Below are 60,948 nucleotides of genomic sequence, written 5' to 3'. Positions count from 1 at the left end.
TTGTTTAAAAGAGAGCAAGCCATCGTTAATTAACACTAACATATATTCTGGCTTTTTCCACCACAGAAACCCTTCTACTTTGCAAGATGGGGAAAAAATGCAACAAAATAAGAAGACCCTGAAGGAGGTGAAGATCAGCCCCAGGCTGCTGATGGGAAGAAGCATCACCCACATACAGGGGCGATGCCAGCACTGACACCCTTCACGAAGTGCCCAGCTTTCTCACGGCCAGACCCGTGTAACCTGCAGCACAGCTTGCAGTATTTGCTGAACACCTGAAAAGTCCCTCGGCCGTGGCTGCTCCCTGCAGCAAAACCCGCCCCAGCTTTTCCTCCAGAGGATGGAAACTGGCTCCTCTCGATGGAGCCAGGGGTGGTGTCACAGAACCATGGCCAGCCAAAGCCTTGGGGAGGATCTGTGTCGTCTCACCTGGCACCATCTCACCCGGCACCATCTCACCCACTGCTTCTCGTCACCTCTCAGCTCACCAGCAACTCACTCCAGTTAGGTTCTGAGTTTGAGGGAGATGAGGAACTGGTGGTGCTGGAAGAAGACTGGACACCTTGAGCCATCAGCTGGGCATGCTGGCTGCTAACCAGGCATTCCCATCCAGCGCCTGGTCCCGGCACGGTTGGCAGTGTCTTCACAAGCACCCTGTTGCAGCAATGAGCAATACCAGAGCAGCTCCTCCATGGGAAACATGGCCTAGAGCCTGCCAAGTGACCGAAAGGGGCTGGAAATTGCTGGCTGGAAATGTGGCAGGTCACTGGGATCCAGGAATGAACACAGGGGACCACCTGCATGGCCATACGTGCTTGCTTGCACACCACAGGCTCTGACCTGACTGAAACACTGGCTGGGAGAGGAGAGCACTTACTGCACTTCTCTTCCCAGTCCCAGCTGGAAACCAGCACGGCTCCTGACTTCCTGCACTCCATTTGTCCCTCCTGGCAGTGGCAGGTTGGGGCACCCATGGAAACCCAGGGCTGGATGGGATCTCCAGGAACATCTCATTCAGGATTGTGCTTCTCCATCCTTGAAAGTCACCCATCAAATCTCTCTGCAGCAGCCACCAGGGATGGAGAGCCCACCGCCTCCCCGGAACTCCTCTTCTTTCCACGGACAAACACAAGGTGGTCTTGGCATCACGCAGGGACTCTCAGGCACCTTGTGGTCTATGCACATGGGGACAGACCTTGGCATTCTTGTGACAGTGTGATTTGCTCTGTGCTCAGCCTGTGAGCACAGTCCACATCCTTTTTGGCTGAATCACTCTCCAGCTGCTGCTGACAACCTCGAGCCCAACAGAGAAACCTTGTTGGTTTTATTTTATCCCTGGTTGCTTCTGGCCAAGTGGTGATTCAGCTGTCAGAGGTGAATAACTCTTCACACTTTATAGGAACACTCATTAACCATCCAGAGCCATAAAAAGCAATTTCTTCAGGGCTCCCTCTCCGTAAGGATGGATTTCAGAGCAAGGGGGCTGGCCTGAGATTTAGTGGGAATGTTTGTGAAGAAGCTTAATAAAAATAGATCTCCAGAGCATTGAAACCTTGTACGGTTCTGGGTCATATGGCAGAGGGTTTTATCATTAACGACTGAAGGTCTAGGCAGAAAAGAAAGGCAGATCCTACCTGCAGCACTTAGCAAACCTACAGCCACTGCACGGCAACCATTAACGACAAAAAGCTTCTACCCCAGGTATTTGCCCAACTCCTAGTCCTGCCCCAGGACCTGCTTGTTTTTCATTCCTCTTCTTTTTCCTCTTCTTTCTCCGAAATCTCAGCAGCAAGGATTTCTTCATCTTCTTCTGCTGTAGAAATCACCCGAATGGTGACTAAACCATCAGAAGGTTTTGAGATTATTTCTTCTCCCGGGTGGGTGCTTGCTCTGTGGGAGATGACAGGCGATCTCTGGTGCACTGGTGATTTTGGTGGGATCGGACTAAAACTGGAACCCTGCAATCCCCCCCAAAAAAGGCAAAATCAACCTTGGCAGACTCTCGTCCGCTACCCCCAGCCATGGCATCTGCGCTGGGCAAAGCCAGGCAGGCGTTTTGCAGGCATTTACCGCACTGGACCTCACCACGGGGGTGTCAGCTTGCTGCCAGGGGTGAGTCCTGTGTGAGGGGCAGTGGGATTACACCCGGCATGCCCCCAGAGCAGTGCACAGACGTGAGCGCACCAAAGCTTTCTCACACCTACTGCGCCAGCTTTTGTTTTGCTCCTGAAGCGCCTGGAGGGGTTGATCTTAGCAAAAGCTTGACAGAAATGTTGCTGTGAGGGAGCAGCCCCGGACTGCCCTGCCCTAAAGCCTCCTTCAGAGAGGAGCCGCAGAACCCTCACCTGTGGGCATGCCATGGAGAGGGGTGCCCTTCAAACAGGGTCCTGCTAACCCTGCTGGAGGGGTCAGCCCCTCGTGCATCACTCGCCAGTGATGGACCTTGCTGCTGCTACTGGTGGCACACATGGTGCCACTGGTCACTGCTGCCTTTAGCGGGTTATAAACCAGCGCTAAGCACTGTGCTGTGTGGAGCCTCGTCATGTTTCTGCGAAGGAATGCAAAAATGTGGTTATGCTCAGTGTCTCCCTGGATATTTACCCAGACTCAAGGCCACTGCACACTCCCTATCAGCTGCGCTTTCACCTCCCTCTGCATGTTCAGATGTGACAGTCTGCGTAATTCTGTGCTGGGAAGAGTAACAGCAAGGTCTGCATGGAGATACAGTCTTTTTTACAAGTTTAGCAGAGATACTAAAAAGAGGAGGGCTGTTTTTCAGTGGTTCATCACAAAAAAGCAAGGGTGATTTCATTGCCGCTCAGGCGGAGCGAGCAGGATGGCACGTCTGCTGCTGGGGGCCTCTACCCCAGATGCCCTGTGAAAGCTTTGCAAATATTGACTGGCCTGTGGGTGCTGGATACCAGCATCACACTCCATCCCGCCAGCACATCGATTAATCGGCTCCGTCTCTGTGGCATGGAAGAGATGTTAATCTGTGGCTATAGCCCAGCTAGAAATTAGACTCAGGTTTAGCACAGCTGGGCAAAAAGTCGGTGTATTTCCCTTTTGTGTTGCAAAACAAACCCATGTGGGACAGTAACATTCTCCCAAGATGGTGTGTAAGGTGCTGGACGCCCCCTGCCCATCTGCCTACGCTACATCAGACCCCAATGAGCTGAGCTCACTCCTCTAAGGCACCTTAACAACACTCGGTCTCTGGAGCTGGTGGGCAAGAGCAGCGACTTGGCACCTAATGAAGCAAAACCAAGCTGCGATCCTTCCCATGCTGACCTGCATCTCCTGCATCGCCTTCAGCTTCTTCAGCCTCCACCTGAGCTGCGCCAGTGGCTCTTTGCCCCCCATCCTCCCTGTGGCGGCCAGGGCAGCTTGGAAGAGCTTCGGGGTGTCAGCTTTTGGGGGGATGATGACTGGGTCTCCAGGACCTCCTTTCTCATCTTTGGGTTTATTGCTGTTTTTCAGCATTTTCCTACAGCAAGAAAAAGGAGAGATGATTTAAGTCTGGGGATACGTTATGTTAGCTGCATTCTATAATGCAGAAAAATCAGACTGATTTAATAATTCTGAAAAATCAGAAAAATCAGGGCAGGGATTTTTTTTCTCCTTAGGAGGGCCATAACAACAAATCTAAGCAACGCTAAAAACTAAAGCACGTATTTGAATAGATTTTTAAAGGAATGAACTTTGGGCACGTTTGCTCCAGAGCTGCATCGCTTTTAGTGGTGGAGCTTTGCGGCAGGGCTGGGCTGGCTCTGGGCATCTCCAGCCTTGCCAGCCCAGCGGCGCGGGGTGGCTGCCCTCTGCCGAAGCACGGCAGCTCCAGCCCGGCTCTCCTCTGGGAGCGTGTGCCTAACGCCCGGCATCTGCAGCAGGAGCTTTCCCAGGGCTTTGCACAGAGAGAAACGTCTCCTGTGATTCTGAAACCCATACTCTGCTTTTTTTTTTAAAACCCCACAGGCTAGAAAGCAGCAGCCCGATACGCACTTGGCTTTCTTACGCAGCAGCTTCTGAGACTCTGGGTAATGCACCAAAATCTCGTTCAAGTCCTTCTTATCCAAAATGAAAAGGTTAGCGAAGCCGTGAGCTATGACGTTTGCTGTTCGGCGATTTCCCCCTCCTGCCGCCAGCAAGCTGAGAGAGACGGGGTGAGATGTCAGCGCTGTTATTCACAGGCTCAGCATGACTGAAAGTCTCCCTTTTCATGTCTCCATATCTCTCTTTCAGAGGACTCAGAGTTTAATTTTCACCCCAATGAAATTCTTCAAGCCCAGTTTTTAAAGAATGGTGGGAAGCATTGGCATGAAGCAGTATATAAAAAATTATTTGCTTGTTTGAAAGGTTTAAATACTGCATTTTACACCAGTCTAGTGCGTGCTGGGCTCTAGGGAGGCAAACTCTATCACTGTGTTGCAAATTGGTACAGGACTTCACATGCCCATGAAATGGGCGGGTTAATGGCTGGGGGGCTGTTTTACTGAAACATCTTTTTCTTATTCTTTTTCACATCCCTCCATATACCTCTGCTTACCGTTACCAGCTCCCAAGACAGAAAACAGCACAATGACAAAAAGACCAGAAAAACTCCAAGAAAAAAGCTGTAATCTCTGCAGCTGATGCTGTTCAGTGCTCGTGGCTTTCAATCACAAAGATTAATTAGGGTGTTGCTGATCTCCCCACTTCCCAACCCCCCCACCCAGAACCCGCCAGATGTGTTTCCCTGGCTCCCTGGCAATGTGTCACTCACCTGATTTCCCCAAACACAGAGCCAGCTTTCAGAGTCACCAGCACGGTTTTGCCATCAGCTCCCCCCAACACCTGCACTTGTCCCGCCTGGATAATGTACATCTCACGGCCAATTTCTCCCTGCAGTGGAGATGGTTGCTGTGTGGGGTGCCAGAAACAGGAAGACCTTACGGATGCCCTAACATGCATTTTGCCGGAAACCCCCATGACCATACTGCTCTCTCCAGGTTCTCACAGTGCTTTGTTCTGACGGTGCTCACTCCCAAGCACCCTCAAATAACCATCCCAAAGTCTCCTGCAGCTCAGCAAGCTCTTCCCTGCTCTCCTGCTGTTGGTGGCTGCAGCAGAAGAGCTCAGTTTTTGTAAAAGACCAGCTGTAATTGAGGATGTTTTTGTTCTGAATCCCCTCCCTGTGAAGCAGCTTGATGCCACAGTGATGGGCCAGGCCTGGCTTCCCTGCTTTGCATTGCCCTGCCATGACGCCAGGGACAGGAGGCCACCTGATCATGTCATTACCTTCTTACACACGTAGTCGTTAGGCAGGTAGACCACCGATCGGAGCCGCTTCAGCATGTCGAAGATCATCTGCCTGTCACAGCCCTGAGCCAAAACAGAGCCAAGAGCGCTGTTAGTCTGCACCGGCACGGCAGGCTTCCCCAGCCAGGGTCTGCACTACAGAGGGTACCTGGAAGAGAGCCACTTTGCTCACGATGTTGTAGTTCACCTCAATGGCAAGGTCCAGCCTCATCTTGTCTGGCAGCTGCACCAGCAGCTCTGACTCATCTGTGAGACAAAGCAGAAAACTGGCTGTTCCCAGCACTCGATCCAAGAGCACATCCTTGGTGTGGCAGTGGGAAAGCAGGCTGCATCCTAGTGACAGAGGGCAGGAGCCAGCTCACCCAGAAGGGTCTCCTCCAGCCTCTGCCCACCCACCAACACGCAGGTCTAAAGCCCCCAGGTGGTGGAGAGCTGCCCTTTGCATTATCCCCGCCCTGAGGCTCTCCGAGGCAGAGCAGTGAGCCTGAGCCACATCAGCACCATCCTTGGCCAGGAGGGCAGGTGCAGAGGCCTGCCTGTGATTTACTGGTAGGGTGAGCTGGTGGACTTGCTGGTGGATGAGCTCTGGCCAGTGATTGCCAGTCACTGCCCTCTCCCCAGGGACCGGTGGGTGGGATGCTGGACTCCACCTGCTGTGAGTGATGCTGGGTCACTAAGGTGCTGCAGACAGGTGGCAGCCTATGTATTCTCTAGGTGGGCAAACAAGTTCCTATAGTGAAAGGTAAAGTAACCCACCCCCACCCTGAGCCTGTAGTGCTGTTTGGCAGTAATGTCTCAACTCTGCAAAGCAACCACAGTAAACCACATGCAGTGCTGTGCGGACACAGTGTTGACCATTGGAGAGGCTTACCTAGCATGCCTTGTGAGTGCCATGTGTACTCATACCACATTTTCACCCGGTTCTGAACAGTTCTGGGGATTTTGTAGAAGTTCATGTATTTAATGGTACTGTCCATGCAGCTCCGATAGTAAGTTTGCCCTGCGGTAGCAGCGCCGACCACATCTCTCATCTGAATGGGAGGAAGAGGTGGAAGAGATGTTTTAACTGCTGCCACTTATCCATCATGCAGATTAAGCACTCTAGAGAACAAACACCGAGTCCTAACAGCATCTGTCAAAACCTTTTTGTCTTCCACCAATGCTGAGCACGTCCTCACATGGGGAAAACAAACCTGGAGATGCAAACCTGTGGACTGACCCCACCGAAACCTTTCCTACCTGAGGCTGGGATCCCCCTACAACTCCCACTCACCTGCCCTATCATGACAGAGAAAGCAAAGACGCCCGTGAAGTAGTTCAGCAGCTGGAAGATGATCTCGAACAGCGTCTTGGGGTCTGGCAGGCCTCCGATGGTGATGAGGGTTTTGACTGCCCAGTAGTAGCAGCGGATGTAGCTGGGAAGGAGAGAGGAGGCAGCTCTGAAGGGGTTTCGGGCACAAAGGCCTGTTTCACCCCTCAGAACCCAGCCCACATCCTCTGGCCATGGTAGAGTTAATTGTGGGTGACAAAGGGAAAATTAAGGGGCTGCAGACACCCCACCACAGCTGCAGGTGCTTCTGGAGATGCTACAGGAGCAGGGGGATGTACAGACCCTGCAGAAACCTCCACACAGGAGGCTCAGCTGCTCTGGCTACTCCCATTTTTTGCTTCTTACAGCTCCACTGTCATAAACATAAAAGTATTTTCAGCAACATTTACACATCTAGAAATAGTCGGGGGAAAAAAGGGGTTGAAAGTAAATTGTTGGCATAGGACTCAGGAGATGTCAAGTGAATTCTTGATTCACTGGTCTTGGGCCCTCCCTTGGATGTCCTAGTTACACCTAGAGAGAGATGCAGATATGTATATGACACAAAGTATCTACATAGCAGCAATGCTAACATGGGACGCTGAGCGCTCAAAGGGAAGGGAACACCTGCACTAAGGCTGCATGCGTGACAGTCATTTGTCCCCCCCCACACCCACACCTCAGGGTAAGTCTTTAACGCACTTGCCTGTGCCTTTTGCAGGAAACTCTTGTTTACTGCATGATGATGTATCAGTGAAACATTGCTCAATATTTTATTTTGCCTGTGTTGTACAATGTGCAGGTGTGGGCATTGGCTATGAGGTGGTGTTCGGCTCATGAGGCAAGTACTCTCCCTGTGGCATCCATCACTGACAACACGAGGGACATTTAACTCTTGTGTCTTGGAAATGCCATGGTGAGGGGATGGGGTGGTCACTGTCCCTGTCTCGCACCCTGGGAGTGAGGGTGCTGGGCTGACACACGGCACCCAGGACACACAGCTTCAAGCCTCCATCCCGACTTGGCAGCGAGTCAACATGAACAGAAGCAGGGTTCACACTGCCATCCTACCCAGCCAGGGAGCATTCCCTTGCTTCCCAGCACCAGGTTCCCAGTTTTTCAGCTTCTTCAGCCTGCCACTGCCTTCCATCCTTGCCCAACTGCAGCCTCTTGTCTTGCAGCACCATATATTACCGCATATCCCATCCCTCCTAGCACCATCATTCTCCCTGGTTCCACAGCTTCTCCTGGTACCCCCAACCCTTTGCTTCAGGGGTTTTTACAAACTCAGCTGCAGCCTAGCACCTCCCTTCCTGCTCCAGCTCCTCACAGCAATCTGTGCTATGCAAGGACCCGAGCCCTGGTTTGTACCTGTTTCCTTCCCCATCATAGACCCAGGTGGTAGAGCCCAGTCCTTCGTAGGCTGATGCCCAGTAATAGAGGCAGGAGTTCACATGCAAGCTGTACAGTAAATAGGCTGTGGTCCGAATTACTCTGGGGAAAAAAAAATAAAAAAAATGGAGAGAGCCAAAAGGGAAATGATAGGGTGTCTGCTGGGAGAAGCACGTCAGATCTCCACCAGCATCACAAGGAGCTTTGAAGTGGTGAGCCAACTGTTAACCATGCAGGTTCTGCCAACGCAGGAACCACAGAGCACCCAAATGTGCAGCCCTGCTCCTCACTCCTGCAGCCCTGCAGCTCCAGAAGTGCCAGGAAAAGCATCTTCTCCACTGCTGGCTCCTCTTTGCTGTCAGCACCCCTGTCCCTGCTGGGTCAGGGAGAGGTGATCCTATCTATGCAGGCTCCAGGACCCCCTCATCCCACTTGCATCAGCCAACGTCCATGTCAGCCCAGTCCAGGGACAGCAGGAAAATAAATCAGAAACCCAGAGTGGGTGCACACCAGAATAAACCTCCTTCCCCAGTACCAAACAGCAGCTCCACACTCTCTCCCCACTTCCCTCCCTCCCCCTCACCTGTAGATGTACGCCTTGCTCAGGATAGCCTCCAGGCGGTTGTTGAACTCAAAGAAGGCCAGGTACTGGGAAGAGAAGGAAGGCAGCGTGCTCCAGCTTGCTGTGCCCCCCCCCTCCCATGAGAGTTATGTCCCTGTAAAACCCCGCTCCCCCTCCACTTCCCTCCTGCAGCCCCTCCGCAGTGCAAACGGCCATGCACAGGTTTGGCTCCACCTGTAAGGGCCCTTCTATTCAAATGTGAGCGTATCCTAGGACTGAAACGAAGGGTTTGACCCACGGCCCTGCAAAGCCTTCGGGACAAGACTTCCTGTCCTTTTTACAAACCTCTTGTCATCACTGATGAGCCTAGCAAGCTATACCTTACCCCACCGGTGTAGGACTCCTCCGCATCCACCGCAGCTGGTGTTCTGCCTGATTTTGTCAAGCTTCAACTCACCTTCAGACAGCGAGGAAAGCGCAGGAGTGGGTTGACACCGACTTTGAAGTAGAAGAAATCCAGGGGCAGGAGGCACACCACATCCATCTGAAATCCACACAAAGAGAGAAACCTCTGTGGGGACCTGCAGGCATGGTGGGGTGGAGCTGCAAGCCACAGTTCACATGAAAGATTCAGATTAATAAATAAAGTTATGTCAAACCTTAAATCGTTGTGATCGCAGGTAGTTCTCTTTCATGGCCTTTTTATCGCTCTGGTTGGGAATAGGAAGGAGAGAGAGAGAGAAGATCATTGCTTACAGAAAGGAAAGTCATGGCCAACGTGGTCATGCCTGGTTTTCCTCTTCATGCCCAGGAAGAGGAGCAGAAGACCTGGCCGTATGCCATCTTCCCATCCTCTCTCATGTCATCCCGTGCTCGCTTTGCATCCCAGAGAAAGCACATCGCAATGCCAGCACCACAAAAATCAGAGTTCATGGGAGAAACCTCCCTGCCTGAGCATTGCACAGGCCATGGAAAGGTTGTACCCTCAAGGTCTTACTTTTCACGGCTTATTTAATTGGATACGGAAACAAAATCAAGGGCTTGCACTTATCTGAGGCGTGTGATCTATGTGTTCAGATTGCAATCATTTTTGTCGTATTGCTAAAGCATCCTGCCTAGCTGAGCTCTGGAAAATTAAACCCGGAGTTTATTATGCCGTCTGCTCATGCTTAGCAGCGTACGGCTGTGCCGGGGCTGGCTGGCATGCACCCTTGGCAGGGCTGCCCTGCAGAGCAGCGCCTTTTGAGCATCCCCACCCAAGAAGGGGGCTGCCACGGACCACGTGCTTTCTAGATAGGCTGGTATTGACTTTAGGGGGAAAACAGCATGTCTGCCAGACAAAAAAGACTGCCAGCTTATCCACTACATAGCAGGAGAGAAGCTCGCTATGTCCTCCAAGGGTCAATGCAGCCCTGGTGGCCACAGCCATGGTGGGAGAGCTTGGAGAGCTCCATTCAGAGGTCAGTGACAGCTCCATCCATGCCTCTTGGGGGGTGGGAATGGGAGATCCCCACGATGGGTCCCCAGCTGTGGGGTGCAGCGCGCTGCCACTCACGATTATGTCTCCCCCCTGCACAAACTGCAGCCGGGTCTGAAAGATGATGACGTCCAGCAGATAGATGAGGTCGCAGAGGTAGTCCATGAGCAGCCAGCAGTGGATGTTTGCTGGTGTCTGGTAAGGGAAAGCCCAGCGGACGGGGATCAACCAGCAGTTCCAGTTCCAGGCCATGACAACGAAGAACAGCCACAGCACGTACATCAGGTCTGCGCACAGGGAACCACACCACAATTAGCTGGGCATGTGTCCCTTGTCTGCAGGAATCCACTATGCAAAGGAGTTTTCATCCCCTGCCCTGCCCCGACTGCAACAGGGAAACATGCAGGACATCTCTTGGTGACGGCATTTAATTGCAGGTGAGCTGGGCTCTAGATGCAAAGTGAATACCACCAGCTGCAGAGCACATTTTTATCAGAAAGCCTCTTCTCATTTTGCTGATCCAACTAGGTTTGCTCTTGCTTTGCTCCCACAATACCAACTTTCTTGCTTTGCCCTTTTCCCCTTGAGGTTGGGCCAACGGCTGCCTGAGCCCAGGGGCTTTGAGACGACTGTGGAATAGCACAGATGAAGTAAGGAGCTGGGTTCCTATGTGGTGTCCACTGGACAGTAAATTTTTCTTTTGTGATTTTTATTTTTATTTTTATATGGGGCGTCCACATCACAGGGACAGCCTTTGCCCACTACAAAGCCTGAAAAGGAGAAGGCAGCTGCCGCTTCCTTGCCTGGTCATGCTCCTGACACCCACAGCTATCGGGAAGCATTTTGGAAAGCCTGTGCCTTGCAGGGGAAGTGAAACCTCTGCTTTTTCAGTAGACAGGTGTAATCTAAATTGTTCCTTGTTTAGTTGCCCTCCCTCCCTCCTCTACAAAGTCTCACCTTTTAAACCTCTTCCCCTCCTTACCCCTGCCCCCCAGCTGCCCCAGCCCGGGCATGCAGCTGTGCTCCACCACTTACCGGTGAGTGGGTCGATGCTGCTGGGGAACCGGTAGTTTTTCAGGCGGTCCAGCCAGGGCTGGGTCTTGAATGTGCAGCACAGCATCTCACAGTAGTGCTCATCTCCCCCCGGCTTATCCCCCTCCGGCTCCCCTCCTGGGGGAGGCAGCGGTGCTGCTGCAGGTGCAGGCTTGGCAGGGGCTGCAAAAGGCCACACAGTTATTTTACAAGGCAGAAAAATCTCCTTACTGTCGTTTGTTTTAAGGTCTTTAACCTGTTAACAAAGCAGCTGTCTCCCTGGAAACACAGCATAGGTAGGGACCCCCCAGTTAAACGCTTCCAGCCCCACTTGAACTCACATGCTGCAGGGCTCTCCTCATCCGAGGTGACATCGGGGTCGATCAGCTTCTCCTTCACCTTCTCGGTCCTCTCTCGGAAGAGCTTCACCAGCTCCTGGAGCCGGTTGTTGATGATGGCACTGCTCAGGCTCGTGGCTGAACCGATGCGCTCAGGCAGGCTGCGAGGAGACCACCAGGCATTTCATGCAGGTGGGAAAGCCCAAGGGCAGGTTCATGACCCATTTTTTAACCTACAGGATCCTGAATTAGGAATTTTTAAATATTTTATATTATTTATATTTATTTTATTATTTTTATTTATGATATTTCTTTGGCTACAATGTAATCAGAAGAACATAAGTTAATGTTGGCTTCAGTAAAATACCACCAAGCAGCACCAGCCTGACCCTCACCCTTCCCTGGGGTGTGAGGTGCCCTCAGAGGGACGTGGGAAGCAGCAAGATCCCAGGCTGGATTGCATGAGCTTGGGAGAAGATTTTGGAAGAGCTGCAGGGTGAAAATGTGAATTTATAAACTGTATTTCCTTCTTTCAGCCTCTATTAAAAGTCGGTTGGATTCAGACCAGGATGCTTTACCTAGCACGACGGAATCGTCGCTAGGAGGGAGGACAGAAACAAGCTCTTTTGCTGTAGCTCTGGGCTGGTTCATTGCCCAGTTTCTGCCCAGGAAGGCGGCAAATCCCTGCACTGTGTGGAGGTGCAGACCCTCCCCAAGGATTTGCTTCTGAGGGAGAGCATTGTTATTTTTGATTGTTATTTTTGGAGAGGGGGTCCATTACTTGTTACACAGCATCAGGCTCACTGTGGGCACGGCTCCCTCTCTCTTTGGTATCCCAGCAATTCTAGGATCTTTGTTATTTCCACCCAAGCCCCAGGACCTGAACCCCTGGGAGCTCAGCTGATCCGGAGCCCCTCGATCCCCCCCACCCCACACCTTTCCCTCTGCTCCTCGTCGCAGCTCAGCCATGCTCGGGTGGGGGACTGGCTCACTGGTCCCTCTTCCATACCATCCTCCTGGGCCAGTAGCTTCCTCCTGTGGACACAAACACAGTAACCGAGGCTTCCCTTGTCCCCCGTGCTCAGTCAGCTCCTCTCCCTCCTCCCTCTCCCAGGCCTTATCTGTTTTCCACTTCCCCTTCTCCTACCAGGGTCAGTTCCCCCCTAACTTTTGGCATTGCCTGAAGTAAATGGGAGCAAACCACCCTACTCCTTTGCTGCTAAAGTCCTGTTTCTTCTTGGGCATCACCAAGCCCATGGCTGCACGGGCACACAGCCGTCCAGCCCATTTCACAACCCACTCTGGGCACCTGGCAAGACGCACGGAAGGCAGGCACTGCTCTGTGCTCGTCCCCAGTGCAGCACTGTCACACTGCTGCGCTTGGAGAGGCAGGCAAGAAAAATGTGATACTGGTAAGGTGGAGCAAGGAAGTGGAACTTGGAAAAAGAGGAAGGCACTGGGGACACCGCCTGGCTCTGAGCTGGCTCCGTAGGGCCTTAAACCCCCAAGATAAAGAGTGAATCGCAGAGCTGCAGGTGCATAACATGGACCCTCTAAAGGCTGCCAATACCTGCAAAGCCAAGTGCAAAGTGCAACTGCTGAGAGCAGCTCCAGGTTCAAGAGGAGCCCTAGAAATGCTGATCCTGGCCACGCCGAGCCAGCGGCAGCTGATGTCTTCCTAGAAGATGTGTCCTAACACAGCTGGTGACTCCCTTTGGCACAGATGGGTTTCTGTGACAACTTCCTTACATGTGGGCAAGCAAGGTAGCAGAAGGAGAGCTGAATATGAAGATGACAATCATAGCAAAAAATCTGCACTGGTTTGGGAAACTGCAGCCAAGTCCAGAGTTTTAACTGTGACAAAGAAATTGTCTTCTGCCACCACAGCTGTTGCTCTAAATTAACCAGGATCTCACTGACCCTGGTGCAGAATGGCTCCGTGCTGCTTGTGGGGCAGGAGCAAGCAGGGTACTGAGGGAGGTTGTCCTGCCATCACAAGTCTCCTGAAGAAAGCCAAACGTTATGAACCCACCCACCTCCAGCCTCGCTGGCTCTCAGATGTGCCCTGCTGGGAAGGGGAACAGGTAAACAAGATCGATGAAATCTTCATTGCCCAAGCAACAGCGTAGGGGCAGAGAACACCACCACCACCACCCCCCCACCATTCAAGTACCCTCAGATGTGAATGGAAAGATTCCCAAAACCACATCAGTTTGGAGAAACAGTCCTGCCAAGGTCTGTAATATGCTGTTAGGACAACATCCATCACCTCTCACCAGTCTCCAGCTGCCCTTGCCCTGCCTCTGTCCCCTCCGGGCACCACGCTGCCCCATTGCCCGTCATCATTCACGAGCACTACACAGACAGCCCAGTGGCCCCTCGCTCTGTAAGGCAGACCCTGCAGAGAAGGTATCACCGTCCCCACTCGTTGCCTGTGGCGTGGCTTCCCATGGGCCACAGAGCTCATGTGGTTGTCCTCTGGGTGCATGAAAAGCTTCATGTGTTAGCATCCATCCAGGAAAATGCCTCTTTTTTCTTCAGATTAATGGATGCCCTTGGAAAGATGTAAAGGGAGATCAAAGTCCCCAAGAAGGTTGTAAATTCAGAGGAGCAGGAAACATCTCTTGATATTCTGTGGTGTCATCTGCGTTCCCAGCAGACACAGAACGAGAAGGAGCAGGAGCTACCCAAAAAGCAACCCAAACTTCAGTGGACTTTGGAAAAAGGGCTTAAAGAGAACCTGGAATGTCACATTAAGTCCCATAGAGAAGCTCACATATGTGTGCAAACCTAAGTCCAGAAAAATCCCAACAACAGCCCAAAAGCCATCAGCTTTCTCCAGCCTCATTTTTAAAGCTCAGTTTTAGTCCTTGTTCTCTCTGAGCAGCCTTGATCTGAAGGCACGAAACCCAGGGATGAGATGCTGCAAACCCTCCCAGCAAAAATGCAAGAAGAAAATTGTTGGTTTTTATGGTGAAGGCCCATATCCAGCACACAGACCCCCACACTCTGAATCTGGGACCACAGACATGTGGGGCAACAGACAAGCAGGATCTGACCACGGCAGAGGGATCTCCAGAAGCACACACGACAGGGTTGTCCCCAGCCCCCCAAAAGCTTTAAACAAAACGTAACCATTGAATTAAAAAATGCAAACAAGAGGCATCTTTTGCCTCCTCCCCTGCCTTGCACGGGGGCGACACCCACCGCACGCACATCACCCCTGCTCACTGCCCAAACCTGCCAGAAACAGGTTGCTCCATATGGTTGTATAAATTTTCCTGCACCAGCACTGGTGGGGGTGGAGGGGTGGTGAGACCCCCAGGAGCCAGGGACCATGCCTGGGCAGAGCCATACCTGGGGGATGCTGGCACTGTGCTGGGCACCAACAGTGTATTGGGAGCCCCAGCGCTGGGCACCAGTAAGTGGGTACCGTCACTCTCCACAGCATGGCCTCCACTGTCCGCATCCTTGATGTCCACGGTGGGGTAATTACCTGGCCCGTGGGGAAGGACAACAGGTGGAGGTGAGAGAGGCGCAGGGGTCTGCCTGCAGCCAGGGTGAGTCCCCAGGTCCCATCGCACCCGCGGAGCCACCCCCAAGCGCTGCAGCATGCTGGAAGAACTCTCCTTCTCCCTCCATTCACTTCTCGCCTGGAACTCCTTTCTCCTAATGGTTTGGAGCATTTCTTTCTCTTTTTTTGCCCAGTTTTTAACACTCTAAGAACTGCCACCCGCTTCCTTTCTATTCTCCCAGTTTGCAGGGACTGGAGCTACTCTGTGCAAATGTTGGGGTCCCACGGTTCAGAAAATGATGGAGACAAGGATTACCAGCTGCAGGTGTTAGGCAGGAACCCAGGATTTCCAGCAGCAAACCTGCCTCCAAGGGTTTAGAAAGTCTCCTGGGTTTTCTCAACATTAACTTAGGGAACGTGCAAGCTCCAAATTACATTAGCATTTGCTTTTCATGCAGAACAAGGCACAATTTAAATAAGCCCTTACAGCCTCTCTCTTTTGCAGAGGTAATAACTGCTTCCTGCCACAAGCAAGGTGAGAAGCAGGAGCACTGGATGTTTGTAGTAGGTGAAGAGAGATGCCAATTGCCCAAGGGATATCTTGTCTAGACCCTACAGCCAGCCGGCCTATGAAGCGTCATCTCTTTTCTTAGCTATATAACAAAAGGCAATGCGTTCCTGCAGGATTTCTTCTAAGGGGGAGGAGGTTCACACATCTGAAAGACCCCAGGTACCCCCTCCTGTCCCACGCTAACGTGGGACCTGTGGATCAGCATGTGGCTCCAACAAATCCCCGAGAAAAGGCCTGTTTGGGTTGCAAAGTTAAAATCCTGTTGTGCGTAAGGAAAAGCAGCAGAATTTGGTGTGCCGGTTGAAAACAAAGCAAAGCAAAGCTACAGAAAGATAATTTGTACTACTTCTGGGTTAAAAGGCAGAAAACTGTGAAGAGCAAACCTTCATCTTACAGTGCTCTTAGCATGAGTGGGTTGCATGAATACTAAGGAGAAAACTGCACGTGCAGCAGATGTTCAGCCTGCAGGTCCTCCGGGGGAGTTTCTGGCCAACATATAGCATACCATTTACGGATATTTACAAATGCTTTCTAGGGGTTAGCTAGAAAGGCATGTAGTGATGAGGTGGAAGCAGAAAAAAACATCAATTTTCTTCCCCAGCCTCTATGCTGCAACACAAAGGTGCTTTTATTTATTTATTTCCCCACCCTGAAAGCAACTACTCCAGGAATCACCCCTTGCCCCACTCAAGCTACGCAAGCCCATTGTCAAAGCCAACATCTCTAATACCTAGCGGGGATTGCTCCTCATTGCAAAAACTGGGGTTGACAACTCCAGCCTTTGGCTTGCTGGCGACAAGGATGGGGATGAGGGAGTCAGCAGTGGCTCGGTAGCTGGGGACATTGGGGAGCTGCTCTAGCATGCCATGGCCAGGAAGGGAGGCATCCCCGCCAGTGAGTGGCTCGTCATGCACCAGCTGATCTAGCTCAACATCTCGGGCACGCTTGGACATGCTGCTAGGCGCCTAGGTGCTTCAAGCAAAGTCAAGGCATCTGAAGCTGAAACAAAACAGAGTGGTGTGAGACAGGACAGTTATGTCAGGGCAGAGAAATGCATGGCTGCTGCGGTTTTTGTTGCTGCCTGCTGCTCACGGGTGTTGGTAGCACAGGATAGTGGCAGTGAGCATCCTACCACATGCTTTTCTAGCACTGCGGCAAGACCGGGGTGCTCTACAAGGGCTGTACAAGCAGAGAAATCTCCAGCCTGTACCAGGGCTCAGGTCAAGCCATCCCTTGTGCAACTTCCCCAATGTCAGTGGAGTTATGCCAGGACCTGCCTTTGCTCACTCAGGCTGCAATGGGAGCTCACCACCTAATTTTCATTACCAGCCCATAACCTCCTAAAAGGTTACATTGCAATGCACTTTACACCACTGGTTATTTCCAAAACTGAGCAAAGTGGTAGAGAAAATCCTTTTTTATCCCCCCTATATTCTTCAGTTGAAGGAGAAACTCTTCACTTCAGAGGTTGCCTAATCAAGACTAAGTGCTGCGTGAGCATCAGCGTTTCAGAGCCGGCTCCAACTGATGACAATATTGTTAGGGAGCTGTGTCCGTGGGATGCTTAAGCAGCGAAAAGCCCCAGCTGCCCACGCTGCAGGAAACCCAGCTGCCCACGGGAAGGGAGAAGTTGCAGTTTCTCTTCGCTGGGCATTGCCTTGCCTGCTTTTCATCCTAATTTGACATTACACTGCTATATATTATACCTTCAGCATCAGTTTCAGCAGCTTCAGCTCTCTCCTCTTCCACCTTCAAAATGAAAAAAGCCATTTTAAGCAGAAAAAGACCTGCTCCACCAGTGAAAGAGCAGACTTTGCAGCTTGGTTGGGTGCCCTGTACCCCCTCCGCCCCCCGCCGCTGCCAGCCTCTCAGCTTGTTGATCAGTGCCAACGTTTTAGGGTGGAAGCATCCCTCCCTTGGCACACAGCTGCTGCTGCTGCCTCAGGTTCAGAGGTGGGGACATCTTGGTGGGAAACATTTCCAGTTCTCATCCCGGTCCCTGCTCCTCCCCAGGGCGCTGCATCCCCCTGGGCAAGCTCTGAGCCCCGGGCACGTGCTGGCCAACAAGAGCTCATTGCAGACCTGAGCCCAAGCACACAGTGAAGCCGTACCTGTACAAAAGCACCTCCAAGATCACTTATCTTAGCTTCTTCCAGCTGCTCAAACCTGAGGGCCTCCTCCGCCAAGCAGACATCATCCACACCCTCATCAGCAGTGAGACAAAGCGACCAGAGCAGGGGTCTGGGGTAGAGATCAAGCACAGACAAGCACCCGCGCTCGCTTTTGCCCTTTCTGAGGTGAGGCACGCTGTGGATGGGGGGCATCACGTCAATGGGGCCAATACACAGCCTCCCAGTTTCAGGGAGCACTGCTCCTCCAGCTGCACTGCATGCCTCATTTGCAGGCAAACGTCACCACAGAAACCTTAGTTTCATACAATAGTGGTACAAAAAAAAAAAAAAAAAAAAGAAAAAAATTGTTCCTTATGTTAGAAGGGCCTTGGAAAAAATACACTGTGGGAGCCCAGGTGAGAGGTGCATAAATAATGCAGGGTGCTACATATACATAAGCAAAAATTGCTTATGCAGAAATGTACAGGCAGTATGTTTCTTCTGCTGTGCATAATGATTTCTCGTATAATTAAAATATGTCACATGCCAAATAAAAAGCCAAGAGCCTAATTTCCAGGCAGGGCTGCCCTGCAAGCACCATCCAAATTCTGAATTTGCCTGTGCAAGACAGCACCGGCACACATAATCCTCAGTTTCTTTCTGCAGCAAGCACAGACCTCAGCCCCGCAATTCTGACAAAGTGGGCTCACAAGATCCATTTTATTCATTTAATATAACTTTATAACTGAAAAAAAGCAAGCCTCATCATCTTGTTCTGTGTACTTATCTCCTGATTTGCTCTTTCCTGGCATGAAGTCCAAAGCAGGGATTGGGGATAATGAAAAAAGATTTAACACAGCTAAATGCATGAAAATTGAAAAAAACATCTTTCTGCATCCTTGGCACATCCTAAATCAGAAAAAGTATGTAACCAGCAGGGACTGCCTTTTCTCTTTTATCTCCATGTCTTGAAAAACTGCCATTTTCCAAGGTATTTTAAAAATTATTTTTAATAATCACCCTTCATCCCACCACCCCCTGGTTTTTTAAATTAGGCTTCCTTCAAACGCAATTGCAAGTCTTTTTATCCCAATCTAGAAAACCTGTCGGTGTCTCTCTTTCTCTCTTTTCCCATAAACAGACAAACACATGGAAGGATGGAGCAGCATCTGACCCAACAACCGAAACTCAAGTTTCCATAGTGGAGCTCCAGGAACAGATTTAGAGGAAATAAAAATGTATGGGTTTAACACTGAATAATCACACGTTTTCAGCTTCTCCCTGAAAATCTAGCTACTTCAGAGAATTTAACAGAGAATAACATAGCACAAGGTAGTAAATCCCTAAATGTTTTATCTTGCGTGAAATCAGAGCAAACCACTAAACTAAGCAGAAAGATTTTTCTAAATACTATCTAGATCAAAGTCTCCACCTACAACAGCTGACAAGAACTCAGGTATTTTCTACAACTGGAAGAAATGTAAAATTGTACCTACTTGTATTAAGTAGCATTTGCAGGTACAGCACATAATCCTGTATTTAAATTCAGCTCTGTAATACTCATAATACTCCCAACTGCCTTGAATTAATGGATATGGTTTTAAATAACGTGGACCAGCTCCTGATGAAGGCAGAAGGCAGGGCTCCTGCTCGGCCGAGCCGCCGGACCCTGTGGGAGGGGGTGGACAGGGGCCCGTAGCACGGCTACGATGGAGATGGAGCCTGTGTCACCAGGAGACACTCGCCTGTCACCAGGTGCCGCGTCAGCAGCGCGCCCTGGGGCGAGCCAGCCTGCAAAAGCATCCCTCCTGAAGGCATCATCTGTCCTCCCGAACACATCCCTCCCAAACGCGTCTGTCCTCCGGAGCGCATCCCTCCCGAAAGCATCTGCCGCGCAGCCACCCGCCTGGCTGGGCAGCGCCGCTCCGCCGAGGGCAGCTGGCTGCTCCAGGGATGCTTCAGCCTCTCCAGCTTGTGAATCAGCTGAAACAGCAGCTGCATCCATGCTTGTTGCCAACAAAGCCATAAAGGCAACGGGAGCCACTCACCCTGCACTTTCCTCCACTTTCTCCTCCTCCTTCTTCTCCTCCTCCTCCTCCTCCTCCTCCTTCTTCTTCTCCTCCTCTTCCTCTACCTCCTCCTCCTCCTTCTTCTCCTCCTCTTCCTCTACCTCCTCCTCCTTCTTCTTCTCCTCCTCTTCCTCTACCTCCTCCTCCTTCTTCTTCTCCTCCTCTTCCTCTACCTCCTCCTCCTTCTTCTTCTCCTCCTCTTCCTCTACCTCCTCCTCCTTCTTCTTCTCCTCCTCTTCCTCTACCTCCTCCTCCTTCTTCTTCTCCTCCTCTTCCTCTACCTCCTCCTCCTTTTCCTCTTCCTCTTTGGCAGTGCTCAGGGAGCACAACCACAGCCTGGGGAGAAGAAATTCGTTAGGTGAATTCTACAAGGTATGTTCGAACCTCACAAGAGGAGCACTGCCGGTCTCCGCAGCCCCTTTGGCTGGCGGTGCTCTCCCCACATCCTCCAGCCAAGATCTTGCCGGGGTAGACGCACTAGGGCACACTGGGCATATGCTGTTTCACAGCCCATGAGTGTCAGCAGCCCCAAACAGGTGGCAGGAAGAATAGGAAAAAGGTTTGGGAACACAAAACCAGAGTCCTTGAGCCTTCAGATTCCCCTTGTGGCACAGGGAGAGGCTGTGCTTAGCGGTCACTTGTTGCTGATTTTGACCAAAACTTCCCTGCTAATGAAATTCACTCTCCAGCACAGGATGCACTTGCTGCCCACAGCATCCCAGGCTCATATACCAAGGGGAAAAAATCTGAAAAATATTTTTATAACATGTCCAGTATTTTCTGTCTGAGCAGAAGAGAGCTCTGCTGAGGAAACATAGCTCTGGGCATGGCTTGTGCTTAGTGCAGCTGAGCATCCCCGACACTGGAGCTGAGGAGCGCTGTGCTCACCCTCCCCTGCATGTATGCGGGGCTCAGGGAGCATCTTGGGGGGCTCCCAAACCCTTTGGCAGTCTGCATGGACATCTCTCAACTCCTGCTGAAACGCAGCCTGCTGCCAGCTCTGAACGCATCGCCCAGCCCTCGGGAGGACCTCAGCAGGGGGTTCTTTTAGAAGAAGTAGGATGAATTATATAGAGAAGGCTACCATTTCCAAATATCATGACAGTGCGATGTGCAGTTGATAGGAATGAGGTCCCTCTTCCTTAGTGCCAAAATCTACTTACAGGAAGCCTAAAGCAGAGCATCCTTCAGCTGTCCTCTGCAGGGCAACGCAAAGCATTGCATTCATGGCTCTGCCACTGCCTGCTCCAACCCAAAATCTCAAGACCGGAAGGAAAGGCCGTTTGCTCAAACACCTTTTGGGTCCTTCTGGTGCTCCCCTCTTTGGAAACAGGCACCTCAGCTACCTGCTGCCAGCTCCACTGCCAGCTCTTTAAAGGAGGGATGTGCTTGTGCCCTCCCATGGCCACTATGCCAGTGGCCAGAGAGCACATGGGGTTGCCCATCAACAGCATCTCCCTTCTCCTACCTGTTTTCTTCTTCTTGAGCTTCCTCCTGTATGGGGGGAAGGGGATGAGCATCTGCCACCAGCTCAGCCTTGTGACACCAGGTCATCACCTCGCACATGGTTTCATTAATCCAGTCATTGTTGATCTCTTCCAAGACAAGGTTGGTCTCCTCAGGTTTGCCAGGGACAATATGAACTGTAACAGGAACGAGGAAAGGGAGGTGAAGAAGTGGGAGCAACACATTTTCAAGGGGCTGGGGGCAGAGCCAGGGCAGATCCCACGTTTTAGCTACTTAATGGAGAGGTGCTGCCATATGCAAAAAGTGAAGAACCTCTCAGCCTGCACAGACCTGTGCAGCCCTGGTCCCCCCAAGCTGTGCCAGACAGATGCCTTGGGCCCTTTTGCCAGAAGGAAGAAGAAAATTCACCATTTTGTGCCAAACGCAGCCAAAACCCTATGAAAACTGTAACCCTTTGCATATAGATGCCTGTTGGCTTCCCTACACACGTAGCAAGCTCCATCAGAAGACAACCTGGCCCATCTCCAGGCCACATTTTGGCTCTCCTTGTAAACAGAAGCAGCTGTGGGAAGAGCCCAAAGCCTTTCCCCTTGCCAACCCCAGGTCAAACACCGTGCTAGCACAGCCCGAGGGCCCTGGTTTTTGCAGAGCAAGACTCAGCCCAGAGCCCACATTGCAACACCCTGAGCACCATGCCACATCCTCTCCAAACAGTCCTCCAGGCATAGTGTAGGACGAATCCTGCATGCCCTGCCACTTCCCAGCATCACTGGGGGAAAACCCAGATCAGGTTACTGGGGAGACTGTAAGACCAGCTGCAAAGCAAAGAGCACAGGACTGACCCACGACAAGCCCTCCCCATGTCCCAGGGGTACCCATCCTACCAAGTCAGGCACACATCGGAGAAACAGGAGAAGGAAGCACATCTGCATACTGTACAAGCAGTTTATTTTGAGGTTTGCCTGACAACAAAACTTACATGTCCACAGCGAAGCTAATAGGAAACATGCAAATTCGACTACAGAAGGCAGGAAACCCACCCACAGCCAGCTCTGTACTGTATTTACCCACCCCACAGTGCCACATTGCCTTTAGCCCTTTCCCTCTCGCTCTCCATTAATTAAAATGCTGGACAGCAATCGGCAGGACGGCTTTTAAAATGCACCACAGCTCTGGGATACATTATATGAAAATGGGGCAAATACTAAAACTGTAGCCTGGTACTAGCAGGGTTTGTTATAAACACAGGGGCTGGATCTCATGTTGGTTGCTCGGTTCATGACCCATTGTTACAGCTGCCTAGATTGTCCTGAAGAGATGCAACGAGATGGTGGGACACCTTAACATGGCCTTTCAGTATATCAAGGGGGCTTATACAAAACATGGAGAAAGACTTTTTACCAGGACAAGGAGCAATGGTTTTAAACCAAAAGACAGTAGATTTAGATTGGACATAAGGAAGAAATGTTTTATGATAAGAGTGGTGAGACACTGGTTGCCCAGAGAAGCTGTGGCTGCCCCATCTTTGGAAGTGCTGCAGGTCAGGTTGGATGGGACTTTGAGCAACCTGATCTAGTGGCAGGTGTCCCTGCCCATGGCTGGAGGGTTGGACTGGATCATCTTCAGAAGTCCCTCCCAACCCAACCCATACTGTGATGGGTTCTGCACAGGGGGTCTCACCCCACGCAGCCCGGTGTGCCTGCGCTGGCTAAGCCTGCCTGCACAACTCCGGGCTCGAGACAACCCCTGGGATCCCTTCCCTGCCAGGACACTCCTGCCACCACAGTTAGTGCTGCACCCAAGCAGCCGTGAGCTTTGGGAGGGAGCAGCTGCAGTTGTGGGTAAGGAGAGCCCGGGGTAAGTTATTCTATAAGGAGAGCCCGGGCAAAGGCTTTTAACCATTAACTCCTACTTATTCACTTAAAGATTAATCTCACCCGCCTGCATTTGTTGCTGCAAACTGGAGTCCTTTCCACTTGCTGAGAGAAAACAGTTAATGGAAGAAAAGAAATGAGCAGCTGACAAGAGCTTAGAACTTTATAATGTTACACCTTGGAGGCAGAAGTCTACTAAAAGAAGCCTGTGGGCTTCAGCTGGAGATCTCAGTGGTGAATGTTTGGATGTTGGGGGCAGGGGCATTGAGAGGGCCAGGAGTGCTAGGAGGCTGCAGCACAAGGCTTTCTGCCTTCAAGGTGTCCTGAGTGATACTTTTCTACCCTCCTATAAATTGTAGCCTGTCTTATAGACATCACCCTGCAAAACCAATAGCTCTGGTTCCTGGAGCCAAGAGGGAGCTGGGACGGGACAGCCCTGGGACCAGGGACACGCAGCCAGCATCCCTGCGCCAGTCTCAGGTCCCTGCCACCCTTGGGTGGGAAGGAGCTAGAAACCATTTGCAGATTCCCCTTTGCTTTTCCTCCCCAGCTGCGCTTTCTCCTCAGGCTGGTCTTGTTTGGTTGAGGGAAGGGCTGGCTCACCATGGTCTTCGTTTTCCATTTGTTTCAGAGGTGCTAAGCCCCTTTGCCCCCTGAAACAAAAGGAGAAGGAAAACATTAATGAGCGTTGCTGGCAGTTTGATGCTGGGGCAGATCTCAACCCAATTGCTCCCTTCCTTGGGCAGATTAAGTGACTTTGAGACGCCTCAAGGCACCAAAGCAAGCTGTAATGCAAGCAGCTGCACACAAAGGGTGCGACTGCCCTGCACATGCAGCAGCTTCCCACTGACTTTGCCTCTTTCCAAGCTCCACAGTAGCACTCGGGTCTCCGGTTCGTACAACCACGTGGAGAAATGCCTTCCTGCAGGGTTTCACACTCCAAGATCCCACCAAGCGGCTGCTGTCTTGGTGGGAGCAACCTCGCGCATGCCCCTGGGGCAATGCACAGCCTCTGCATGCCGAGGCAGGTCCCTGCTGCCATCCTGCTGTGTGGCTGGTGCAGGGAGCCAAACCTGTCTGCCTGCGGAGCTGCCACTTGTTGCCCTTCAGAGGCAGGCAAGCAGTAGTGTGAACCCCACAATGGTTTCCTACAACCATGCAGGCTCACGCCTAACACATCTAACCCCATGATTTTGTTTTCCCAAAGTATCTCCCTAGATGTCTCACACGGGCTCAGCAGCAAACATGCCAAAGGGGGTGATGAAGGCGGCAGGTTTGAATTCCCTTGTAATTCTTTTATCAAATCCCACTGTAATTCTTTTATCAAATCCCACCGGCCTGGCAAACATCTTCTGGCACAGCTTGAGGACAGACCTTGTCATCAGCACTAACAGCTGGGACCCGAGGATGTGGGCTGCTGTACTTGGAGACCTGCACAGCCTGGGTTTTACCAAGCCCACGCCACAACTCCGGGTCTGCTCCCACGTCTCAAGCAGCAGCAGCCTGTCATGGCCTCCCTGGGGGATTTCAGGGGCTCCTGAGATGGCACCCAGGGCAGATCGGGGGTAGGAAGGAGCTGCCAGCAGCCCCTCTTCCCAATAAATTTTCTGACCTCAGCAAGCTAACCAGCACAGTGAGATAGAGCAACCACTTACTTTCTTCCACGGCACTTGAGTTTGCTGCGGCCACTAGCTGCCAGGAGGAAAAGGGAAAACGTGAGATATTGCCCATTTTCAGTAACCCTAAATTTTTACCCTAAATGCAGTAAATTCAATAAATGCAGCACTTGTGCCCTGAATACCCGATGTGATTTCTTGGGTCATGTTGGATGGCTTGGTCGTGGGCACAAGCATCCTCACACACGATGTTAAAGGGCAAGAGCACATCAGTGAACTTGCCTGTGTGCAAGGGAAGGAGAGGACAGTATGTACAACTGCTGCTTCTCCCCAGAGCTGGACTGTACCTGGGTGAGGTGCCAGGGCCTGCACATCACCCAGTGCTGCACAAAAAGGCAAGGAAATAGTAAAGAAAGCACATTCTGTGGGGGTCTTGCTACTTAGAAGCCAAATCCTGGGTTTCACCAGCTAAGCAGGCCGTGCGGATTTGTTTTTTTGAAGGAGATGAGTGACAGCCCAAACCACAGCAGGTCCTGGCACTGGTACGTGGTGGCACCTGCATGGCAGCGAATGCCCTCCCCACCAGGGACATGGTGTTCACATGTCCTTTGCCTATCCAGCAGACAGCATACCTGTTCACCCTGCTTCTCCCTGGTCACTGGCTGTGGCATCACCTTCTCCATCCCTTGGAGCAACCAGGCAAACATCCTGGTGACCAGAAACCACTGTTAGACCTGGCTGCCAGAGCCTTTGCTCCCACAGTAGCCGTCCCTCTGGCCACAGTACCCATGCAGAAGTTGCCACTGTGGTTACCTGCTGCCGTCCTCAGCCAGGGACCAAGGGCTGACAGTGGTCACCGGCTGTGGCTGCCCCTTGGCCACTGCTGGCTCCACTGCTGCTGCGGTGCTCTGGGCGGCTGAAGCGTTGCTTTCTGACTTTTCCTGGGTTTTAGTCCCTTTTGTGCCTGCTCAGGTATATTCGGAATGAGAAGGGGGATTGGCAACACAGCAGTCATCTTATAAATTGTTGGGGAAGGGGAGCAAGCAAAGAAGGGTCACCTCCCACAGGGGGACAGGCTTAGGGGACCTCCCTGGCAGCCCCTACCCTGTGGACCCAGCCTGGGATGAGGACACAGGTGGTCTGGGGACAGCTGTGGTGCAGGGGCAGCACTGTGATGCTGGGACCCGGCAGGCCCACCCCCTCAGCACAGCCAGCACCCCTTGGGAGGGCAGTCCCCACGCTGGTGCCAGCCTGCACCTGGGTGCTCAAAGGCAGAGTGTCTCCTCCGAAAGGGCCACCCAGGGAAGGGGGTCGCTCACCTGCTGTGGCATTGCATTTCTGCTCCTTTGGCTCTGCCTGCAGAGGGACAGAGGGATGTGGCAAAGCACTGTCTGCAGCCCCGTGCCACCCTGGGTGGGCACATCCCCCACCTCAAGGGGACCCACGCACAGAACCCTACACACCCTCTGCTGTGGTTTTGGCCCCATTTCCTTGACAAGGGCCATTAAACAGACTCCGGCGTTGTCAGCACCAGTGAGCCCCAAATGGAGGGTCCTCGCTGTGTGCAGCCAGGCTGGGGAGCACCGGCACGGCACAAGGTCTCTCTTTTGCTCTGCTGAATTCCCCTGGGATTTTCATCCCAGGGTCCCATCCAGGGTCCCACCCAGGGTCCCAAGACAGGGAGCCCACTCAGCTGTCACCTCTGCCCAGTACCCCCCTGTCCTCCCCCAGCCAGGCGGTGCTCACCTCCAACTTTTTCAGCATCCTTGGCTGTGGCACCACCCTCTCGAAGCCCTGCACCAGCCAGTTGAGCACCCGTGCTCCCGCCCTGTGGGAGAGCACGCCATGGTTGGGGAGCTTGTCCTGCACCCCTTCTGATCGCCTGCACCCCCCTACCAGCCTCCCTGGGAACCCACCGCTCTTCCTTGCTGGGATCTGTGCCATCTTCAGAGTCATAGCCGTCCAGATTGTCCTCCTCTGGATCTAAGGGGGTTATCTCTGCAAGGAGAGCAGTGCCATGGGCATGGGGGAGAGCCACTGCTGGGAGCTCCTGGTCCCCCCACCAGGCAGCTCAAGGGGACAACAGTGCCAGCATCACCAGCTGGGGAGGTGAGATGTGGGAGTCCCAGAAAGGCCCCTGGGATGCTGCAAGCTGCGCGCTCCCAGCTCTCCTTACCCAAAGCATCCTCTTCCTCGTCCCTGAGGATCTGGACCTCCGTCTGAAAAGCCAAAGAGACCATCGCCTACCCAGCAACTGAAGGGGGGCTTATCCTACCATGTGGGGAGGGAAACCTGCCCTTTCCCCAGGGATGGATGAAGGCAGAAGCCCATGCAGGGCAGGTTTAAGTGCTCCCAGTTAGGATGAGGAGTGTGATAGGAAGGAAAAAAAATAAAAAAAAAAAGAAGAAGAAAAGGTAATAAAAGCTAGAACCTCAAATATGCCAGATAGTTGCCTGGATCTGTCACTTACCTGATCAGGAATATCAATGCTTGTCTCAAAGCTCTTCCCAAGATCCTGCAGTGTCCCTGGGGTTGGGACCGGCTGGGGAATCACCTTCTCTAGCCCCTGGGAGAGCCAGGACAACACACTGCTCCCCACACTGCCAGGGAAGGGGGTGAGTCAGGCTGGGACCCCCTGTCCCAGGCATCCAGTCCCCAACTGAAAGCAAAATCCCAAGCAAACCACGCTGCATGCTGGAAGGTGCAAGAGCAATACCTCTCAAACACAGAGGCTGAGTCCTCAGCGACTGTAAATCCCACCTTCTTTTCCACTTCTTCAGTGGCAGCAGGAAAATAAAAAGAAAGCTCCCATCACCACTCTGCAAGCCCGGGTGTGCTGGATGGGGGGGGACCAGCTGGTAAAGTAACAGCTACTGCCCAAACCAGTGTATTTCCTCACGGCGGGGGCTTACCCTCAGTGTGTGCATGGTCACAGGCATCCCTGGGGTCACCAGCCTTCCCCATCAGTGCCTTCAGGGTAAAAGGCAGAAGATGTCAAAGAATGAGGCAGGGGGGATGGTGTCACCCACTCAAAGGCAGCTGCAAACCCCAGGGACTCCCCATCCTTCCTGCTGCCTCCCGGCAGCTCAGAGGAGAGGTGCATCCTGGCCCCATTCCTCCCAGGGATGCTGCAGAGCATCTGGGTGCCACTCACAGGGTCCCTGGTACCCCCCGAACTGGCTCCCTGCTCACCTTGGCTGGCTCTGGGTCCCGCATCGGCGCTGGGGGTGTCTCCTCTGTCAGATGGGGCACCGGGGGCTGGGGAACCACCCGTTCGATCCAGCCCAGCATCCCTCCACCTGCAGGTAGAGAGGAGGGGTCTCCAGCCGATGAGAGGCCAGCAGCAGTGATGAACACTCCCCAGAGAATACCAGGTGCACCAGCCACTAACGCTGTCCCCAGGGAAGCCCAAAAGCTCCTTGGCATCCTTCAGTTTCCACATCCTGCTTGGGAAACGTGCCAGTGCAGCACAGCCAGACAAAACCTGGCTCGACCCCGACCCCTCGCCATCACCATGAGAAAACTACGCCCTCAATTTTAAGCTCACAGGCTCAGTTAAACTTGCTTTTCCTAAATGTAAACGCTCATCTGGGGGTTCTTCTGCACAGCCCTCCATGCAGAATGCCTTCAAATCCCTTGAGATGGTTCCTTGGGGGCTGCCTAGCATCTTAAATCTTAATGCGCTGAGGTTCCTGGGTGGCGTGATGTGTGTCCTCAGGTCTTTGCTTGCCCCCACCTTGTGCAAGCCCAGGAGCCAGATTTGGATGTGACCAAAGAATCATCCCATGTGGCATCCGCAGCCCCTGGTGCACCACAGGCAGGCTCAGCCCTCCCAGAGACCCCACATCCTGAAAGCAGGACAGGGTGGCTATCAAACACCTCCCAGGAGGCTTGATGAGCAGAAACCAGTTAGGAAATTGCCTTTAACCTTCCACTGGGTATAAGGGATTAAGGAGCTGCACATGCCCTGGGAACAGCACGGAAAGCCTGGCAGTGCTGTGCAGCACAGTGGCATTTCCACCCGTGCTTCAGGACCTTTGCAGGTCCCAGAGAAGCCCGGGGCTGACATACATCACTGCGCCCAAACGAGCCCAGAGAAAGCCCTCCAGGGCTAGAGCGAGCCCCCCACAACAGGTCTCCTCCTCTCTTGACATAAGCTTGGGCAGCTGCAGAAGCCTGGAGCTTAAGCCTGTCCTTGGTCTGAGAAGGAAACTGGAGGACCAGGACCACTCCTCCAGTGCACCTGAGCAAGACAGGGGCAGAAACATTTGCAGGTCCCTAAAAAACTAGTTGCTGGCAGAAACAGGAACAAGCAGCCAGTGTTTGCCTGTGATGGCACCAAAGAGCAGGCAGCTGTGTGCAATCCCCCCATGTCACAGGCAACGGCCAGTGCCACTGCCCCTCGTGCCAGCTCTGCGGGGCTTGTGCCAGTGGGTGAAAGACCTTAGCCTCCAACAGCAACAAGTGAGGTGCAGACCTGCCATCCCCATTCAGAGCAGGGAGCACTGTGGCCTTTCCCTCATCTCCAGCATCAGATCAAGCCCCTCCACATCACCCAGCTCCATCGCCCTTGTGGCATTGCTCCCCATGGGCCTGACCCACTGCTCCCTCACCATCAACCCACACCCCTGCTGCAGCTCATCCTCCGGCTCTGTTTCAGAGGTGGTCCTGCAGAAACCCCAGCCGCGTCCCCCACCTCCACTGCTGCCACTTACCCCAGTACATCCAGCACCACTTCTCCGGGAAGCCACCCCTGGCACGCACAGGCTCTCCCAGCCACTGCAGCTCACCACTGACCCCCACAAACCCACCCCAATCCGCTCAGGGCTCTGCAAGGATTAGCCCAGCGCTGCCTGTAAATGGGATTACTGGCACCCAGCTGTCCCGAATGCCTCAGCTTCCAGCAGCCAGCCTAGTTTTGGTGCAGGATAGTGTAAAGAAAACCCAAACATCCAGTAGGTTTGAGTATCCTCAAAATCCCTGGAGACACCAAAGCTACCCCAGGCACTCACCAGCTGGGTGCAAGCCCAGCAGTGCTGCAGGGAAGGTCTGCCTGCCACAGCCCAGGAGCAGGTGGGCGCAGGGACACGTGGATGATCAGCAATGGGGCTGCTGAAACCCCGTGGGGTGATGCAAAGGCTGAGGGTGACATGCCCAAGGATGCTCCACTTGCAGCTCTACCCCGATCCCAGAGGATATGGGGAAGGAGGTAGCAAATCTGTGCCAAGCTGAGCTAAGCCTCCCCTTGCTGAGCCTGCCAATTGCTGCCTGATCCGTTTACCTCCAGCCCTGCGTAACTGCCCACCTCTCCCATCACCCCTAATCTCGGCCATGGTCACACCCTGGAATCCTGGCACTGGATTCACTGCTTGATGTCTGGCCCCAGCTTCTGTCTTTGGCCAGAGCCCCCTGGCCCGATTCCTCCTTCCCCAGCCCTGCAGGTGTTCCCAGCCCAGCGAGCAACAAGTCTCCATCCTGCCCGGCGCAGCACCTCTGCAGCTTTGATTCACAGCTAGGGAACCCGGGGCATGGAGCAGTGGTCTCCCAAATCGCACCTCATTCCCCGCCTGTCAGGCCCAGGGAAGCTGACCCACAGGCATCCCTGTATTTCTGAGGTACTGTTCACTCTGAAGCAGAGTGATAACTGCTTACAGCTCAGCACTGGCCACTGATTTTAACAGCAGAAACAAGACTCAAAGGTGCTTGCTGTTACCCAGCCTCGGCTCTCCAGATTTTGCTCCTTGTGACTCCAGCCAGCAGAGCGGTCTCTGCCCCAGCAGGAATGCGCAGCAAACCCTCCACAGTGGCCAGGAGAGGACCTCAGGGCTCCCGTACCAGGCCAGGCAGCCCCCACCACCCCAGTTTCCCCCTCCTTGGGGTGGGCTCAGAAGCCCACAGCTGGAACAGCACCCGCTTGCAAACCTCCATCCCCCATAGCCCAATGGGATCAGGGTTACCCCGTGTGTCCTTCACTCCTCCAGCCACTCACACCGCCTCCAGCCCTGGCACAGTCCCTGCGTGGTGGTGCCAAGGGGCGAGCGAGGCAAACTGTGTCCCTAAATGCGCCAGAGTCCTGTACATGCGTGTCACATGGAGCGGGCAGGCCACCGCCGCTCCTCCCCTGGCCCAGCCTGCCCTGGGAAACAGGCTGAGCCCGGATGTCCTGGTTTCGGCTGGGACAGTTAATTTTCTTCCCAGTAGCTGGTACAATGCTGTGGTTTGGGTTTGAGAATAACATTGATAACACAGTGATGTTTTTAGTTGTTGTTAAGTGATTTTTATACTAAGCCAAGGATTCTTCAGTTGCTTGGGCCCTGCCAGTAAGAAGGCTGGAGTGGCACAAGAACTGGGAGGGGACACAGCCAGGACGGCTGACCCGAACTATCCAAAGGGATGTTCCATCCCACAGAGCGTCATGCTGAGCTGGCTGGTTGTGTGATGAGAAGATGGCACTGCCTGAAAGAGCAAAGTGATGCAGGGACAGTTTCAGGTGGACTTTTGCAGGCTCAGGCTTGTGAAAACCTGCAGCGAGGGGTTCAAAAAAAGCAGATCTGATGATGGCTAAACCTGCACCCCCTCCAGGGACGCTCTGGAGACACCTCATCTTCAAGCCAGACCTGTGTGCAAAGGTCTTCGACTTAGTTCTGCAAGCATATTCCCAGGAGGAACCCCAGGATGGAAGGGGAAAGTTCTGCTCCTTACCTGGGCAATGCTTCCAGTACTCCTGGCGCATTTGCTGCACTATTTTCCATCCGTTTCTGTCATCCTTTAATTTGCATACTGTGGATAACTGGCTAGCTGAAAAGGGTCACATAGACATAGTCCAGCTGGCTGGACAAAAATGCACATCGCTCTCAGCTTACCTGAAGTAAAGCAAAAATACACTGTCCTTGGCTGTTCTTGTTACACAATAACAGGAAGATCGCGGTGGGAAAAGAATGTTGCAGGTGGGAACAGATAACTACAGAAGAGAAACTAGGGGCGGGCTTGGTAATTTAGGCAACTAACCAATAATGAGCTTAACTTTTGTAATATGTATGAGCTAATTATAACAAGGCATAAAAGGTGACTGTAAGGGACAATAACGAAGTCTGCTCATCACTCATATTGAGTGACTGCGTCTTCCCTCCGTCGCAACAGCATACCTACCTTTTACATTTGTGGGGTAAGGCAGGAGGGACTGGCAACGATACCTGCACAGAAAACAGTTGCCAAGCAGGTAACACCTTCTGGAAACGCAGCCAGTCCTTAAGGGGCTCTTGGCAAGGTGCTGAGAGGATGCTGCTCCCACCAGCCACTCCTGGTCCTCCCCTAGCCAGAGCCTGGGGCTCCAGCACATGCAAAAGTTACATGGCTTTGCTGTCATTTGGGGAAATGAAAGATGAGAAGGTAAAAGCCTGTGTGAAGCACTGGTGGTGTCAATGCAGTTTACTTGCCTGCCCTGAGGATATGGAGTATTTCCTCAAACCACAAAGTTCAAACACAGGCATAGTTTAGGACTGTTGTTGACTGTGCTTTAACTTTCATCTTCCCATGGAAATCATCCAGCCAGGAATAAGAAATCAGGGCAGCTGGGAAAGGTATCCCCCTTCTGCCACCAGGCACGAGGGCTCAGCACAGCTGGCACAGAGGGACCAGTAACCTGGTATCAGCGTCAGCCAAAGGGACGGGGGTCCCGCCCCTTCCCTGAGATGTGGGCATCTCTCCTCTTCCTCCCGAGCACCTCTCCCCTGTAACTTAAGAGCTCTGAACACAGCAGTCAGCCAAGAAGGGATGCCGAGATGTCTCCCAGCCACAGGATCCTGGATCTCAAGATTTTGGTTTCCCATCCCATTCCCTTCCTAAACCTTCCACCAGAAGCACTTTTTCAGTGATCCAGAGACAAACACTCATCTCACCTGGCCTCGGCGTGATCATCATCAAGTCAGGTCATCTGCAGATAGCAAGCTCTTCTCTTGCTATTGCAGGACTGGGGGATGCAAAAAAACCAAAACCTGGGAAAGCTGTAGAGTCATGCATGGGGCTTAGAGCACAACATGCATCAGCTTCTGCCTCCTGAACAGGCACTCCTTTTTCTGGCAGGCACGGAATCCTGCTTGCTTCTGCCCTGAAGCCCCAGCAGCAACCTCTGACGTGGGGAGGGAATGGTCCACCTCTAGCAAGAGGCAAAACCACACTACAGATTCTGCTTGCTGGGAGCCTGTCCGTACCTTGCATCTCAACTTCTGGTTATCAGGCAGATGGACCGTCACTTCTCTATCAAAAAAAGTTCAGGGGAAAGAAAGAAAACATGAACAAAAATATGAAGAGGAGCCAGACACAGCACAAAGACAGACAGGGGAGGCAGAGCTCAGCACATGGCCTCTGCTCCAGAAATCTTACACACCCACAGGAAGGTATAAATAACTATAAATTTATTAGTAAAGCAAAAACATTTGACACTCACACAGAAGAGCGGGATGTGTTAATACAATATATATACACACATACATGGAGTATCGTCTTAGAAACACACGGAGAGCAGTGTTAAAGGCACTGCAAGCCACACAAACCTCATCATCCCTGGCCACACTTCCCATGGCCCTGGGAACTCCACCAGAGGCACGAGCACAGGTTAGGAGAAGCCCGAGAACTTCAGTGGCCATGAAATCCCTTGGATCCACGGCTCAGAGGCATTCAGAGACAAGCCCATCGTCCAGCTCCCACCTGGGGTCCTGCTCTCCCTGTTGAGCATCCCAGGCATGCTGCGAGAGCAGCAGCTTCACATCCAGAAAGCAGTGGAGGTGACTGCTGGGAGGTGCCGCAGAGAAAGCCTGGCAGCTGGGAGAAGCTGTGCTCACCGGGGCCTGGGGGAGAGCCGCCGTTCCCGAACCTGGCTGCCCTGCCGTTATTGCATCTCAGCATTATGCCTGCATGTGCAGGAACCTTCCTGCCGGTGAACTGGCCACCCAATGGAGGAAGAGTCAAACTCTGAAGAACAAGGGGGTTTTTGCTTATTATTAACAGCCAGGCTCCAGCTGCAGCCTGGACTTGATGGTAAATACCCCAGGGAAGCATAGAAAGTGCTCTTCTCCCTTTTATCAGTGCAAGGCCAGGCTTGAGTGCCCAGAGATGGTCCCAAATCACTGCCAGAAGACCGTTTGCCCCTTGCCTCCCACTCCAGCGCGTGGGCCCCAAGACCAGAGTGCACACATCTTCCCACCCAGACCGCAGGGGTGGCATCTGCTCCCCAGAGAGCTGGCATGGCTGCCTCGACATACCCACTGTCCCAGGGGTGTCCATGACACAGCTAACTCAGCTCAGCCACCTGCCTGATGCACACAGCTGCTCTGCAAACATTCCCAGGGGAACTAGGGGGCCTGACCCTACTCCAGCGCTGCGACTTCTCTCCAGGAACATCTCACAGCCCTCTGCGGACTTAACTCCCAGCCCTGGAGATGTGGCAAAGGGACTCAGCACAGAAATGGCCACTCTCACCTCAGTGCCCATCTCCTACAGCTCTGCTCTGGCACCTGGTCCTGGCTCAGACTTGCTTGCCAGAGCCACCTGTACCACACACATGATCCAGCCAAGCCAAGCTGCCAGGCCACAGGCACTGCCCATGCCCAGCAAGACGGACAGCCTCATGGCAGGAAGGACCAGAAGCACCCACTGGATTCCAGCAACATTTGGGTCCCAAACACCTGATCTCATCACCAGTGGTCTGGCATCACCTGGATCCAGCCACAGCCTGGGAGAGGAATTTGGGGTGAGGGGATGGGGGGGGAAAGGGGGAAGAGACCTTGCAATCAAAATGGAAAAAATGGATGAAAACCAAACCACTGCTTACAAATGAAGAATTTAACAAAGGGCAAAGAAGCCAAGAAGGTCTTACAAAGGTATAAGCAAAACAGCTGTGGAAGGGAAGGGGCTGAGACACAGATAAAGGCATCCTGTAGGTAGGGTTAAGGGGAAGTGAAAATCAGAGAAAAGCCCAGGTAACAGACTAGCTTCCTGGACCCAGGAAGCCAGGGGAACTGCACCCCTAGAAAGCGAGATTTATCTCCCAGACAACATCCATGCCATCTTCGGCCAGCCCAACCCTCCCCGCTGCCTCCCCAGCAGCATCCTATGCTCAAGCTGCCTGCCAAAGAGAACAACCCTTCGGGAGGGACCATCTTAAGTAGGGGCCACCTACTCAATGATACTCTAATGCCACACCACGATGTTTTCAGATCTGGAGACACCTACTCACAGGCACTGGCTAACGAACTGGACCTATGCTTGTCCCTGCCAAGTTCCACACAGCATCCCCTCTCCCCCAGGCACAAGGCCTCAAATGCAGAGCCTGACTATGCTCTCTCTACCTAGGGCACTGCTTAGCTGCTGCCACATCCTAAGCAGAGCCAGAGCTCCCTGCTGGGACACCAAGGGCTTTCCCAGCTGCTCAGCACAAGGGAAACGCTCCCCATCAGTCCCTGTGCCCAGCTGGTACCAAATGGGCATGATACGGCATTCTGTGGCCAGCACATGGTGTGGAGCTGTGTCCAGGGCCCCTCCCCTAACCAGCAGCTGCGCCAGAAAGAAGTACAGCCACAAAAGCCTCGGGAGGCTCCAGCAGCCTCCATTTCACACCTTCCTACTCAAGATGAGCCTCTCTGCAAGCTCCCAGCTCGGGGCACCGGTATCCTGGGTGCCACTGCCGTGCTCAAGCGTCAGGGCGACCACTGAACCCCTGGCTCTGTGGGACCCGCGGCAGCTGTGCTGGGCTGCTTCACACAAAACCGTGGCGGCCCAAGGCAGGAAGAGAGCGGGGGTTCAGGTGGGTGCCACGCTCCCTGGCTGGCCCCAGCCCCACGCTCACAGCCTCTGTCACCACCAAGCCCTTCTGTAAAGACAGGATTAGCCTTCCTTGGTTTAGACTAATTTATACCCTACAGTAAAGCATACACTGAACTTACTACATATTAAACAGCATAAACCAGCTACCTAGAACCAAAGAGCTCTTTAAAAATCCAGATTATCACATCTTTTTTTTTTTAAAAGATCCAGTATGACATCAAGTTAAACTATACAGTATTTTTTAATGAATATTAACAAACTGCTTAAAAAAAAAAAAGGAAAAAGAAACACAGAAAACTCAGTAGGAAGTTCTACATCTTTGAGGCAGCATGAAATAAGATAACCATCAGTCCCTCTTCCTTGGGCAGCAGAAAGCAAGGTCTGCTTTAATCTCTTTAAAGCTGCGTATGAAGAAGACTCAGCCTCAGGGTCAGACCTGTCACTGAACTGTCCCAGCCCCCAAAAATGCACCCAGTTCCCCCTCACTGTGCTGGAAATGGAAACAAAAGCCTTTCTCCACCTTTTAAATGGGCATCCCCTACAAGCAAAGCAAGTACAGCCCAACTCTCTGCAAGGTTCATCTGTCTATACTTGCCATGGACAGCGTCTATTGAACTTGTCCTAAACACCTGTGCAGCACATGAGCAACTTGCTGGCTGTGGTTCACTAATCACAGCTCATCACACTTCTACCTCATACGAGGGCCAGCCAAGATCACAGAAGAGCTGAGGCTGGCAGAGACCTCTGGAGATCATGCAGCCCAACCCCCTGCTCACACAGGGTCAGCTACAGCATCTCGTCCAGGACCACATCCAGTTAGGGCTTGAATATCTCCACAGATGGATATTCAACATCCTAATATCTCCAATGGCATAATGGGGAAGGCTGTGTGGGCAACCAGGTAAGCATGCCTTCAACTCCAAAGCATCTAACTGGCATGTAATAGGTCCCTCAGAAGCCAGCAAATTCCTGCAGAGGAAAACACCTGAGGCTGCATCGACCTTGCTAGGGGAAATTTATTTTTAAGTGATGTTTACAAGAACTGTGCAAAACCTGAAAAATACAGAAGAGGTAAAGAAAGAGTAAAGGGGTAAAACAGGACTCCCACAAGAGGGGAAAAAAATACACTTCCCCTTAACCCATTGCTCAGCTTCGCCTCCCCACGGAGCAGGGCCTGCAGCCAGGAAGGATTCTCCTGGCTCGCTCTGGTTCCCCCCAGCAAATCAGACACCAAGGCCCTGGCCACGGGGTGGGTTACCACTGGCAATGGTAACACCTCCAAAGTTGCAGGTTATTACTAGTGTTCATCTCACCCCTTAGCGTTCCAACTGCTGGGACGACCTTTGCCTGACCCCCCTGGAGGTACGCTAACGGCCCAAGTGGTGCAGAGAGGGAAGGGGCCTGGGGACTGGAGGTAAGTCTGGCAGGAGAGCTAGGTCCCTCAGGAAGCAGCTCTTAACTGCCAGGCTCTCAGCCAGCAGTAGGGCACAGAGGCTCTCCTCACCACGCTCTCCGGTAGCAGTGCAGTGCCTGCTACTCTTCCTTGCGCTGCTGACAGGGATAGGGGGTGGGCAGGCTCACTCAGAACCCTTGCAGAGTGTGACAGCCAGCAACTGCAAAAGCAGCAATGCCAAAGTGCTTTTTGGAGCTGTGAAGCCCCATGGCTTTTCCCTTTCTACACTCTAGAAAAGAGGGAGAGCAGAGGAGGTCGGGGCAGTCAATCAACGCTAGCGATCTGAAATGGTCCTCTCAACTGAGCTCGGACCAGGAAAGCGGAGACCCCGCAGTGGGAAACCTGCTACTTCCTTGCCAAGCAGCACGCCCCGGGAAAGGGAGGGCTGGCTCTTGCCTTGCTCCCAAGCCTCTCCGGGAGGAGGGCCTACCCAGCCCTCCCTGCCAACCCACCAGGCAGGGCGGGGAAAAAGGCCGCATGTGATGGGCTGGTGCCCACAGTGGGCAGCTGAGCTCCCAGCACTGGAAACTGCAGGTACAAGCGTGAACTACAGTCCAGGGATGCGAGGCAGCTACAGCATCATTTCCTCTCCCCACCTCCTCCTTTCCTCTCCCACCCCTTCAAGATTTCCACATTGTCCATCGCCCCTGCAGTATAGGGTGCATATCAACCACAGAGGCCAGAGGAAAGTTTACCTGCCCACCCACCTACCTCACCTTTCCCCCAAACTCCCTGGAGGCTGCCTACAAACCAAGGACAGGGAAGGGGAGTCGAGGCTCAGGAGCGTCACATGCAAGCTGAAAGCCGCTGAGGGGCAGAGGCTCACGGCAAGCAGGCAGCACCTGGTAGGCGCCTCGGCCGTGTGCTGGACGCTGTGCTCTGCAGCAGGCCCAAGTCCAGAAACCGTTCCCCACACCACATGCACTTGTACTGGACTGCTCTCCCGAGCGTGCACGCTGTGGTGTTTGTGAGGTGCTCGCGCTGCTTGAAGCCTTCTCACAGGAGGGGCACTTGTAGGGCTTCTCGCCGTGTGCACCGCCGGTGACGCTTGCAGGTCCGAGGCGTACTTGAACCGCTTTTCACAGTCAGGGCACTTGGGGGCTTCTCACGGGCCGGGTCGCAGCGGTGCTGCACAACTCGGAGGAGGAGAAGAAACGTCTCTCATCAGAGCGGCATTTCAGTGGCTTCTCAGCCACAGTGGGCCAGCTGGTGCTTCTGCCGAGCTGAGGCCCGCTTGTAGGACTTGTTGGCACACTGCACACTTGAAGGGCCGCTCCGCATTCTGCACACATTTATGCCGCAGCAGCTCTGAGGATTGATTGAAGCCTTTCTGGCACACGTTGCACTTGAAGAGGTTTTCTATGCCATGCACGTGCTGGTGGTACACCAAGTGCGAGGGCTGCACGAAGCCCTTCTCGCACAGTTGCACTTGAAGGGCTCCTCGGCCTTGTGTGTGCGGCGATGGCGCATGAGTGCATACTGCTGCTTGAAGCTCATCTGGCAGAGGTCACACTTGAAGGGCCGCTCCTCGCTGGTGTGCGCTCATGCTGCCGCAGGTCCGAGGGGCGCTTGAAGGCCTTCTGGCACTCACCGCAGCGGAAGGGCCGTCCCCGCTGGGTGTGCAGGGGTGCTGCAGCAGCTCCGATGACTCCTTGAAGTGCAGCTCGCAGACGTTGCACTTGAAGAGGTGCTCCCTGAGTGTGCGTACATGTGGCGCACCAGTGGGAGCGGTGCTTGAAGCTCTTCTCGCACACAGTGCACTTGTAGGGTCGCTCTGAGCTGTGTGTCCGTTTGTGGTGCACCAGGTGGGATGACTGGCTGAAGCTCTTGTCGCACAGCGTGCACTTGTACGGCTTCTCACCTGTGTGGATGCGCTCATGTCGGGACAACTCCGAGAGGTGCTTGAAGGTTTTCTGACAGATGGAGCAGCTGTAGGGCTTCTCCGAGGGGTCAATAGGCTGCGAATGCTCTGCCTCTGGAGGCTTGTAGGTCTTCTCACAGATAGAGCACTTCATGGCGTTGCCGTTGTGGACATTGTGGTGCTGCGCCAGCGAGGTCAGGAGGGAAAAGCCCATCTTGCAGACGCCACACACAAAGGGCTTCTGCTCCACCTGGATGCACTGGTGTTCGAGGAGGTCCGTGGCCTGGTGGAAGATCTTCAGGCACTGGGTACACTGGAAAGAGCGGTCATGGCCTGGCAAGCACTGGTGCTCATGGGGGTTGGAGAGATGAGCGAGGTCGTGGCCACACACACCACATTTGTGAGATGGCTCTCCAGCCTGAATGGGGGCGTGCTGGTGGTGCTGCAGACCAGGGTCCGGCTGGAGCAGGATGCCGTAGACGGCACAACCCAAGGGGTTTTCAGCAGTGCTGGGTGGGATGGAGTGCTCTGGGGGTGGCTGCCCCAGCGTGGTGCTGCTGCGGTGGTGGCGGCTGTTGTGGTTGCTGCTGTTGCTGCTGCCAGCTTTCTGACATGCTTGGGAAAAAAAACCGGGATTTTAGCGGTGACAGCTTCAGCTTCTCGGTTGAAAGGGTTCAAGTAAAAACAAAAATTGAAAGTATCCAAGATCCTGATATCCTGTAGCTAATCCCCTGAAGTCGAGGGCAGAAAATCCAGCCCACACCAGGATCTTGGGAAGAAAAGAGGTGACTGAGACTCCAGAACTGCCTTCTTAGATGAGCACAAGTTCTTTGTCTGTTTTGGTTTGGCTGCTTCTTTTTTTGGACAAAAGAACAGAAGGCAGAAGCAAGCGCCTTGAAGACAAGAGGAGGCCTTTCTCCGTGCTGGCTGTGATGTGTTCACATTTGGGAAGGGCGAGGGAAGCAGCCCAGGGAACAGCTCTCTCTGCAAGGAAGAAGACAGCTCATGTCAGGTCTTGGAGGAAAGACGGGCAACCTCCTGCCACAGCTCACTTTGAAAACTCTCCTGCATCCCTGCAAAGCTACCCAGAAGCCAGCGTAGCAGAGCTAACCAGAAACGGAGCCCTCCTTGCTGCTGTGCAAAGGGCCCAGGACAAGGCACGCTCAGCCTGCAAAGGGCTGGGCTCTGCCTGGCCACAGCCAGGTATGCATTCGAGTGGCATTCTCTCACAAGAGGCTGCACAACTGCCCAGGTACCAGTCAGCTCAGCTGTTATGCTGTACACCGTCAGTCACCCGACGTCCCAGCCCTGCTAGGGGCACTGGCTGAGAACATCAGTCTCTCTGCACAGGCTGTGGTACACCAAATGCTGTGCAATCAAGATGCTGCTGGGTTAGATTTTACCAATACCAAGGCAGATCCCACCCTGGCTGAAACACCCCTGTGAAGCAGTTCTGCTCAGTCTGCAGCTTGCACATCGGGCACATTACCCAAGGGGCATGTGTAAGCGATTTCCCCCTCTCTGGGCAGCACTGGTAGACTAGGAAGAGCAAAGGAGCTCACGGGAAGGTTTGCCCTCAACATTATCCTATCCGCAGACAAAACACAGAACCCACAGGTATCATGCACAGCACCCTCTGTGAAGATAAAAGAAGTGTTAGAGCAACGGCTCGCCTGAACCTCCTACTAAACCATGAAATAAAAGCATGCTGGAGCTGAACAACCTACACCAGAGGTGCTGCCTGGCCTTACTACAATGCATTGCAGGGGGTTTGCTGACTGAAAGGTTTGTCTTCTAGAGAGAGAAGAGTATAACTCACCGGTGAGCAGCAGACAGCAGCAGTGCCAACACCTCAAGAGAGGAAGGGGTCCAGGCCTTGACAAGCAGCAGCAGTTAGCACTCCTGGGCCACAAGCCCTGGACCTCGCAAGAGCACACTCATATCTGCATCAAACTGCCTGCCCTCACCCAAGGTAAGTAAAAACTCAGTCCTCCAGGAAAATGTTTGTTGTATTTTAAATTAAGCAATAAGGAGCATCAGAGAAACCCATTTCCTAGCGTCCCCCCTCCCCCAGTGCTCAGCCAAACCAGACAGTGCCCCACAGCCTAGGCAGAGCTGCAGCTCGCTTCTGCCTATGGTGACACTGCATGACTGTCTGCCGGCACAATTCTGGGCAGTAAAATGCCCAAAGACCTCATTGCCCCTGCCAGCTGGCAGGATCCTTCTTTCTCTCCTGCGCAGCTCACCTTAGCTGTCGCCAGGAAGGGAGGGCTCACAGTTACAACAGCTAGACCCGAGCTCAATGGGACACACAACTTCAGCGCAGCACAGCCGCCACCTCCCCGCACAGGCAACGTCTACTGTGGCTGGCATGACCCGACAGTGACGGCACCCCAGACCAGCCGGCCCAGCAGGGAGGGGATGCTCCTGTCCCCCCGGCAGGGAAAAATAAGAAATACCAACCTTGGCTTACCGAGGGCTCTGCACGGGTACCCAAGCTGCTGCCAGCTCCGAGCCTAACTCATCCCTCCGTGGGAGGTGGGAAGCGACAACCATTTAAGGAGAGAAGACGGGAAACAGAGGTACTTTCAAACTGGAGAAACGGCCCGTGGCACGGCCTGCTCCGGCATGGTCCGGCCCGCCTCCCGCCTCCCACCGGCTCCCCGCCGTCCGGGCCTGCCGCTGCCGGGCCCAGGCCGCCTCAGGGAGAGGTGCAGCGGGCCCGCGGGGCGCGGGGGCGGCCGGGGCTCGGAAGCCAGCCGCCGCCGCCGCAGCCCGCGGTGAGGCCCGTCCCGCCGCCCGCCGCCCCCCATGGGACGGCTGCTCCGCCCCGCCGGCCCGCGGCCGAACGCGATGACAGCGCCCCGAGGCCTTCAGCGCCGCCGCCGCGCCAGGAGGCCGCGCGGGGGGCGGGGGTCCCTGCCCGGCCGGGGCCGCCCCGCCCCGGCGAGACCCACACAAAGGGCGGTGGCGGCGACGGCCGGGCCCCTCACCTGCGGCGAGAGGCCCCTGTCAGCCCGCTCGCCGCCGGCGGGGCCGCGGCCTGCGCGCTCCGCCCGAGCCCCGCGCTAGCGTGGCGGCGGAAGCCGGGAGGAAGGGAAGGGGGCGCCGGTGCCGGAGGCGGGCGGGCGGCGGCCGCGGGGGCCGGAGGAGGGAGCGGCGGGCCGGGCCGGCCGCGCGGCGGCGGAGGAGGCGGGGCGGGGCGGGCCGCGGCGGCTGCCCCCTGCCGGGCCGCGCCGACAACAGCGCCCCCGCCCGCCGGCACCGCCGGGGGGGGCGGTGGCGGGGCAGCGGCGGCCGCGGGCCGGCCATGAGGGCCGCGCTGGTGGGGTACAGCAGCTCGGAGGGAGGAGGAGGAGGAAGGTGCCGGGGGCGGCGCGCAGGGCCCCCCCGGGCCAGGTGGGTGCAGCGGGGGACGGGCCCTGGCGCGGGGGGGGGGGCGGCGGCGGGACGCGCGGCCTTCCTCACCCGCCCTCACCCTTCCTCACCTTCCCGTCTGGTCCCCGCAGCGCCGGCCGCCCCCGCCTGCCCGCCCCCGTCGGCCTGCCGGACGGCCCGGAGCAGGCCACCAGCGACGACAGCTCCCGGCACGGCGGCCGCGTCCGCGGCTTCCCCCACGAGAGGGGCAACTGGGCCACCCACGTCTACCTGCCCTGTAAGTACCGATACCGGGAGGGGGCGGGGCAGGGGCGGCCCGGCCAGGTGAGGCCCAGGAGCCCCCGGGGCGCGGCGGGGACTGCAGCCCTGGGCCACCTGCCCGCCCCGGGGGCCCGGCCCTGACCGCCCGCCTGCCCCGCAGACAACGCCGAGGACGAGTTCCTGGAGCTGCTGGAGCTGCTGGTGGCCCACGCTCGCGCCCACGTCCCCTCGCTGGCTGCCATGGAGGAGTTCCACCTCAGCCTCTCGCAGTGCGTGGTGCTGCGCTACCACTGGATAGACCCCTTCGTCCGCTCGCTCCGGGAGCACCTGGCTTCCTTCCACAGGTGGGAGCGGGGCGCGGGAAGGCTCCTCACGCCCTTCCCTCTCCCTCAGGGTCTCTGTTTGGTGGCATCGCACCGAGCCGCCGCCTCTGGCAGCGGGTGCTGCACCAGCAGGGGCCTGGGCGCTTTTCCTCGCTGCCTGGGGCTGCGACGCCGGGCTAGTCGGGCCTCAGCTGTCAAGGACGAGGCTGGAGCCCTGCTCTCCTCTAAACCACCAGTGGTTTCATCGATCATGGCTCAGGCACCTGCTGAGCATCAGCCGCTCTGGGGCTTCTGTTGCCCTCCAGGCTTTGCCGGATTGGAAACCAGGGAGGACGGGTTAATTTGAGCCCAGAAATGTTTGGCTTTCACTGGTTCGGTCCGACATTTGCCATTATCTTTCCACAGCTCACTAGAAACCCTGTCCCCTCCCATTTTCTGCTTTCTTCTTTTTTTTTTTTTTTTTTTTTTCCCCACCAGCTGAAATAGGATCTTTCTTCTTTCAGGTTCTTCTGTGTGGCTGACCAGGTGAAAGTTTACACCAACCAGAACAAAACCAGGTGAGTGAGCAGTGGGGCATCCTGCCTGCCTTGGGAGAAGGCTGGGCAAGGTACTGTGTGGATGGGAAGTATTACCCTGCCTGCCTCATAGTGACTGGGCTGAGCTGTGTGACAGGGCAGTATGCAATCACCTTGTCTCCAGAGATTTCACACCTTTCCCCAGCCACTTGCACAAATTTTTAGCTTCAGTGCTGATTCTCTGCAAGCCGTTGGGTGAGCCTCAAGCTGCAGGATTTCAGTCTTCTAAAGAGAGGTGATTTGCTCACAGCATGACCTGAGGCAGGCCCTTCCACTGGGGTTAGATTCATGCTATGGTCTCACAGCAGCTAAAGAGGCGGCCACATTTGCTGCCATCTCCAACCATTTGGTTGGTTCTGCGGTTTTGCAAACCCTTGTGCCAGTGTGAGCAGCTGGTGGTGAGCAGAGCTGAGGGCCACCTCTTCTGGCGGCAGTGCTGTTCATGAAATTGTAGTGCAAGTCTTTCAAGAGCTGGAGAGAAATAGTTCAGGGCTAATTCTCATGGGTGTCAGTTCAGAAGACTGATTCCAATTGAATGCAATTAAGTAGTTTAAATGTCAAAGCAAAGGTGATTAAAATTGCAAAAAGTTGCTGAATCTAGCAGGAATGGTAGCCCACAATAGTCATGAGTGGGATGAAGTGGATCCTGGGTAAGACTTAGTCTTCTCCCCTTCTGGCATCTAGAAAATGTCATCTAGACAGTCCTTGAAGAGATACCTCTTTGTCACATCTCTCCAGCTTGGTACTTCCCATTCCCTGCTTCCTCTCCCGCCGCAAAACCCCTCCAGCGGCAACTTCTGCTTTTTGCGTGCAGCTTCTGCACAGGCACAGCACTCTGCTGAAATATCTATCCTCAAGCATGTCCTTTGCCTGGAAAATGAGTTCTTATGTCCCAAAAGGTGCTGAGTTAATCTAGTAAATCTCTGTGGCCCTGCTTCTTTCTGCTACCGCATCTTTATTTCTGTTTTTCTTCAGATATAGTCCTCTCGTTCTTGAATGCTTAAATCTGGCATTCCTCAAATTGTCTTTTGTTGGGGGTTAGGGAATTCGCCCAGCAGGCAGCTAAGTATGCTTAAGGCAGCTGAAGCGAAAGGACCTCGGCTGTAGTGAAAGGACGGCTGTAGCATGAAAGGACGTTTGCTGTCTCTCATCTTTCTTTAGGACTTTTATTGGCTTGGAGGTCTCTGCTGGGCATTTCCAACTGCTGGAGCTGGTCTCAGGTGGGACAGAGTTCTGGAGGAATTTGACCTTCCCACGTTCTACAAGGTGAGGCGTCTCCCACTTAACTTCCCTGCTGATCTGGACATGCCAGCTGAGGTTCTTGAAATGTTCACCTCAAGTAAACAGGAGCAGGGAGGTCTCCTCTGGGCTGGTCAGTGATGTTCGTACTTAACACCCTGAACACAATCCTGCTGAGACTGGGAAGAGCACAAGTCTATGACTTCTGCGTCACATCTTGTGCAGGAGAGTAAGGATATTAACTATCTGGTGGTCTCTTGAGAATCAGGTTTCTGGGATGAAGGGCCAGAGCATACATCATGGTTGCTGCCCTGCTGTGCATGGAAGCAGTGTTGTACTAGGACAGAATGGGCTTAGGGTGAGCACTATGGGACTGAGGGCAATGCTTGTGCCTCTTCCTTGGGCAGTTTCCTGGAGCATCGGTCCAGCCTCTTTGCTTGGTACTAGCTTTGGGGACAGGTTTTGGTTTTTGAAGGACCAAACCCTGATCTCTGTGTCTCCAAGAGTTGAGCAGGGGGCTCCTGTGGGTTATTTGGAAGTGACCTTACCTGCTCCAGGACCGGCCATGAGAGGTTCTCTGTGCAGCTGGAAAAACTTCTGCAGAGTTGATGATGGGGAGGCTGGGAAGAAGGCAGCCTTGCCCACTGGTGTCCAAAAAGGCTGGGGTGGGAGAACCAGGCCTCGCCTCACCTCCAGCACTGTCCATATCAGCTCTGCAACCACTGAGCACAGCTCCCAGCTGTGGGATCCTCCCACCCCTGCATCCCAGCCAGGGCAGCATCGCACCACGTCTCCCACTGAAGCTCTATGCATTGAGCAAAGCACAGGTCCTTTAGTCCTCGTGATCTGATCCCTGTTTTCCTTCAGGACCCATCGTTCCATATCAGCTTGGCCTGGTGTGTCGGGGACCTGTCTGGAAGGCTGGAAGGGCAGTGTCTACGGGAGCTCCAGGTGTGTCCCCATGCAGCATGGAAAGCAGGGGAAAAGCAGAGCTGGCATCCAGCCACATCTCCCTGCCGAGTGCAGAGGGTGGGAGATCCTCTTCACCGAGAAAGGCAAACTTCACTGGGTTGAAAGAAGAGAAGCTTTTGTGAGGAGCATGAGTTAAATTACCCTTCTGAAGGAAGTCGGAGGCTTCCAGCTGCAAATGGCTTCGTCTCTGACTTGGTTCAGAGAGGGGAGCTGCTGACTCCATCCTCTGGCAGATCCACCTTCCTGGTACTGACTCCTGTATCTGTTTTCCAGGACATTGTGGATGGGTTTGAGGACTCTGCACACCTGCTGCGTGTCCAATGGGAGCAAATCCGCTGCAAGTCAGGGAACAAGTACTTCTCCTTCCCCTTGAGGTAGGGGCCGATGGGGCTGTGCATTTCAGAGCCTCAGAGAGCCTGATGTTCAACCAAGGACTGTTCTCCAGCACAGCTCTGAGCAGTACACACACCTCCCGTGCTCTTCTTGCCTGCTCAACATCTCTGGGGTGTTTGTGGCCAAAGTCGGGCTACTTCCAAGTGTGAGTTGCTGGCTGAAGAAATGTGTGTTTGTAGCAGGTTTTGTCCTTGCTGCTGAATATACTGCAGTCAGCACTGGCGGGTTCCAGCCATTCCACAGTTGGTAATTCTGCAGATTTATTTTTTTTTTTAAAGGAGGAAAAAAATCTCTGTAAAAGCCACAGATGCCTTATGGGAAGGAGGAAGAAGGTAGCATGGGAAGCTGTTGCTAAAGGAGAGTGTGTCTCACATGGTTGGAAATAGCACTGCCAGATTGTCAGGAGACTCCGAGCACGGTTTGAGTAGCAAGAGGCAAGGACACAGAGTTGGACTGTCTTGCCAGAGCATCTCCCTACTGTAAGCCAGCTCAGACAAGTTCCTGAGTCATGTTGTGTGCGCTCTCACACTGCTGCTGCCTCTATATTCAGCATCGGATCCTTTTGCTAGACAGCAAAAGATGAAAGCTGGAGGGGAGAGGCTGGCAGCTCCTTGTGTTTCGGTGCTCCAGGCTGGGTCTAAAAGAAGAACTTTAAGATTGTGTATGCCATAAACCCAGGACTTTTTTTTGCTGGGCTGCTTCTCCGGGGAAGCTTGCTGCCGCGTGTGTGCGAGCCCAGGAGAGGGCAGTGTCAGCTTTGGCCTGGGCTGGAAGGGCAGTGCCCCTGCGCGAGAGTTGCTGCGTGCTTTTCCCCCGGGGAACAGCCCCTCCGCTGCCACGGTGACCCTGGGGACGATGACCCTGGGGACGGCAGGCTGGACTTTGGCTCTGGGGAGAAGCTTCTTTCCAACCCTTTTGTCCTGTGGGGAGGTCTGCAGCGCTGCAGCCTCTTGGGTATTCGGAGCAGGATGCCTGTGTGCTGCCCTGAATCTTTCATTCCCCGTCTGTCTGATGAAAGACTGCAGGACTTAAGAGCAGTAAAAATCTCTCCTCATGCCATAAAGTTGTGCCTGTGGTGTATTTCAGCCGTGCCTTTCAGTCATGCCCGGCTCCCACACGGCTCGGCTGAGGCGGTACCTGCCAGCGGCCCTGCCAGCTCGGTGCCGCCCCTGCAACGGGAGCCGGGGGGGGGGGGTCGTGGCCGCGGGGGCATCTCGGCAGGGGGTCTGCCCCGCCACCACCCACGCCACGGCTGTTCTCCACAGCCGTGACCCAGCCCTGCGCGGACGGCAGCCGGTTAGTTTGCGGGCCTGGTTCTGCGTGAGGAGGCGTGTGAATGCGGCCCGGGCTCGCTTTAGGGGAAGGAAAACAGACCCGGCGCGGCGCGCTGAGCCCCTGGGTGAGGGAGAGCCCGGGGAAACCGCCTCCGGTACGACCGGGCCCCCCTCCCGGCCCGGCATGGCGCGGCACGCTCGGGCGGCTGGCGGGCGGGGCCGCGGCCCGGGAACGGCAGGCCGCCCGACATGGCGGGGACAGCGCGGGGGGCGGGCAGCCGCGGCCCCGCCGCCGGAGCAGGTGGCGGGGGGCGGAGCGACGGCGCCGCGGCCCCGCCCCCATCCCGGCCCCGCCCGAGCCGAGCCGAGCCGAGCCGCCGCTGCGCCGCCGCGCCCGCGTCCCTCCGCCCCGCGCCGCGCCGCGCCGCCAGCGGGCAGGGCACGGGAGCCGAGCCGCGCCGCGGGGGCCGCCCATGCGCCCTGCGCGGCCGGCCTGATCTCGCACACAAAGGCGGGCCGGGAGGCGACGGGCCGCGCCTGGCAGCGCCGCCATGCACCGTGTGCAGCCCCCCGCGGCGGCCCGGGCCCGGGCCATGAGGGCGGTGTAGCTCCGACACCGCCGCGCTCGGCCCGGCCCGGCCCGGCGCGCTGGGGCAGCCGCAAACCGGCGGCGGCGGCGCGGCATGGCAGGAGGTGGCGGCGCCCCCTGCCGGCGGGCGGAGCGCTGCGGGCGGGCGGGGGGCGCCGCTGCGGGTGCTGCTGGCGCTGCTGCTGGCGGCGGCGGCGGCGGCGAGGAGATCAACGCGGAGGTGAGCGGGGGGCGCGGGGCGGGGCGGGGGTGCCCGGGACACCCGGCCCGCACCTGCGGCCGCCGCTGCTGCCGGCCCCTGGGGCGCCGGCCGGGCCCGCAGGTGCAGGCGGGGGGGGCCGGGTCGCCCTCGGGGGCGGCGGGCGGCAGCGGCGGGGGGAGGAAGCGCTTTGTGCCGACGCGGGGCCGCGGCGGGGGAGCGGGTGAAAGGGCCTTTGATAAAGTCTCCGCTCCGCCACCCTGCCGGGGGGGTGGGGACGTGGTAAAAAAAAATAATCATAAAAGATTAAAAATTTTTCAATATTAAAATGTAATAATGAAAAATAACAAGTTAAAATGAGTGAGAAAAGTTGTGAAAATTGGAAATTAAAAAGGAAAAATACCCCCAACCGTAAAAATTGAAAAGAGGAAAATGAAAAAAAAACCCAAACAAAAGAGCATAATAAAAGAAACAATTTTTTAAAAAGGAATTTAAAAAGACAAGAGATGTGGAGGCTGGTGCAGGAAGGAAGAGCCCCAGCGCGCCCCAGCAGCCCTCCTGCCCCTGGGAGCCGCTGCGCTGCTGGCCCTGCAGCACAGAAGCCCCTTTGTGGGTAGAGGCCAGGGCGGGGGTCCCGGGCGGCCTGGCCCCACGCCCTCTGCAGCTCCCGGGGGACACCCCGGAGGAGCCCACAGGCAGGCTGGTCCCCCGCCAGCTGTCTTCTCCCTGGGGTCAGGGTGCCGACAGCCCCCCGAGATCGATCAGAGGGTCCCCCACGCACCTCGCGGGGCAGGGCTGGGGCTCTGTTCCCTGCCTACCAGACACTGCCCACATGCTCTGGCTTGCCTGTGCTGCCTGCCCTGCCTGCCCGGGTGTGGCATTCACCCCTGGCAGCTGGCGCAGATGCCCCATGGCAGGGGATAGGGCTTGGGGGCAGCGGGCCAGATCCTGCCCCATTGGGGTCTCAAGGAGCCCAGGTCCCCCGCCACGGCCTCACGCTCGGCTTCTCCCCGGCATAGGCATGGCTGCGGCTCTATGGCTACCTGCCGCAGCCCAGCCGGCAGATGTCCACCATGCGCTCAGCTCAGACCTTCTCCTTGGCCCTCGCTGAGATGCAGAAGTTTTACGGCATCACTGTCACCGGTGTCCTGGACGAGGAGACCAAGGCGTGAGTTCTCCGTGTCCCCTTGCTCTAGCAAGAAGGCAGCTCCACTTCCTGCTCCTTGGCTTTGCCTGCCAAGCCCTGGAGCACTGCCTGCATCGGAAGTGTGGGGTGATGTCTCCCGTGGGAGCTGTTCTCCCCTCTTGGGGACTGCACCCCTGCAGCCAGGACACCACCCTTGCCGCCCATGGCTGCTGCAGTCCCTCAGGGACCTTGGCTGCAGGGGGCTGAGCCCGGGCTCCATGCCCCCTGGCAGGTGGATGAAACGTCCCCGCTGTGGGGTGCCAGACCAGTTTGGGGCACGGACAAAGTCCAACATGCGGCGGAAGCGGTACGCACTGACAGGTGCGGCGCTGGAGCCAGAGTCATCTCACTTTCAGGTACCCAGCACCTCCAGGGCTCCCACCCCCGCAGGCCATGGAGAGCTGTGGACCCCTTGGGCAGCACATGCTGTCCTGGGCCATTGCCAGTGAGCTCTGTACCCTCAGCATCCAAAACTACACGGAGAAGCTGGGTCGGTACCACTCGTATGAGGCTGTCCGCCGAGCTTTCCAGGTGTGGGAGCAAGCCACTCCGCTGGTTTTCCGGGAAGTGCCCTTCGAGGACATCCGGCAGAAGCGGAAGAAGGAGGCAGACATCATGGTGCTCTTCGCCTCTGGCTTCCATGGAGACAGCTCCCCCTTCGACGGCGTCGGGGGATTTTTGGCTCACGCCTATTTTCCTGGTGCTGGCATGGGGGGGGACACGCATTTCGATTTGGACGAGCCCTGGACACTGGAGAACACGGATGTGTCTGGTGAGCTGAAGGCCAGGGAGGTGATGAAGGCAACCAGAGGAGCCTGGTGACCCCTGAGTTTGAGGGGGGGGGGATGCACTGGCGTGGTCAGGAGTGGCAGGGAGAGCAGCTCTACCATGGGTGATGCAGGCAGCTCCCACCGGAGCACCCTCATCATGGGGTGCTGGGGTCAAGGACCCACCCCATGCATCATGTCCTTTACCCCATCTTGCTGATGTGCCTTTCCTGCAGGGAACAACCTTTTCTTGGTGGCCGTGCACGAGCTGGGGCACTCGCTGGGCTTGGAGCACTCCAGCAATCCCAGCGCTATCATGGCCCCCTTCTACCAGTGGATGGACACGGAGAACTTCCAGCTGCCCGAGGATGACCTCAAGGGCATCCAGCAGCTGTACGGTGAGGAGCTGGGTGGGGGATGAGCCCAGAGGCAGGATGCTGGGCATGTGCATGGGGAAACTGAGGCATGGACACTGCTGGTCTGCATCACCCCATCCTGTCTCTTGCCTGCCCGATTCAGGTACTGTGGATGGGCACCCTCAGCCCACCAAGCCTTTGCCCACCGTTACACCCCGGAGACCTGGCAGGCCAGAACAGAGACCCCCTAAGCCACCCCCTCCAAGGAACCAGAGCGACCCCCCAAACCTGGCAGTCCAGACCGACCTGACCAGTACGGCCCCAACATCTGTGACGGGAACTTTGACACAGTGGCAGTGCTGCGTGGGGAGATGTTTGTGTTCAAGGTACCTGCTGGGACTCCCTCCTGCCCCTTCCCTGGGGATGTGGTGGGTCCCTGGGTGGGAGGACACAGACACAGGCGGACAATCCCCCCCACACACGCCCCCTGACAAGATGCCAGGCACTGGGGCTGTGTCCCTGTGTCCTCCCCATCTTCTGCCAACACGCCATTTCCCACCAGGGCCGGTGGTTCTGGAGGGTCCGGCATAACCGGGTGCTGGACAACTACCCCATGCCCATCGGGCACTTCTGGCGGGGCCTCCCCGGGGACATTGATGCTGCCTATGAGAGGCATGATGGGAAGTTTGTCTTCTTTAAAGGTGAGCAGGGAAGCTGGGTGGGAGGGCCAAGGTGGAGGGGGGACCCCAGCGTCCCCCTGCCAGGCTGCTGAGAGCTGGCTAACTTCATCCCATCCTGATCCAGCCAGAGCTGCTGTCTGGTCCCAAAGGGAGGGGTTGGCTGCAGGTGTCCTATCCACATGTGCACCTGCCACTGCAGCTGGGCATTGCTGCTTCACCCCCCTTCTCCATCACCTCTCCCTCCAGGTGACCGGTACTGGCTCTTCCGAGAAGCCAACCTGGAGCCTGGGTACCCACAGCCCCTGGTCACCTACGGGCAGGGCATCCCCTATGACAGCATCGACACGGCCGTCTGGTGGGAACCCACGGGGCACACCTTCTTCTTCCGTGGCGACAGGTGAGTGTCTGTGGGGGTCCTCCTCCCTGTTATGCCACCTCCTGGTCCCTGGCAGTGGGGAGACACGGCAGGCAGTGGAGACCCCCATGCTCCTCACTTGCTTACTGCCTCCCTCCCCTAGATACTGGCGCTTTAATGAGGACACCCGCTCAGTGGACCCTGGGTACCCGAAGCCCATCTCCGTCTGGGTGGGCATCCCTCCGTCACCCAAGGGTGCCTTCCTCAGCCCAGATGCCTGTAAGTAGAGGATGAGAAGAGGGGTGGGCAGCAGGGGAGGGGACCAGTGGGGATAGGGTCACCCCTCTGGCTGCCTGGCCAGGGCGATTGGAGGCCGGGAGGCTGCCCAGAAGTCAGCAGTGAAGCCCCTTCTGAAGGGTCTCACCAGTCCCAGGGCAAAATCTGCTGTCCTGGGCAAACTGCAGAGGTGCCCAGGCTGCGGGGTGCCCTGCACCTGCCCACTTACCCCTTGCTTCCATTTTCTACCTCCACCCCCAGCCTCCACCTACTTCTACAGAGGCACAAAGTACTGGAAATTTGACAACGAGCGGCTCAAGACAGAACCAGGTTATCCCAAATCCATCCTACGGGACTTCATGGGCTGTCATACGGAGCTGGTCCCAGACCCTCATCCCCGCTGGCCTGATGTGGACCGACCCCCCTTCAACCCCGATGGGGATGGGCGGGCTGAAGGCAAAGAGGAGGAGGAGGAGGAGGAGGAAGATGAGGAAGATTACAGCAAGGGTGGCCGCCAGCCAGGCGGGGACGTGGATGTTGTGGTGCAGATTGATGAGTACACACGCACCATGAGCGTCGTTATGGTGCTGGTGCTGTTGGTGCTGCTGCTCTGCATCCTCGGCCTCATCTACGTCATTGTCCAAATGCAGAGGAAGGGTGCCCCCCGAATGCTCTTATACTGCAAGCGCTCCTTGCAGGAGTGGGTCTGACCCTGGCTCCCTCCCCAAACTGCCCCCACCACCATGGTGCTAACAAGGGACCTGACCTCCCCCTCCCCATGGCCCACCCCATGGCCTTAGCACCTCTGTCCCATTGTTGCTTGATGTCTCCAGCCTTAGAAAAGGGGAGGTATGCCCACCCCTCCCAGCCCCCTCTAGAGCAGCCAAGCTGGGACCAGGGGCTGGTCACAGGGAGGGGGCTGGAAGGACAATTCAGGTCCTGCCTGCTCCCCGGTACCTGCACCCCCCACCAGCCATGACCCTCAGGTTGCCACCCATCATGTTGCACCTGCCTCTGCCACAGGGTCCCAGCAGGGTCCCTTCCTCCTGCTTGAACCTGCTGCGGCTGTGCCTGTGCGGCAGGGGGGTGGCGAGCAGGTTGGGGGCTGCTAGTGAGTGCCATGAGCTGGCAGGTCTCAGCTGCCAGCACCCGCAATGGCACGGAAGAGCGAGAGGAAGGGAGGGCTGAGCTAGAGACCATGGTTCCTGTTGAAGTGGGGGATGTGGTGCCTAAAGACAGTGTGAGGGGCAAAAGACACCACTGCTGCAACCCCCTGTGGGCTCAGCTCAGCCTGGACCCTGCCGCCACTGTGGGGTGAAGCCCTGGGGACACGCAGTCCTGTGGGCAGGCGGTGGCCGTGGCCATGGCCATTTGTACGCGCATTAAAGGGGTCAGGTGCGTGGAGAGCCATGGTGCCGTCCTTTCTGCTGCGGGCTGGGGGCAGGAGCCACGGGGGCTGTTCTGTGTGAGATCTGTGGTAAGGGGGGCTTGCTTGGGGTGCCACCCTGCCTGGCACCCACAGGCTGGGTGCCATGCTAGGGGATGCGGGGAAGAAGCCAGCATTGCTGGCAATGATGTCCCCCTCAGTGTCCCTGCCCTGGGGCTACCACAATTTTTTTTTTGGGGGGGGGTGGGGTCGGTGGGGTGTCAGCAAAAGCATTACCATCTTCCGCACAGCAGTGGACAGAGCTGCCTTTCACCAGCTCCCACGGCAGTGGCAATGGCCTCACCGGGAACACAGCGTGCCTTGTTCTCCCCTGGCTGGCACTGTGCTCCAGCCCCAGGGCAGCCACCTCCTGTCCCCGGGGCAGGCCCGGTGGCCGCGGCAGCTGGGGGACGGGGCACAGTCCCTCCTGGAACCAGTTCACCGGGTGCTCCAGCTCCCTGTCCCTGTGCGGCCCCAGCCGGTTTCCTGGGGGGAAGGGGATGGCCATATCCTGCCTCGCTACTGTCTCGCAGAGGAAAGCGGGAGGAGTTGTGACCACTGCAGCCATCAGGGCAATAATCACGGGAGTGGGAAAGATGAGACCTGGGGAGTAGGAAATTGGCGTTACCCAGTGAAAAACATTGCTCAAGTCTGTAATGGGAAGGACGAGCATGCAGAAGTGATGGATGTGGCCATTTCCTGCCCCTGCTGGGTGATGCTCCCCAGGGTGCTGAGCCAGCGCAGGCTTTGCTCTGGAGCCACAGGGGCAGCCCAGGAAGCTGCAGGGTGGGCGGCAGAGGCCTGGCCCATTAATGTCACCAGTGGGAGGCAGGCCATGGCAGGCAGGGGTGGCGTAGGTCTGACCCACCCTGACGGGCCTGGGCTCCAGCCAGCATCCCCTTTCCTCCACCTGCCGCCGCCGCAGCAGGACAGGACCAGCACCCGTGACCTCCCCCTTTCCCTGTGGGGCTGGTGGTTTGGACACAGGGCTTGGTGCAGGGAGCATTAACTTGCCCCAACAAGGTCTCCCCTCCCCGGGGCCCTGGCTGCTCCTCTGCCCCCATCCCCACCCTGCCAGCCCTGGCAGGAGAGGAGCCCCCTCTGCAGGGGTGGGGATGAAGCTTTTGCGCCTCCTCACCGTCCTTCCCCCTCCCCAGGACTCAGAGCTGCTGGCTTAGTGCCCAAGACTCAGTTACAGCCGCTTCCTGGCACTAAATTACCTGTGAGCTGCTCTACCACTCATCAGCCACTAATTACTTTGAAAAGCGAAGGAGCTACGGTGGCTCTCACCCTGCTTTCCCGGGGCTGCCGGGGGGGCACGGCCTGGGCCACATGTCCCTTGCCCTGGTCTCCCATCTCTGCCCACACTGGGCAGAAATTCCCAGCCTTTAGCTGATTCTCTGGGAAACACGCTTGACTCGGACTCAGCACATTGCAGGCACCAAGCAAGCAGCCAACATCAGGGTCAGAAAAACCCTGAAGAATTGGGGGTGGAAGGCGGGGCGGGGAGGGAGCGGAAAGGTCTCAAGTGGCTCTGGGCTATTGTAGTCCATCAGCCAGGCTGTGCTGGGTCACACTCCTTGGCTTTTAACTCCTTTCAATTCGGTTTTGACCATTTTGCCCAGATTTGTGCTGGTGTGGGTCCTCCGGGGGGACCTACAGCTCTGCTGGACTGGGAGCCCCTGCCGTGGGGCAGCAAAACACCCCAGCCTCTTCTGGGGCACTTGGGGTGCTGAGGTAGCCAAACCGGCACCGGCAGCTACCAAAAGGCACGAACCTGGCCAAAAGGCAAGGCAGTGGGAAAGCGTGGCCAGGACTTGCCACTCTCCACCCCCGCAAACGCGGCTCCAGAGGCCGGCGCAGATGCATTTCCCACGCTAGATGCACTTCCCGTGGCAGATGCATTTCCAACACCGCATTTCTTTCCCACGGCAGCTGTGTTTCCCCTCTCTCCCAGGGGTGCTGAGGGCTCAGTGGGATGCAGGGGTGGGGACCCTGAAGCCTGGTACCTGGAGAGAGGCCTGCCTCACAGGGAAAGCCAGCTAGAACAGCCAAGGATGCGCAGGGCCAGATGCTCGCGGCATCCCCTTCCTTGGGCAGCCCTGCCATGGCAGGGTAGGGGGCTCCCTGCTGATTCGGGGGGGGGGCGGGGGCTGGAAGCAATACCCCAGGGGGAGTTGGGGGTACTGGCAGCAGAGGTCCAGGCTGCCTCGGTTTGACGAGCTAGGACATCACTTCCCACCCCCCTCCTGCTTTTCCCCAGATGCTGCAGTGGAGCCCGTGCCAGAGCCTGGGGCCATCTGGGAACACTCAAGGGCAGCAGTGAGGGACCCCGCCGGAGATAAAGCCCAGCGTCTCGGCAAGGCCCCAGCTCTTCGCCGGAGGCTCCTGCTCTGCCCTGCGTGCCCACAGCAGGGTGGGCCTCCGGCCACCCAAGGACACAAGAGCCCAGGGAGGGCAGGGATGCACCTGCTGCAGGGACAGGGCTTTTGGTGGCTGGGGGGGAGTGCAAGCGCTGCTCAGTGCTGCCAGGCAGCTCTGCCAGGATCCACCCCTACCAGGCAACTCCCAGCTTCCCAAAAATAGTCTGGATGAAGCCTGACCTGGAAAAGACACGGAGTGCTCAGCGTCCTCCGCTAGGCCAGGCCAGGCCATGCCATGCCAGGGCAGTGCTGGCCACTGCAGGATTTGGTTCCACATGCTGCTGGAGTGTGGGTGACGGGGGTGACCAGGGCTGGCAGGGCTCTCTCTGCCTCCTTGGCATCACCACAGAGAAACCACGCTTCCTCCTGCCTCCTCCTCCTTTCCTCTGCAAGCTAGGGCACAACCTCCTGTGCACTGCTGAGGAGACGACCCGGAAAAGCGGAGAGGAAGCCGCGCTTGTGCAGAGGGAAGAACTGGGGGCTGGGATATGTTAATTAGTGACCAGGCATCCTCAAGGCCAGAGGAAAACTACACTTGAGGACAGAGAGAACTGCCGTGGGCACTCAGAGGGGGCTGAACCGCTGCCGTGTGCGCTGCAGGCAGGACTGAGGCTCTTGGTGCTGCCTGGGCAGGGTTAGCGCCACACAGCCCTGCTGGGGACACCCGGCCAGCCACACTGAGCTCAGCACCCATCTGCGCTGCTCATGCCTGGTCATCTCCCATCACACCCACTGCTGCAGGGGGTCCACCACAACCTGCTCCCCACGGTGCCAGACCCTTCATCTCACAGGAGGAAAAACTGTTCTGGGGCCGCAGGGGCGACATGTGAGGTGACGGCGCAGCAGAGGCAGGTCTGCTTCAGCACAACGTAGCATCCATAATCTCACTTCTAGCAGCTCCGAGGCTTTCCTCCTCATATCCCAGGGTAGCTCTCGGGGCACACAGCTCCTCCCTGATCCAAATAAAATCTTGCTTGGGTGGTCCCATTTTGCAGCTTACTACCAGGGGAAGCTGCCGGGTAGGTCCCCCTGCAGGTGCCGGCGGGGCAGGAAGATCGGTTCTCCCTGCGTGCAGAAGTACCCGAAGTCCCCAGCACGGTCACCCATCTTTCCGGAGCGGTCACCAACGGCAAAACTCAAAACAAGTATTTCCCTGCCCTCCAGCACTGCCTGCCCCACGCCGGACTAGCACAGCACTGGAGGTATAATCCCTCTACAAAGATGACAACATTTGGCCCAGGACATCCGGGAAGATGCAGAATGGGAGACACAGGTCAAGGAGCAGAGAGTTTGGCCCAGATGTTTTTTGATTCCTGCGTATCACCTCTGTGATCAGAGATCTGTGCTTTATGTCAGGATCCGCTTGAGAGGAAGGAGACAAAGCGCAAGGGGACAGTCACAGGCAGGGACAGAAGCCCGTACCAGTGTCCCGCCACTCCTCTGGGCTGGACTCTCACCCAGGCCGATTCTGCCCCAGCAGCAGAGCAAACAAGACAGCAAGCTTTCCAGGAAACCCCTGCTGTCTGTGTCGCCTGCTTCCCCTGCCAGCTGCTGCCACCTGCCCAGGCAGAGCTACCGGAGCTGAGGATGTCCCAGCCCCCGGAGCCGAGGGATGTCCCAGCCCTGGCTTGCACCACATGGTGAGTGCCAGCTGCTCCAGCTCGGTCTGAGCACACGTGCTCCCTGGTCCAAGCCGGGGAGGGCCCCCCCCCCCTTGCTTCCAGGTGCTGCAGCCCACGCACTCGCTGTCCTTCAGTGGTCGAGATTCCAAAGGGAAGCTTTACCTTTGACGCAGAAAGCAAGATGGAAAATAAGGAAACAAAAAAGAAAACCTCTCTGTGCAAACACAAGATGGGTACCAGGCCACTTGCAGTGTTCAGGCTCAACACTTTACGAACAGCTAGGAAAACTCTGATTCTGTGCAACTCACACACCAACAACGTAGTCCCAGACCTGTTACACGGTTCATTGTGTCCCGTCCAGAAAAAGGATCCCAGATGAATCAAAGTTACCCTAGGCAAGGTGAGCTGATCTAAAACTTGGTCTCAGCAGGGCCTTCTCTTCCACCCGACCCCAAACATTTCTTGCATCTCTTCCCAACGCGGAGTTATTGCTGGACAGAGCAGGGAGAAGAAAGGACACACTTATTAGACTCGGCAGCACCAAGACAACTGTACCGGCAGGGCTCCAAGCGTTCCCCAGACACCCCCGGGAGGCTGCTACAGCCCAGAAGGCAGCGACAGGCTCCCCAGAGGTATTGCCTACTGTCAACACTGCCTTCCACCTCCCACTAGGATCAGCACCCAACACCCTCCCTCAGCTCCTTGAAATCTTGCCCAGGAATCTTCTCTGCTTAAGAGCGGCATCCGCACTGGGCCAGGCTGGCCCTGGCAAAGAAAGTGCCTCCTTGCAAGCCTCCAGACTGCTGCCAATATGCCAGGGACTCCTCTCCCATCACCATTAAGAGCAGACCTTGGCACATCCTCCAGCTGGGCAGCCACAACCTCGCTTGTGCCCTTCCCACCGCACAGCACCACCACCTGCACTGGGCAGGGAAGAGATCAGAGGGCAGTACATTTGGGCTAGAGGGATACAAACAGCATCTCTCCTGCAAGACAAGCGTGGAGCTGCCACTAGCTCTGAAGAGCAAGGGCGCTGTGCTGAGTCATGGGTGAAAGAAAGCTCCAGAGAGATGCTGGGAGCCTGCCACCCTGTCCAGAGTCCTTCAACACCAACAGGGAGGACGTGGGGAGCAGGTGCACAGCTCACCCTGCTCCTAGATGGGAATGACAACTTCCACATGTTGTAGCAGGAAAGCCACTCAGCAAGGCACCCCTACCAGACTGCTCACCCTGACAACACTGAGGTGCTCCCTGGCTGACAGCCAAAGCTGGCCAGAGCTCTGCTGCTAGAAGACACTCTGCATTGTGAAGGCAGCAGGAGGAGGAAGAGGATGGCTGGCCTGACCCAGCGGCTGCTCCCACCCTCCTCGCCCACAGCTAGCTCACCTTGGCCTTGTTCTGGACAGGCAGGTAGAGTTTGAACTCAGCTGGGAGCTCATCCTCAGAGTAGAGCCGGTCAGAGAAGTACACCCGTCGGATGCGACAGTTGGCATGGATCTGAGAGTCAAAACAAAGAGTCAGTTCACCTTCCCTATGCTCTTTCCACATCCAGCTTTGCTGTCGTGCAGCAGCATGGATTCCTTGGCTTAGCAGCTGGAGAAAAGACCTCACTGCTTCTCTCTGAATCTGGCAGGGCATGAGAAGAAAGTGGCCTGTCCCCTCTGCTTCCATTAGATGCTCTCTCCAGTGATGCAACCTGGCTCAAGAGATTTGGCCAAGCTCTGGCATCTCTGCAAACTGGCATCTGCCTTTGCTTAGAGGGTTCCTTGCTGTGAACCCACCTCTGCTTCTCCACTGGTATCAGCAACTGCCACCACACTCAGCCTCAGCTTGCCGCATTTTCAACACTCCCTCTGAGGGGCCTCCCTGAGGTCAGGAATGAGACTGTCTGGTCTGAGCTGCCTCCACTATCAGCTGGCAGCAAAGAAGTCGCCCCAGTCCCCCTCACGGCTATGTGAGAAGGCAGACATTTCCCAGTTGACTGTCTGTATCTCTCAGGGCAACCCCACTAGGAGCTGCAGCAGCCCCACCATACGAAGGCATGCTCCGCACACAGGCATTCCTCAAAATAATGCTGGGCACAGTGAACACGAATCCCTAGCACGTGGAACAAGTTTCACAACTTCAGCAGAAACAAACGCCGCGTGAGCTCTGGCCCAAGGCACTCAGTGAAGGCAGGGTCACTCCACCCGCACTAGGAAACAAGCCTGATGGGAGATAGGGACCCTAACACCCTGGGTCCTTACCAGCAAGGCTCCTACCTGGCCAGCTGCTGTCTGGCATGCCTGAACAGCAAGGCAGCACACAGCTAATTCCCAGCAGCCCTCCACCCAGCAGGATGCACGGCATGCCACAGGGAACGTCAGGTGGACAGCAACTCTTACCCTAACTGACAGCCAGCAAGAGAAACAAGATGGAAATGGGCTCCTACGTCCCAGTCCAGTCCAGTGAAGTGAAGGACACCAAGACTGCCTCAGTCAGGCCTTTGCTCCCCTCCCGCAGTGCTCTGCAAAGAGCAGGACTGGCAGAGGAACCAGCCCGGGCTAAATCCAGATTCCCAATCTACAGCAAGGCTGTCCCAGCCAGCAGGAAGGCTACCAACCATCAGTTTCTGTGGGCAGGACATGCCTCCCTCTCACCTGAACTCTCAGGGTCTCGATGTAATTTGTCCCGTAAGCTCGGCGCGTGAAGTCCGACAGGTTGAACTGGATTTGGTTCCAGCCATCATCCAGCCGCATGGGCATGGTACAGATGAAGGGCTTCACCCGAGTTGTGCTCTGGTAGTTACTTGCCCGGAAACGCCGGCGTATGTTCTTATCATCCAGCACCTGGGGCAAGGAAGGCAGGGTGCTGACCCCAGGCATTAGGGGGCCCCAGCTCCCCAGGACAGCAGCTGCTCTAGACTCAGGTTCTACCCAACTCTGAGAGAGGGCTCTCCTAGTCCCATCCCTCCATTTCACAGCAGAAGTATCTTTAACACAGGAAACAGACCCATTTTCAGGAATAGCAACAATGTGCTTGTGACCTGACCGATGCCCCCATAGCAGAAGAGCTGACACATCACACGGCCAAGAAAGCAAAACTGTTTTGGGGAAAGCCCAGCCTAAGACTGCAGGCTCCCTGGCTCCTTCTCCTCACTGGCCCTGGCGGGCCTCCTTCGCTGCATAAGTGCTCCTCACCTGCACTTCAAAAGTGAAGTATTTCTTCAGGTTCTTGACGATCATCACTAGGAAATGTAGTTTGATGCCCAGGGTCTTCTTGGGGTCAGCAGGGCACGTGATGTATGTGGTACTGAGCGGGACAAAAAACACATTAGCGTCTCACATAGCACAAAGTGCACAGCCTGAGTCCCAAGTCTCTCCCTTGACCTAATGCAGTCTTGCAGGACAGGCAGAAAAAGACAGCTGTGACTGCAAGATCCTAGCAACAACCAGGGCCTCCTGTAATAGGAGGGACAGTTTCAGAGGTAGCTGCAGGGGGAACAAGATAAAAGGGCCACAGAATGCATTCCAAATGTCACTTTTCTCACACAGGGCGTGAAACACCTTCCTGGACAGCTTCACCTCCCCCATTTCAAGGTCATGTCAGCACTGTTTCTTAAGACAACCTCCTCCTACCCTTGACTGAACAGGTAGGGCCCTCCAGAGCACAGCAGAGGTCACGAACCCTAAAAGCACACGTCACGCCTGGCAAGTTCTGTATCAACACATGTTGGGAGGAAGCAAAGCCTTGGCTCAGCCTGCCTGCAGGAGAGGAGTCTCTGCGGCCCTTACAAGGAGCTCCCTGCTCTGAAACACCCCTGGAGAAGCCCTGGAGACTGGGAACCCACTCATGGAGCTGGCATCTCTCTTCCTGGGCGATGGAGACAAGGTTGCCAAGTGAAGCACCT

General features: G+C 55.6%; 5 protein-coding genes across 7 annotated transcripts in view; 2 read left to right on the top strand and 3 right to left on the bottom strand.

Annotated features, from left to right (window-relative positions):
• Positions 1-1,322: 1,322 nt before the first annotated feature.
• CNGB1 (cyclic nucleotide gated channel subunit beta 1) lies at positions 1,323-29,807 on the bottom strand. 2 transcript variants are annotated; one of them, XM_037408791.1, is made up of 32 exons: positions 29,643-29,807; positions 27,823-27,929; positions 27,543-27,600; positions 27,347-27,401; positions 27,101-27,230; positions 26,807-26,849; positions 26,547-26,628; positions 26,377-26,458; positions 25,950-25,986; positions 25,444-25,594; positions 25,263-25,338; positions 24,670-24,706; positions 21,142-21,316; positions 17,605-17,734; positions 17,200-17,242; positions 14,766-14,904; positions 12,345-12,443; positions 11,412-11,569; positions 11,074-11,253; positions 10,117-10,325; positions 9,221-9,271; positions 9,019-9,105; positions 8,583-8,647; positions 7,979-8,101; positions 6,572-6,713; positions 6,170-6,329; positions 5,447-5,544; positions 5,278-5,361; positions 4,763-4,881; positions 4,003-4,149; positions 3,292-3,487; positions 1,323-1,958 (listed from the first exon to the last, which is right to left on the bottom strand). In XM_037408791.1, exons 2-32 carry the CDS (start codon positions 27,919-27,921, stop codon positions 1,746-1,748), a joined length of 3,468 nt encoding a protein of 1,155 aa, XP_037264688.1. In that variant the 5' UTR covers positions 27,922-27,929; positions 29,643-29,807; the 3' UTR covers positions 1,323-1,745. The 2 variants fall into 2 exon arrangements, with proteins under 2 accessions (XP_037264688.1, XP_037264687.1); XM_037408790.1 differs by lacking the exon at positions 29,643-29,807 and adding an exon at positions 29,346-29,474.
• Positions 29,808-33,027: 3,220 nt separating this feature from the next.
• ZNF319 (zinc finger protein 319) lies at positions 33,028-41,934 on the bottom strand. Its single transcript, XM_037408830.1, is given in 14 exon segments — positions 33,028-37,896; positions 37,899-37,934; positions 37,937-38,002; positions 38,005-38,040; positions 38,043-38,098; positions 38,100-38,152; positions 38,154-38,329; positions 38,332-38,439; positions 38,442-38,513; positions 38,516-38,596; positions 38,599-38,625; positions 38,628-39,309; positions 39,311-39,749; positions 41,229-41,934. Coding segments are annotated over 13 exon segments (1,632 nt in total). The 5' UTR covers positions 39,380-39,749; positions 41,229-41,934; the 3' UTR covers positions 33,028-37,726.
• A 92-nt stretch (positions 41,935-42,026) lies between these two features.
• USB1 (U6 snRNA biogenesis phosphodiesterase 1) lies at positions 42,027-46,013 on the top strand. Its single transcript, XM_037408880.1, is given in 8 exon segments — positions 42,027-42,164; positions 42,275-42,420; positions 42,565-42,748; positions 43,231-43,284; positions 44,464-44,522; positions 44,525-44,568; positions 45,409-45,492; positions 45,787-46,013. Coding segments are annotated over 8 exon segments (765 nt in total). The 5' UTR covers positions 42,027-42,075; the 3' UTR covers positions 45,892-46,013.
• Positions 46,014-47,944: 1,931 nt separating this feature from the next.
• MMP15 (matrix metallopeptidase 15) lies at positions 47,945-52,992 on the top strand. The gene is given in 12 exon segments (XM_037408822.1): positions 47,945-47,989; positions 48,988-49,136; positions 49,387-49,477; positions 49,479-49,510; positions 49,619-49,926; positions 50,158-50,319; positions 50,441-50,550; positions 50,553-50,663; positions 50,840-50,978; positions 51,204-51,354; positions 51,476-51,591; positions 51,850-52,992. Coding segments are annotated over 11 exon segments (1,773 nt in total). The 5' UTR covers positions 47,945-47,989; positions 48,988-49,032; the 3' UTR covers positions 52,299-52,992.
• A 4,304-nt stretch (positions 52,993-57,296) lies between these two features.
• CFAP20 (cilia and flagella associated protein 20) overlaps positions 57,297-60,948 on the bottom strand; it is a 9,666-nt gene continuing 6,014 nt past the window's right edge. The window contains exons 3-6 of one of the 2 annotated variants that reach the window (XM_037408886.1): positions 60,239-60,350; positions 59,699-59,887; positions 58,446-58,556; positions 57,297-57,550 (exon numbers count right to left, since the gene is read on the bottom strand). In XM_037408886.1, coding sequence (XP_037264783.1) covers positions 57,545-57,550; positions 58,446-58,556; positions 59,699-59,887; positions 60,239-60,350 — 418 coding nt within the window. In that variant the 3' untranslated portion in view covers positions 57,297-57,544. Of the gene's footprint in view, positions 57,551-58,436; positions 58,557-59,698; positions 59,888-60,238; positions 60,351-60,948 lie in introns of those variants that run through there. The other variant, XM_037408884.1, reaches the window with a different exon arrangement.

This window comes from Falco rusticolus, chromosome 15 (genome assembly GCF_015220075.1).
Source record: "Falco rusticolus isolate bFalRus1 chromosome 15, bFalRus1.pri, whole genome shotgun sequence".
In the NCBI taxonomy this organism is placed as follows: domain Eukaryota; kingdom Metazoa; phylum Chordata; class Aves; order Falconiformes; family Falconidae; genus Falco; species Falco rusticolus.
The sequence above is the reverse complement of the archived record's forward strand: the minus strand, read 5'-3'. Positions and strand labels throughout refer to the sequence as shown.

Coding starts and splice junctions, on each gene's coding strand:
- CNGB1 (XM_037408790.1), bottom strand. Junction 26,459..26,546: donor GATCCCAGCAAGGAAGAGCG/GTGGGTTCCCAG, acceptor GCTCTCCCACAG/GGCGGGAGCACGGGTGCTCA. Junction 6,330..6,571: donor TCTCTGTCATGATAGGGCAG/GTGAGTGGGAGT, acceptor CCTCCCATTCAG/ATGAGAGATGTGGTCGGCGC.